This window comes from Gymnodraco acuticeps, unplaced genomic scaffold (assembly GCF_902827175.1).
Source record: "Gymnodraco acuticeps unplaced genomic scaffold, fGymAcu1.1, whole genome shotgun sequence".
NCBI classification, from domain to species: domain Eukaryota; kingdom Metazoa; phylum Chordata; class Actinopteri; order Perciformes; family Bathydraconidae; genus Gymnodraco; species Gymnodraco acuticeps.
This window is the reverse complement of record NW_022990583.1, coordinates 4610912-4680544: the sequence shown is the minus strand read 5'-3', so window position 1 is coordinate 4680544 and position 69633 is coordinate 4610912. Positions and strand designations below refer to the sequence as shown.

The 69633-nt window shown below is 41.0% G+C and overlaps 6 protein-coding genes across 9 annotated transcripts; 1 reads left to right on the top strand and 5 right to left on the bottom strand.

Moving 5' to 3' along the window:
- Positions 1-19269: 19269 nt before the first annotated feature.
- On the bottom strand, positions 19270-26360 carry LOC117553923. The gene is made up of 6 exons (XM_034228033.1): positions 26215-26360; positions 25007-25161; positions 24733-24890; positions 21800-21834; positions 19949-20097; positions 19270-19818 (listed from the first exon to the last, which is right to left on the bottom strand). The coding sequence occupies exons 2-6, from the start codon at positions 25142-25144 to the stop codon at positions 19630-19632; spliced, it is 669 nt and encodes a 222-aa protein (XP_034083924.1). The 5' UTR covers positions 25145-25161; positions 26215-26360; the 3' UTR covers positions 19270-19629.
- Positions 26361-28773: 2413 nt separating this feature from the next.
- Positions 28774-30818, bottom strand: krtcap2 (keratinocyte associated protein 2). Its single transcript, XM_034227939.1, has 5 exons — positions 30649-30818; positions 29879-30033; positions 29602-29665; positions 29406-29472; positions 28774-29288 (listed from the first exon to the last, which is right to left on the bottom strand). Exons 1-5 carry the CDS (start codon positions 30650-30652, stop codon positions 29168-29170), a joined length of 411 nt encoding a protein of 136 aa, XP_034083830.1. The 5' UTR covers positions 30653-30818; the 3' UTR covers positions 28774-29167.
- A 140-nt stretch (positions 30819-30958) lies between these two features.
- On the bottom strand, positions 30959-33504 carry tmem107l (transmembrane protein 107 like). Of its 4 annotated transcripts, none has more exons than XM_034227936.1 (6): positions 33407-33504; positions 33054-33147; positions 32813-32880; positions 32625-32725; positions 31985-32081; positions 30959-31826 (listed from the first exon to the last, which is right to left on the bottom strand). In XM_034227936.1, the coding sequence occupies exons 1-6, from the start codon at positions 33472-33474 to the stop codon at positions 31757-31759; spliced, it is 498 nt and encodes a 165-aa protein (XP_034083827.1). In that variant the 5' UTR covers positions 33475-33504; the 3' UTR covers positions 30959-31756. The 4 variants fall into 4 exon arrangements, with proteins under 4 accessions (XP_034083827.1, XP_034083825.1, XP_034083828.1 ...); XM_034227934.1 differs by lacking the exon at positions 31985-32081 and adding an exon at positions 32150-32246 and having other exon boundaries at positions 33407-33494; XM_034227937.1 differs by lacking the exon at positions 31985-32081 and adding an exon at positions 32150-32246 and having other exon boundaries at positions 33054-33484.
- Positions 33505-33995: 491 nt separating this feature from the next.
- On the top strand, positions 33996-41712 carry trim46a (tripartite motif containing 46a). The gene is made up of 13 exons (XM_034227976.1): positions 33996-34052; positions 34126-34198; positions 35107-35365; positions 35870-36020; positions 36877-37075; positions 37162-37308; positions 37385-37480; positions 37998-38251; positions 38343-38464; positions 38562-38891; positions 39669-39898; positions 40013-40080; positions 40566-41712. The coding sequence occupies exons 2-13, from the start codon at positions 34139-34141 to the stop codon at positions 41011-41013; spliced, it is 2364 nt and encodes a 787-aa protein (XP_034083867.1). The 5' UTR covers positions 33996-34052; positions 34126-34138; the 3' UTR covers positions 41014-41712.
- A 6627-nt stretch (positions 41713-48339) lies between these two features.
- slc50a1 (solute carrier family 50 member 1) lies at positions 48340-52861 on the bottom strand. Its single transcript, XM_034227975.1, has 6 exons — positions 52605-52861; positions 52341-52418; positions 52116-52239; positions 51846-52007; positions 49506-49625; positions 48340-49378 (listed from the first exon to the last, which is right to left on the bottom strand). Exons 1-6 carry the CDS (start codon positions 52670-52672, stop codon positions 49277-49279), a joined length of 654 nt encoding a protein of 217 aa, XP_034083866.1. The 5' UTR covers positions 52673-52861; the 3' UTR covers positions 48340-49276.
- Positions 52862-55012: 2151 nt separating this feature from the next.
- efna1b (ephrin-A1b) lies at positions 55013-66089 on the bottom strand. The gene is made up of 4 exons (XM_034227974.1): positions 65628-66089; positions 56688-56983; positions 56414-56599; positions 55013-56277 (listed from the first exon to the last, which is right to left on the bottom strand). Exons 1-4 carry the CDS (start codon positions 65723-65725, stop codon positions 56156-56158), a joined length of 702 nt encoding a protein of 233 aa, XP_034083865.1. The 5' UTR covers positions 65726-66089; the 3' UTR covers positions 55013-56155.
- Between the last annotated feature and the right edge of the window lie 3544 nt (positions 66090-69633).

Here is a 69633-nt window from a genome sequence, read left to right as displayed (position 1 = left end):
GACTGAGAAAGAGAGAGAGAGAGAGACTGAGCCAGTGTTTCCACCAGGGGGCCGTCTTGCCGTCATTGGATGCCCTTTTTCAGCTCGGAGCGCCCTCAACTCGAGCCGAGGCGGCCCAAAAAAAAGATTTATCCGAGAGAAGATCGACAATTTTTATCGTTTAAATCAGGGGTTCCCAAAGTGTGAGGCGCGCCTCCCCTGGGGGGCTCCAGAGAGCTTCAAGGGAGGCGCAGCCGCCAGAAAAAAATAAAGAGAAACAGTGAAATCTAGCTAGTTAACTTCAGCTAACTTTATGCGAGCTGCAAAATATGGATAGATTTTTAGTGAAGTTACCTAAAGTGAGAGAGGAGACAGCGTCTGTCAGAAAACGAAGGAAGTATGACAATGATTATTTGAAGCTAGGATGTTCATGGACCGGTCCTGATGACACTCCACTGCCACAGTGTGTTATCTGCAACGAGGTGCGAGCTAATGACAGTATGAGACCATGTAAACTCCGGCGTCATATTGAGACGAAACACCCATGTTTGGTGACCAAGCCACAGGAGTTTTTTGACGAGAAGCTCAAGGAATTGCAGTCACAGAAAAATGTCATTGACACATTTAGCACTGTGAATACAAAGGCAACCGAAGCATCATACCGAGTGGCGTTACGGATAGCTAAGACAGGTAAACCTCACAACATTGGTGAAACGTTACTCCTCCCTGCTGCTAAAGACATCTCCGTCTCAACTATTTCTCTCCGAGTGCAACGTATGAGGAAGCTGCCATCCTTAACCTCAACATGTTTAAAACATAAAGATAAAGAGGTTTAAAAAAGCTATTGTTTAATGTTTTAAGGAGGTGACGCTCAGCCAATCAAAAAATAGGAAGGTAGCGAAAACAGAGCATTTTATGACATTTTCTCACCTTACATTTTCTCTTTGCAATGCAATTGAATACCCCTGCATTATAGCAACAATAATAATAGCAATAATAATTGGGAGGGGGGGCGCGGCTGTGATTATGTTCTCTGAGGGGAGGCTCACCTTCCCACACTTTGGGAACCCCTGGTTTAAATGACAAAAAGGAAAATGACATCCCTCTGTTGGAGGGGCAAAGGAGGCTGGTGGGATTTTTTTCGCCGCCAACAAAGCCGGTTCCTGTGACGGAAAAAAGTGTACTGCCAGCGAGCCTTGCCGTTGGCTCTCAGCCCGAGCCTGAGTTGCCGCCATCCTAGTCTCCGCCAGCATCCCCCGCCCGTGCAGGTGCCCCGGGGCCGGAGTTGTCGTCATCTAGCCTCCCACCCCATCCAGAGCCTACGCCATCTGACAATGTCACTTCTACACCCGTAAGCCACAAAGAGAAACCGGTCAGCCACAACAAAAGGAAGTTTGTCGGAACCTGGAAAAGGAAGTTCCCGTGGTTGTGCTATAATAAACAAAGTCATAAAATGTATTGCACACTATGTGTAAGGGACAAAAAGCACAACGTGTTCACCTCGGGGACGTCCAACTTCAGGGTGAAGACTATAGAGATGCACATAAAGGGGGTGGATCACAAAGTAGTGCTAGATGCACAGCATTTACGGAGAAACAACATTCAAGTTGCCGTTAATCGAATGGTCTGTGCCAGATCAAAGGCGGTAATTGCGGCCAAGAGGAACGTGGCAAAAGAACTGTTGCTGACACACAAAAACAAAAGCTTGAATGAACTGTGCATTCTGCAGGGATGTGAAACCTTGGCAGAACTGCGAGTTTCAGAGAACGCCCTCACAACGACATAGTGCAGGACATGCAGTGCGCCGTAATGTGCTGAAGGAGGATTTCATTGCAAAGTTAAATAACTCAACATTCAAGGGGCTCATGACTGACGAGTCCACGGACATTTCGGTGGAAAAGCTTCTTTGCACATATGTTAACCTAATAAATGACGGTGACTTAGAAACCCACGACGCTGATACCGTAACGCAAACCATTAAGGAGCAGTTGCAAAATTACAACATCGACCTGAACGACATAACTGGCGTCCGTACAGATGGGGCAGCGGTTATGACTGAAAGAGAAAATGGGTTCGGGGTGCGTTTTAAAAAGGGAAAACCCAGCCATCGGTGGCACACACTGCGCTGCACATAAGCTAAACTTCTGTGCCCAGCAGGCTGCTGTGGCGATTCCATCCCTCCAGCGCTACCAGAGGACGGTGGGCAGCATCTATGGATACTTCTCCAACAGCAGCTCTCGGCAAGCACGGCTTAAAGAAATGCATGTCATCCTGGACACTGATGACGTTCAGCCTGCTGTAACCTCAACGATCAATGCGCTGTGAGTCATGCAGATTGGAGATGAAGGCGGCCTAAAATTCCAAGAATTCTTGGCCAACATTGTGGAGAAAAACGGCGAGATGTATTTTAAGGGAGAAAAGATAAAGGCCACCAGGGCGATGCGGCAGGCCGTGGATGGTGTAAGGCAGCGCTTCCTCGACACCCTCATCCAGAATATTGAAGATCGTTTCCCCGACATCGGCCTCTTTTCCGCTTTTCGCATATTTGACCCATGGTGTCTGCCACGGGACAACACTGAACGTGCGCGATTTGGACGCGATGAGATGCAGACCATCCTGGATCACTTGTGCCCAGCGGGACGGGAACCTATCGTTGACACGGACACCTGCAGCGCAGAGTGGTCACCTTTTAAGGAGCTGGTCCATGCAAACTACAGCAACAATTCCTTCCAGGAGTTGGTGAAGATCATGGCTACACAACATGCTGGCTTCCTACCTGAAACCACAAAGCTCCTGGCTGCAATCTCGGTCATTCCAATGAGCACGGTGCGGTGCGGACGTGGATTCAGCATTCAAAATCGCATAAAGACCAAGGGCAGGGCAAGAATAAAAGCAGAACATCTCGACTGAATCTGCATTGAAGGACCACCCATTGAACAGTTTGACTTCTACAGAGCCCTGGAAAAGTTTAGAGTGGAAAAACACTACCGCATTTTCCAAGGACCATGCAAGGAGCGATGTCCCTGCCGGCAGCGGTGATTGTATACAGGTACATTATGTATCATGTAACAAACGTTACGTTACTATTGTCTATTGTGTGTGTAAAGAGACAGTATATAAAAGTAACGGTGCAATTCAAAATTGTGTGTGTGTGAATATATACGTAAAGCGAAAGTATTTATAAAGCAATAGTATATCTCTTCTCCATGTAAGGTCATTACCATAACAAAAGCTTTTCATTACTGACATGCTCTGTTCATTACCATAACACTTCCTTAATAAGTTAATATTTTGATAGGAATATGGAAAACCTTCAAATTTTCATTTTGTACAGGAAATGTTTGGTATGTCTGTTCATATTTTCAAATTGTCTTTTTTCAATCAATTGTACAATTTACACCACAGTAAAAGTCAATGTGTGGAACTTAAAATTGTGTTACGGTAATGAAGTTAATAACTAAAATGATTATATTATTATATATTTACCTGAATTATTACACTATGTGACTACTTGTGACTATTGACAGCAGCATACGTTAAAAAATAAAATGCCAAACATTTACTCAAATATTTAGTTATCATCAATTGAAAATGTGTTACGGTAATGAATTTATTTGGTCAATGACTCGTTAAAACTCTCTAAAAATGTGTTTTAAAACATATACAGAACTTTTCTTTTACTAGGGCTAGTTCATTTAGAACCTGGTTGATACTAATGAGAACAATTATTTTCAAAATCTGCATCGAACTGTTTTGGCTCATGTTTATGGGCTCAGAACAGTCTCATAATACACACATGCACACAGAAGGATTCAAACTTGTATTTCCGGATCCATACTTGTGTTTTTCAATGCACACACAAATGTATTCCGTTTCATATACATGTAAATAAAATCCAAATACAGAAAAAAGTTTTATATATGTATTTTTGATCCTCACTTATTAGTTTCCCGTTTAAATCCCCTGAACCTGCAAACACAAACAGCTTTCTGTGCACGGATCGCTTTGCATTCGTGTGTGGGTTTTTTGAGACTCCCCTGACGGTCAGCCGATTCGTACTTGTAAGTTTTTCTATCTATAGCCAATCAGATGTCTCCTTCATTCTAAGCCAATCACATGAGCGCACCCCCACGAGGGTAAGATTACTTCATATACGCATTTTGCGCAGTCCGGTCAGCTCGCTAAACAGAGGGCGGAGCATCAGGTGATCATGCAGAGCAGCGTGTCTCCATCAGACTCACTCAGCAGCTGATCTGATCTCTCTCTCGCGTCCGGTTATACTTCACTCGCGTTTATGTCCATATCGATCAGATCCAGCTCTCCTGATCGGCCTTTATAGAGAGCACCGATCAAACTATTAAGAGTGAATATCGGCCGATAATGACCGGCGGGGCTCCCCCCCGTTAACAGGTCACTGTCTAGCACTGGCTTCGTAGTGCACTGATCGATTAGGCTAAGCTAACCTGTAGCTGCTCCCTCCACACTCACAACAACTTCATACAGACATAAATAAAGCAGCTGTATTCGCCATACAGGAAACACTCATTTAAAACGGGTTTGCCTGCCGTTTTTGTGTACACAAGCATTCATCAATGGTTCGGAAAGTGGCGCTGTACCTTAATAATATAAAGGCTTGTATTTGCGTGCATTTCCTGTTCGGAAAGTGGCGCTGAGAGTGGAGGGTGTCCTGAGATTAGCGCCTGCAGGCAGGCTCCATGGAGCTGTCAGCTCCGGACTGCGCAAAATGCGTACATGCAGCGCTACGTCATGAACGCAAGAAATCTACCCTCGTGGGGGCGCGCTCATGTGATTGGCTTAGAATTGAGGAGACATCTGATTGGCTATAGATAGAAATAATTACAAGTACGAATCGGCTGACCGTCAGGGGAGTCTCAAAAAACCCACACACGAATGCACAGCGATCCGTGCACAAAAAGCTGTTTGTGTTTGCAGGTTCAGAGGTTTTAAACGGAAAACAAATATGTGAGGATCAAAAATACACATGTAAAACTTTTTTCTGTATTTGGATTTTATTTACATGTATATGAAACGGAATACATTTGTGTGTGCATTGAAAAACACAAGTGTGGATCCGGAAATACAAGTTTCAATCCTTTTGCAGATCATGAAATACAAGTGTGAATCCTTCTGTGCGCATGTGTGTATTATGAGACTGTTCTGAGCCCATACATGTTACACCAAGTTCGTGAGAATCACCCAGCTACGTTACTAACGAGTTAGCAAGCCAGCCAGGGACAAGGGAGGCTGGCAATCAATTATATTTTGAAGAGAAATTGACTCTCAAGCCGGCTCTCTCACAAACTCCTGCTCTGTGCGCAAGCAGACCGCTGCACACGCTTTCTGCCTCGCTCAATATCTCTCTCTCTCCCTTTCTCTCCATCGCTCAACCTTACTCCACCTCTCCACCCTGTGTGCTTGCCCAAGTTGGCACAGCGTTACAAATGTGCCACAAAAACAACCAATGGATGTAGCCTATAATAAGACTGTCAACAGCCTTGGCAACCTAAACCCCCCCCCCTTGACAAATCTCGAGATTTCCCGGGAAACGTACGTTTCGGGGTGGGCCCGCCCTGGTAAATCAAATGCCCGCCCAGAGACGTATGTCTGCCGCCGGGTCTGAGCACCGATGTAGCTACCACTAGCTTACATGCTAACCCAAGCTTTACCATTCATTACGTAGCTGATTAAAATCATTAACACATAAATAAAGCACTCGAATTTCACTTACCGCATTCATGCACCGTCTGTTTTAACCGCAGAGCGAGTCACAATAGTCCGATATATAAGCATGAAGAACAAACAACCACGGCCGGCTACAAGTTGTGTTTCCTGGATGAGCTGAGCAGGCAGAGTCCCTGTAGCTAGCTTCACGGAGCAGCTAGCAGAGAGACAAGAAGCAACAGCGGCAGGCACTTGACAGAGCCGTCACTCAATGTGACCACGCCCTAATTTATGCACAAACTTTAAGACCTAATATAAATAAAAGGGTCGCGTTAGAAAACAATTCACTCACAGATCCATAATCATGAAGGTGGAATCTAACTATATCGATAATAAAAATGTATGGAGCCAGGGGTAGAAACATGTTTTTTTCTACTGTAAAGTTGGGCATTTTAACATGGGGGTCTATGGAAATTGCTCCTTTCTGCAGCCATCGCCTATTGGCCAATATATGAACTGCAGTGTGTGGCACTTCCGTGTTGGCTTCCCGGCTCTACCCCACAGTTTGCCGCGTGGTCCCTCAGTCTTTCAGTCCCGCCTCAAAACACATACTAGACTTGTTTGAGACAAGCGAGACCTGCGCAGACCTGCGCAGTTGCGATCGCCGTCTTGCTCGTGCGTTGCATGATGGTTAGTCATTTTGTCCGACTTGCTCTGGAGGCTCGCCTACATGACATGAGACGTTGAAATCTCGCGGGACAAAGACGCCCGCAGCCTTGAGAGCGAGGTGCGGCGAGGCGGCGCAGTTCCTCTCCACGGGCTGCGGAAGCGAAATGCTTGATGGGAAACGACTCGCTGGTATCTCGAGCTGAGCGCTCATTGGTGGGTTTTACCCCGTGCTGCTGATGAAGCTCTCCAATTGGCTCGGCAAAAGTTTGTTGTTGTTTTGTGTCAGTTTTAACTCGCCACATCCATTCCCATTTGTCATCATTGTTCCACAATGTTTATCATCATGACATTAATATCCATATATTTTATACTATACTTGCACTGCTTACCGTTTTCATACTTTATATATCTTAGCATATTCATACACACTGTTCATACTGCTCAAAGGCTGCTGTGTATCTAGTGTATTCATACCCCTCACTGTTTATTCATCATTCAATTCATTCTATATTTTATTCTGTCTATTGTGTACATTACTTTTCACTTTACTGCTTGTTGCACCTGGTTAGAAGCTAAACTGCATTTTGTTGTCTCAGTACCTGTAATATGTGCAATAACAATAAAGTTGAATCTAATCTTGAGCAGGAACAAATGTATTTACTTAGTACATACCTGACATTAACGATTAAACACATGTGTGCATTCTTTATAAATGCAAACCGAGTCAAGCCGACTCCGGAGGTGGTGGTATGCACCTTAAAGTTGTTTGCAAACCGCCAAAAAACCGAGAGAAGAAGAAGAAGAAGGCGAAGAAGAAGGCGAAGAAGAAGAAGAAGAAGAAGAAGAAGCCGACTCGGAGCTGTCCGACTTCAGGCGAGCTTTTTGAGACCTCCCCCGGCTGTGATCGGCTATTCTCGTCTACTTTCGAGGCGAGCCGCAACGCGTCTCAAACAAGCCTATTTTCAACCCTGTCAACCCATAAGCCCCCCCCCCTCTCAATCAACTTCCTCTTGAGTCTTGACTGCCATTTTATTTATTTTTTATTTATTTGACTATACTTACTTGTTAGCCTGTCCTTGTTTGTCTACCCTCCCTCATACTGTAAAGCGTCTTTGAGTTGTGAAAAGCGCTATATAAATAAAAATGCATTATTATTATTATGATGATAAACTGAAGCAATTTCTAAATTAACCCAATTAAGTGAGTTTTAAATATCGTCCTACTTAGTTTATAAGGAAATTATGAAGAGGAACAAATTCAATGATTTGAAAATGATATCTATCTAGGTGCTGACGCTGTTGGCGGTTCTAGTGTTAAAGATCAAATGCAAAGGTTTTTTTATAATTGCCAGTAAAATCGAAATCATATAGCTACAACACTATCTAAGATATTGCAGTATTAAAATCGGAGATAATATGCGTCTGGCAATGCACAATATTTATTTTGTTCAACCCCCAACACCAAGTCCGACAATTTATTTTCTCAGCCGCTCCTCCGCAAGATGGCGTCGCGTGACGTCACAGTGGCCAAACAAACAAACCTTGGCTTATCGCTGACAGCTGCTTCCGCCGATAGTACAAATTAGTTTCGTTATCATGTCTGATTCTGAGTAGACTATAGACTAAAAGCTTTAGGAATCAAAACTATAACATATAATAAGTACCCTGTATCAAGATGATGCAAAACAAGTGACGTTTGACCTTTTTAGAGAGGTTTAGAAAAATAAAGTCCAGGCGGACTCACCACTGGGTAATTTGGGAACCATCACAACCAAACACAATGCTAACAGTGAGACTCTGAATTAGCCCAGAGCGAAAAATGCTAACCTATTACTGCACCGAAATCACTCCTAGCTCCCTTATTACTTATCCTAGCTCCACATCCAACACATTGTTTATGATCGTAAAGACACAGAATCTAACGGTGCCCACCTCTATAAGCACCCACTCGGCTGAAAGAAATGAAAGCATGGCGGAGGGCTTTTTTGATGCATAGGCCTAATGAAGTGGTTAGAAAAATGTTGGGTTTTCTAAATGCTCACAGTCACTTTTTTTTGCGCGGGGGGCATTTTTAATTGGGCCAGGAGGAATAATAGTGGATTTAATACCTATCATAATGCATATTGTTCACACTTTTGCGTTATGAGTGGAGGAGCGATGAATGAGCTGCAGATAAACTACAATGCTAACAGTGAATTAGCCCCGAGCGAAAAATGCTAACCTATTACTGCACCAAAATCACTCCTAGCGCCAGGGCCGCCCCTCCCTACAGGCCAATCACGCAGGCTGCATGGGGCCCCGCCTTGCGCAGGGGGCCCCGCCCAGAGGGCCTCAGCTGCTGTGAGCAGTTCTCCGCGCAACCGCTGACACGCGAGAGTGAGAGGTGACAAGGGGAGCACGTCTGTAACCCGACACCGTTACAATGAATCGACATCTGACCAATCACGGCTTTCATACGGCCACTAGTGCAGGTGAAGAGATGTCGGTGAAAAGACAGTTTCAGTCCGGCGCAAGCAAGAGGGAAAAAAAACTAAACATGAAGAAACTAGAGCATCACTCGAAGGTGGGTTATTGTATGAGTCAAATGTACAACTTGCGAATGTATAAGTCAAATTGCCAATTACCATATTAAAACATCAGCTGCAATTCACGACATGAAGAAGGCAGTCTCTGCAGAGCATACAGGCTAATGGAGATGCAGTTATTTCCAGAATTCTTTATTTACCATTCATTCAAGTTATGCCTTTTATCTGCTAATGTACAGGAGGAAGAGTGATAAACTGTCTGCAGGGCCGGCCCTCGGCATAGGCAGTATAGGCGAATGCTAAGGGCGCATCAACCCATAGGGGGCGCCGAAAATTGGGGAGAAAAAAAAAAAGTTCGAAATTTAAATCTATTTTTATTTTTTATTTCATAACAACACAGTTTCCCGATTTTGGATCAACAAAGTACATCTTATTATCTTATACTAACAGAACTACGCCTATATTGCGTACAGCGCCCATAAACTATGGCACACACCCCCCAACTTCAAATTGAACTGCCCCAGCCCCAGTAAAAACCAGAGGTTTGTGTGAAATTGTTCTTTTTTTGAAATAATGGTTTTAGTGTGCAATTATAGGTTTTAATTTTGTATTTGTGTTCATTTAAAATAAATCAAACTCCCAAAAAACGTACACAGCTTCTGTGTGCTTTTATTAACATTGGAATTTACATTGTAAGCGGCCGTGGGGGGGGAGAACTTTAGAGAGCTCTCTCCTGAAAGACTGAGAGGCTCTGATAACCTCAGCTCAGTGAGGTAAAGGCACACCTTTATATGATCATTATAGTTATAAAAAAATAAGAGAATAGGTGAAAAACAGGTATAAAATACTATATGACAGTACAAAAAAGTTGTTATTAATAAAAAATAATACAGTTTGAAAGGGGAGTGATTTGTAAAATATCCATAAAGAAAAAAAAAATCTGCTTACAGTTCTGTTTCATATCGTGTTGAGAGATGTATCCATAGATCTCCTAATGTTGCTCTCAAAGTGCACCAGATTGATGCTTTTAACTTCAATATTAAAAAACAAAAGTCCTCCCGGGGGTGCATTCCCCCGGACTCCCCTAGAGGAGGTGAGTTCCCCCCCCCCCCCACTTAAATCATGTTCAAATGGATAGGAAACTAAATACAGTTGCACACATCTTGTGTCCATATCTTTCTGTTTTGGTGGTCATTTCTGACTTTCGCGAGTCATAGTGAGTGTCTGCATTTGGCCCTGACTGTCTGTCTAGTTGGCTTGCATAACAGTTAAAGTTTACAGCCTAAAAAACATGGAGCATTTGTTCCCCTTTTATTCATTTTTATGTCAATTTGCACATTTGATGGTGATGCTCAGCCTCTCCCCTTAACTCCTAACAGTCATCATCATGTCAACCACAACACAGAGAAATACTGATAGAAATGTGTGTGTAGTTGTTGATACATTGCTGACAGAGGGAACTACATTTGAATACAGATTTAAGAAATATCAGTTTTTTGAGCATGTCATAGGCATGTTTTGTCTTGACTATATTACAATAATAAAATAATTTAGTATTTATAAAATTAAATGTTTCACTCCTGTCGGTTGGGGGCCTCATCTCACAATGTCGCTTGGGGCCCCAAGTTGGCCAGGGGCGGCCCTGCCTAGCGCCCTTATTACTTATCCTAGCTCCACATCCAACACATTGTTTATGATCGTAAAGACACAGAATCTAACGGTGCCCACCTCTATAAGCAATAAAACTGCAATTCCGTTATCTGCGTTATCTGCTGTGCTCCGTGCGCTTTGAAATCTAATCAAAAGTTGTTTACCTCAATTCTTTGGCGTTTCTGCATCGCCCGGCTCTTTCGTTCTTTCAGTGGTTTCTTGTGCTGAAATATGGAGGGGACGGCTCCGGGTTTCAGCCTCCGACGTGCTATTAATGCTTCTCCACCAACAGACTTCATGATAGCAGGATCAACGTCGTATGCATCACACGCGAAGTGGTCAGAACACAACTTGCTCCATTTTGTCGGTTGCCAGCCAACACGATTCACTAAAAAAAATCATTTTTTTGCGGATGATTTGGTCTTTGGGAAATGCATGTAAAACTCTCCCAGATCCCGCACCGTTCGTACAACAAAAAGCTCAACAATAACCCATGTTAATTCAGTTTTATTTTCGAAAAACATGTGACCGAGACTGCCGAGTCGGGATATTTGGTCCAGAGACTGTTTGGCCACTATTACGTCACGCGCGCGGAGGCTGCTGGAAATTACATGTCAGAAATTCAGACGGCTTTGGGTCGAGTTTTGGATCAATAAAAAGCTTTTTTTTGGGTGTATTATCTCGATTTAAAAATTTTTTTTAAATACAGGCAGTCTTAAAAACATCATTTCTATAAAAATGTAGCATATTTGGAAGCTTTGCATTTGATCTTTAACAGAAATTTAAATTAAATATGTGTAATGGCAAATGCCATATATGATTTTCTTACCTGGAATTCTGCCTTTTTGAACAGACTTTTTGATTGAATCCTAGCTATATTGTCTGCAGTTCTAGGGTTAATATGAATCTAATATGATTGTCATCGGTCTAAATTAGATTTCAAATGATTAACTGTGTATGTAATGAAGATCATAGTGTGGGTTGAATCCATTTTCATAACCACTGTCTTTGAACTGATTTAAATGCGGAAACTGGGCTTATTCATCAGAATTTCGTATGACTTGACTTGACTTGCTTGACTCTCATCACAGTGACTTGGGACTTGCTTGATACTTGTAGGTGAAGACTTGAGACTTGCTCACATGACTTGCACATGTAGGACTTACTCCCACCTCTTATTCCAACAAACCAGTTTCACCAGTGGGTTTGTGCAATATCTATAGATCATGGGTGTATACATGTTTGTGTTGCTAAGCTTTTGTTGACATTGTCTAACTGTGTGTGTAGTACATTGATGTTCGAAGTGTTTTGGTTACAGGTGGAGCACATTTAAGATTTGTAAAACCTATTGTAGAGAAACATCTATAAATGGAAAGCTATACAGTATCCCTGCCTGAAAATGTCCCCTCCCACTACGAAATAAGCAACGCAACCAATAGTTATGTAATTGTAAACTAAACTTCTTCACGACAGAGAAATATAATTATTCCTGACAATAATAGATACTGGTCTCAAGTAACTGATTTGAATCCATGGTAAGTTTTTGATCCTTTGTAAAACCTAAAAGTTATATTATTGGTCATACAGCTTCCCAATTCTCATAAATTTTGTCATTATCAGTTGTTGTTTCAATTTGTTTTTTATTCAGAACACGCAACATATATTGCCTGTCAGCCCGACCTTGGAGCTGTTGCTCTCCCTGAAGTTCTGTCATTTTTGGTGTATTTTGTGGAGGTTTTTTCATATGCGCTACAATAATCTAAGCACTGAGGGTGTGTGCTGTACAAATTGTAAAGAGACGAATGTGTCATTTGTATTCTTCCGCTTTGTAAATAAAATGTCCTTGATTTCAATAAAAATGTTCTGATTATAGCCCCACAGGGCAGATCAGTAATCACAATACTACACAATAATGCGTGAACCATGATACACTTTTTGTATTGAGTATTTCATTTGTATGGCACAAAAGGACAAGGGAAGCTGCTCTGTGGTGCGTAGGTCAGAGTTTTATTCCATGAATCACTGTTTTTTTCTTTGTACAATAGGTGTCGACAGATGTCAGACATTGTGTGTCTGCTTTTGAAAAAAAAGGAGTTCTCATTGAGTTAGGGTTGTGTGTAAAAAATGCTGAGTCATACAATGGAAATGGCAACTGGAACTGGACACACACAAGCAAGAGGTCTGACCATGAGACAATGCTAACATTTTGGCAACAACTATTTTCTGGTCATTATCTGCATTTGAAAAACATTAACATCACCCTGAAAATAAAGTCAGAAACTCAATACCATCATAATATGTCAAATTAAAATGTAGAAATTGCATTTATGATACTGTCTCACATCCGCACAAGCCGGTTTGAGTTTATTTGCATAAATTAGTTTGAAAGCACCGGGTGGCACCGTTGATTGTGGTGTTTCTTTAGGGAATTTCCAAATAACAAAAGGGGTCGTATACTACAGTATACCAAATGTTAAGAGACAGTTAGGCTATATAAATCAAACTTGATTAATTGACAAATGTTCTCAACAATAGGCCCCACATGGCAGCTACTCAATAGAAAGAAGGATTTTATATTCTAAGATGATCTAATCTGCCTGTAACCAAAACACTTCTTACATCAATGCATGAACTTGTATACAGGATTGTTACAATGTTATAGTCTATCCCTTAGTCTCTATGGCAGGGGTGCCCAACCTTTTTTGAACCGGGAGCTACTTTTAAAGTTGCCAGTCTGCCGAGATCTACCAGTCCAAATAGAGAGGCGTAGCCATTACTGACAGCCTACAACCAGGTAAATAGTAGCCTACACTTCTACTTGTATACAACTGACCTTTGTACGATGAATACTTCATAAAATACTGCAGATCCTTTATTTTACCTCTTTCTAATCTACACACATACAAGTATTTAACTGAAGTCACACAACAGTGTTGTTGATACGGAGTTGGAGTTTATTTACACGTCACATACGTCACACATAGTGGGTAATGTTTAAGAAACATTGAACAGTGCTGCCACATATGACACAGGAAAAAAAGAAAAGACTCTGAACCCTTTCTTTGCCATTATATAAAAATAGTGTTGCTACAAAAGTATAAATTAGGCTTACTAATAAGACAACTCAGATCTGAAGCTACACAGGAATCTGCTGCCAAAGTGCAATAAAAAAGACACAATTAATAGAATCAAACCCTTTTTTTGTTGCATTTTAGTAGAGTATACAAAGAAATGCCTTTAAAATAGGATGCAAGTAACACTAGTTTCTTAACCTGAATTGATAATAGACTATAATCAATTTAAGTTTGCATTATTATACAATTTTGTACAATAATTATAATGAATACGTTCAAACAAACTAAAACTTACAGCTGATTAATAACGGTATCTAACTTGAGTTTTTATTATATCAAAAACTTGTTGAAATGCTTCTGTTATTTTTACTGTCCCCAAAAAGCGCGTCGGCAGCCAGGAATACTTCTTTCACAACTTCGCCGTCTTTGAAAGACTTCATGTGTTTCGCAAGAACGTGACTGACACGATAAGATGCTATGGTAGCAGCCTTGCTCTTGTTGTTGGGCCTGGTGAAAATGGACTGCTGTGCATTTAGCTGTCCTTTCAGGCCCCTCCCCTTTTGGGAGCGTAGGGCAGAATTAGGAGGGAATTCCGTCTCGTAGCGTTTGTGCACTGTTTTGAAATGCCGCTCCTAAATGACCCTTCTTCGATAAAGCCACGCTCGCATTGCAGATGAGACAGATGGACTTTGAATTGGAATAGATACAAAAATAATCATCCTCCCACTCGGAGTGAAAATTATATATATATATATTTTTTTTTTTTTCTTCTGCCATAATTGTGTGTGTGCGGACTGTCACTCCTGTTGACATGGACAATGTCAGCGAAATAGTGCCCCGCCGGCCAATCACAAAGCTTTGGTGCGTTCAAGTGCATTATTCTGGCACGGGAAGATTATTTTATAGGACATTAACGATAAAACAGAATATTGTTGTTCTATTTTTAGACACATCTCGCGATCGACTGGGAATCTCCCCGCGATCGACCGGTCGATCGCGATCGACTGGTTGGGCACCCCTGCTCTATGGCATACAAGGACAGGCCAAGCCGGTTTGTGGGGAGTAGCTCAGAGTTTTATTATACATGAATCGGCTGATGTTTTTTAATTTAATTTGACAATATGTGTGTACAGATGTCAGACATTCTGTTAAAACAAGATGTGTAGGTAAAAAAAGGCTGATTCATGCAATGACCTTGCAAAATGTTGTATGTAACATGGCAACATAGTTATTAATCTAGAATTTGAGAGTAATTCCTTAAATGTAAGCTTTATTCTGTGCTACTGCAGACACTAAAGATACATCCTGTAACGTACTTATGTTAGATTAGATTGATTTATTTTTGTCATTGTACAGAGTATGGGTACTGAGACAACAAACTGGATATAAACACATGCACGTTGTTTTGTCTTCATTCTCTGTTCATTCACTTTGTTTTAAATTACATTAAGTTTTCTTTAAACTTTTTTAAATCAATCAACACTGTCGATATGTTTCAGGAATCTGCTATCGTTAAAACTGTTGCATAAAGAAATCCCTTAAAATTAAGTAAGAACCTCAAAACCATCATAATGTTTCGAACTAAAACAAACAATTGGCATTTATGAACCGGCCTTCACTGACAGGTGCTACTGCTACATCCACTCAAGCATGTTTCAGTTTAAAAGTTGTTTGCAAAAAAGAGTCCATCCAAAAATGGCCAAGACAAATTATAATATAAATGTTTATGTTTTATGATCTTTGTCTTTTAATGGCAATTGCTGCTTGTGTAAAAGTATTTGCTCTCACTCATTTGTCATTTCCCATCTATTTGCAGGGAACCCCCTGTTTTATCCTATATGCTTTTATTTGTTTGAAAGCACCACCTTAATGAACCGAAGGATTAGTTCATTGTTACAAAATGTATAACCATACACACAAGGAATATCTTTACTTCCTCAGCCAACAATATAGAAACCATGTGTTCTACTTCTAAAACGTCTTGGAAACGCACTACATTTGAATTTTGAAATAAATGTTTACATTTAAACTCACTGACAGTTCACGAGGACAGGACCCAAGAGATGGGTGTGGTCACAACTTGAAGTGATTCAAAGGTTATACTTCATAGAAATACAACAATACTGAATCACTGAATGTCCCCTATGTTTACATTACACTCTGCAGCTATCAAAGGCTTTGGAACACAAACTTTTGTAAATATTAAAATAACTTATATTGAGAAAGTATGATTTACCTTTGCCACAACATGCGTTAAATAATGAAAAACCTATTTGGATCAGTTGTTGTTGATTTTTTGTCAGCCATCATTTTATAAGCTAATCACATAAATGATCAGGTGGTTTTATGAAGTCACTATTTGAACAAATTCCCTTTTGAGATTTAATTTCTACATGTTATTGTTTGTCTATTTGTTTTGCTTTTGGATGTTGCTAGGCTCTGTTGGACACTAATAGTAAACCTGCATTGCCTGCTTTGATCGCTCAACTGTTTTATTCCGGCAGCCAAGTGAACCTGTTGAACCATTGTGCTAGACAACAGCCTGCATTAGGTTCTGTCAACCGCCTTTTTTTTAACCAATCACAAGAGCCTCATGGAAACAAACAAGAACCATTAGAAAGGTGTGTTTGCTGATAAACCAGATGGGAGTGAGTTAACACTTTGTGGAGACAAGACTATTTGATATAAAAAAAAAGGTAAGGACACATTCCCATTGCAGAGCAAATGTTCGAATATAACTTCTGAAGACATTATTGGGAAATAACAAAACTTCAAAACAATGCTCCGAAGATAATTGTATGGATACATACAAAAATACAATTAGTGCCCCTTGTCTTTTGCTTATAATACATAATAATCTCTATGTGCAGTGATGGGTTGGGAATACATTGACAAGATACATGTTGGGATTAGACCATGTTAATTGACATAAACACATCAAAAAAGAGAAAGACGGAAAGACAAAGAGAGATATTCTATCAATGATATTAATGAAACAATCAGAACAAATCTGATATGGGAGAATAATCAGTAGTATTGGAAATAATAGACATAACATTTCTATTTAGGAAGCACTGACAGTTATATGTGCCCCGGAAAACATAGCAGGTGATGTCTGTTGAATGTTTGATGATCCCATGAGTGTTTCCTTCCACAGAAGTGACATCTGATACCTATCAGCTACGTGTACAGTGATTGCCATAAACCGTAAAGGATCTTACAACAAACCAAACTTTTGGAAGTTGCTTTCCAGAAATGAAATGTTATTTGCAAACAGAGGCATGAAGGCAGTGAATTTCATATTTTGCATGCAACTTTTATACACAAATAACAAGCATGAGTTTCACAATGGCTCTGCACATAGCTTAATAGCAGAAGCATCTGTTTTCAGGGTCAGGTGTGTCTGAAATAACACAAACCTATTGTGGCCTGAAGGTAATTTTGCATTACATCTTAAAGGCTATTGTTATTTGTTTTTCTTTAGGGTGTTGTTGCCTTCTGTTAGACATTAAGGCAAGGCAAGGCAAGTTTATTTATATAGCACTTTTCAACACAAGGCAATTCAAAGTGCTTTACAAAAAATGAAAGACATTAAGAAAAGGGCATTTAAAATCAGTCATTAAAAAGAAAAGCTAATAAAAGAAACATTAAAAGAAAAAATACATGGATAAAAGTTACAGTGCAGTCTAAGATATGAATAGTTCAATTAAAAGCAGCGGCAAAAAGAAAAGTCTTCAGCCTGGATTTAAAAGTAGTCAGAGTTGTAGCGGACCTGCAGGTTTCTGGGAGTTTGTTCCAGATATTTGGAGCATAATAACTGAACGCTGCTTCTCCATGTTTAGTTCTGACTCTGGGGACAGAAAGCTGACCAGTCCCTGAAGACCTGAGAGATCTGGATGGTTCATAATTTAGCAGGAGGTCAGAAATGTATTTTGGGCCTAAACCATTCAGTGCTTTATAAACCAGCAGCAGTATTTTTAAATCTATTCTTTGACACACAGGAAGCCAGTGTATTAAGGGTTAACCTGCATTACCTGTCATTGCCCAACCTTTCTCTGGCAGCCAAGTAAAACAGTCTCATTTTTCTACAACTGCCTGCAGCAGGTATTTCTTTAAACAGCTTTGATCCAATCACAAGAGCCTTGTGAAAACAAACAAGAACCAAAAGAAAGTATATTTGTTGGTAAACCAGATGGAAGTGATTGAACACTTTATGGAGGGGGAACAAATCCATATAGAATTAAGCTAAATCAATTCATCTTGATATTTAAAGTGGTATGAAAACATTCACACTGAGCAAAGCGTGTTTTAATCAAACTTCTAAAGGCATCATTGGCAAACAACAAAACCCTAAAACAATGCTTCCTAAGAACTTAAGGTGCAGCTAAAGATAATATGCAAATACTGCCCCCTGTGTTTTGTTAATCATAAATAATAAGTCATTTTCTAAATGTTTATTTATGGGTTGGAATTTTGTAATTTGACAAGATAAATGTTGGGTTTGATTCATGTTCATTGACACAAATGCATCCAAACAGAGAAAGACAGAAAACAGAGAGATATACTCTTAACTCCTTTTATGGCGTAAAAGGATTCTGATCTACAAGAAGTCCTTAACCTGTGAGGTACTCCAGACAGTAGTGTCGGAAAATAATACAGCAGATACAGCATTTCCATTGAGGAAGCACTGACAGTGATATGTGCACCGTAAAACATAGCAGGTGATGTCTGTTGAATGTTTGATGATCCTATGCATGTTTCCACAGCAGTGACATTAGATATCTATCAACTACATATACAGTGATTGCCATAAACCGTAAAGGATTTTACAACAAACCAAACTACATTTTTGGAAGTTTATTTTCAAGAATAAAAGTTATCTGAAACTCAGTGGACAGAGGTAGGAAAGCAGTGAATCCCACATTGTGCATGCAACATAATGGACCAATAACAAGCTTGAGTTTTATTTAGCTTAATAGCAGCCACACATGTGTTAAGGGTCAGTTATGTCACTCATAACATTAACCTACTGTGGGCTGAATGTCATTTGCAAATAAATAATGGTGCTACAATCAATTCATGATTAAAACATGTTAAAGTTATTGATATTTGATTTGCTTTGGGGTGTTGTTGCCCTCTGTTGGACACTAAAGGTAAACCTGCATTACCTGTTGCTGCATAATTGCCCAACCTTCTCCCACAGCCAAGTTAAACACTATCTATGCTATTGAATAGCCTGCAGCAGGTATTATTTTGGAAACCGCTTTCAGCCAATCACAAGAGCCTTATGCGAAAAAACTAGAACAGATACAATGGGGTGGTTGCTGATAAACTGAATGGGAGTGAGTTAACACTTTGTGGAATGGAAGAAAATCCATATAAAATGAAGCAAAATCAAACAATCTTGATATTAAAAGTAGTATGAACACCTTTATATATACAGTCTATGATGAACACCCATCACTCCCATTGATTGCACCCAAGTCAGTAGTTTTGGAAATAATAGAGCTAACATTTATATTGATGAAGCACTGACAGTGATGAGTGCACTGCAACATACTGTAGCAGGTGATGTCTGTTGAATGTTTGATGATCCTATGCATGTTTCCACAACAGTGACATCAGATAGCTATCAGCTACTTGTACAGTGATTGCTAAACCAATACAAAAATAAAACACAACAAACCACACTTAACTTATGGAAGTTTATTTTCTGGAATGAAACGTTCTTTGAAAACAGATGACTAAGGCAGTGAATCTCACATTTTGCATGCAACTTTAATACACAAGCTTGAGTTTCATAATGTAAGTGCACAAAGCTAATACCAGCCACACCTGATTTCAGGTTCAGTTGTGTCACATAAGATATATGCATATTGTGACCTAAATATTATAATGGATGTGCAAATAATGGATGTGCAAATAGCTTAATAGCAGCAGCATCTGTTTTCAGGGTCAGTTGTGTCACACATAACATAAACATGGCCTAGATGCCATTTGTAAATATATGATGCATATTATACAAACATTTGTAGGTTTTGCAGGTAATATTCAGTCTTCTTGTTCAGCTTCTGGTTCTTTGCCCTTGACTTTCTTGCCACCCTTCCCTGTCTTCTTCTGGTAGTAGCATCTGGCCAGGACACACACACACCGACAAAACTCTCTGAAGTTGACCTCTCCATCGTGGTTTTTATCCAACATCTCCATTGCCTCCCCGATGTCATCTGCATTGATTTTATCCTGGAGGACACATCATAACAGTTAAATAACAACATGAAATGCACAGAAGCCCAACTGAATGGTTGTCTACAGTATCACTTTTATTTTATGAATAGCATGTCATGCAAAGTAGGTGTTTAAAGTCTCTTACCTTTAACTCTGGGCTTTGTATTTCTAGCTCCAACACCTTCTTCAACTCTTCAATGTTTAACTGGGGTTTTTTGCCATCATCATCAGCATACTCCAGAAATACGTCAACAATGTTTGTAATGACCTGTTCCAGACGAGCCATGGCTGTAGCTGGAGAGAAAGATCAGACAAATCAGAGGATGCTTAAAGTACTGGCTAAAGAGTAAATAAATAGGATGAAACCTGAATCAACATGATGAATGAATTTATAACAATAATGCCATTTATTGACTCTTCATCATCTAAATGAAATGCTACTGTCCTTCTCTAACAATTGGCTTTAATCAGTACTTACCTTAGAGTTCAAGTTCCCCGGATGAAGAGAGATCACGTCTGTGTTGCCGGCTGTCCCAAGTGAAAATGTTTCAGACTGAGGGGAAAGCCTCCTCTTAAAGAGAAGACACACACACACACAACACACACATACACACACATACACACACACACACACACACACACACACACACACACACACACACACACACACACACACACACACACACACACACACACACACACACACACACACACACACACACACACACACACACACACACACACACACACACACATACATACACACACACACACACACACACACACACACACACACACACACACACACACACACACACACACACACACACACACACACACACACACACACACACACACACAGGGGCTTGTACACCCACACCAGCAGTGATTCATGCACTGGAAATGTTCCCCCTTTCCAACCAAAATAGTGTTACCATGTCTTTCTCTGAGTATTTCCATAATAAATACAAGACAGTGTTTATGTTTGTGTTTTATAGAGCAAATGTTACCCATGTTGAAATGTGTGTGTGTGGGTGTCTGTGTGCAATGGTGAACAGTGGGAGTAGATCATCTAAAGCGAGGCTCTTCATTGAGGAGCTGCTCGGTGAAGCCTTCTGGAGAAAATATGTCGGTGAATGGAAAGTTACAGTCAGCACCCAGCCCAAAGTGGCGAGTGTGAAGTCATAGCTGTGCGTGTGTGTGTGTGTGTGTGTGTGTGCGTGCGTGTGTCTGTAATTTGTCTCCATTTCCTGTTTGCCCAGGAGTTGTTTTTTTCTAAATCTAAGAAGTTTTGCAAATATCAGCAGTGATAAAACTATCAAAGAAAATGCTTCATTTAAGGCTAATGTATTGTCAATATGTGTGGAACCACCAAATGATGTCATGGTTGTGTATAGTTTAGTCAATTATATAACTCACAAAGAACATGAAAAAACAGAACAGAACAAAAACAGTAGTTTATTCCTGTAGTTCTACTGCAGTTACAAAGTGATTTCTTTCATTTTCTTAAAACTCTTTCTCTTGAAAAGTTAAGAAGTGAAAAAGAGCTATGTGAGAGCCAGTTTTAAACCTGGCAGCAGCAGTCATAATTATACATCTGCTTGATTAGAGTCTTCAAGTGAATGTGAGTGTCTTGGCTGTCTGTTTTAACATGTTGGATTTCTGGAGCCACTCCCCGCTCATCCTGCTGAACTGTTGCAAAACTCAGCCTCCATTTTCCACTCGTCTCTACACAGGCGGCAGAAGAGAAACATTTCCCTCCTCTCTTACCCTGTTTTGCCCCATGCCAAGTCCCTTTTAGATTAAACCATTCAGCACCAGTCTGCTCTTCACTTTGGCCATATTACTTTCACTTATTGAATACGATCAGATTCTCCTTGCAGGGGAGGAAAAGAAAATAGAGACGTAGGATCATGTGGTGTTAATTACAAAAAAGTTCATCTCTCCACACTCTGCTGGCTGGAGTTACAGTCTCACTGTAGGAGCCTTTCTGTACCTCTGCAGTCTGCACCATGAACATGAGCACATGATCTTAAATGAAATACAAATAGCTTAGAACCTTCTAAATATTAGTTTTACCATTAAGTTACAGCTGTAAATGTTTTCAAGACTTAATCTAAATTATTTATTACAATCTATATGCTGCTATGGCTCTCTTCATTTTAAATAAAACCCACCAGTTAAGCAGAAAGGCAAGCCTCCACCTTTGCAAGTGAAAAAACGACAGCAAAAAGTCGTAAAATATACACTTAAACATAATAGCCATGAATCATACAGCAATGGATGGAATTTCTCAAAATTACCAGATGTGTATACAGGTTTCTCTACATTGTAGTGTATACAAACAAAAGGTCCAAAGGAGGTACTTTTGAAAACATTAACCAACCATTTCCACCCACAGAAACAGCATACCCAAAATGCCTTTTCCACATTTACAGACATACATTGCGACAGATAGCAAGATAAGTCTCTGACACTGTATAGGATGTATCGGAGCTGTTAGGAACACTGTGTTCCTAACAGCTCCTATACTGTACATCATCTGTACACACCACTCTCTGTAAAAAATATATATTTTATGTATGATGTCCATTCAACTGATGTTTTGTGTCTTAAGATAACACAACCTTGACTCAAGCTGCATTTTCTTATAAAACTCAAGAGGTGGAATTAGAAAAAACAGTGGAGCAATATCTGAGTTAAAAAGATTGTTTTTTAAAAGAGTATTCTGACATCTAGTGGCGTGATAAAGTCCATACTTCCTGCTTAAAGGACCAAATCCCAGTGATGTTAAAGGCTGATAGCCGAGTTGTGACTATCCCCTCGCCAGAAATATATTGAGTACATTTAGCTGTAACTGTCTTTTTGATATCTAACTTCTTATTATATATTGTGACATCCCACTTACTCGGACCTCTCACATAATTGATGAAACTATACCTATACATTTACAGGGATAGAAAGAGTGACATGATCAAGTAAAAGTACTGACACCTCGTGGCAATTATACTCAGGTACAGTTAATTTACTGGCATGTGTAAAAATATACCTATATAATGTCAAAAGCAGGCCATTTAAATGTGGGAAAAGGGAAGAAATGGAAGACATTTTTTTTATGAGATGAAGTATGAAACTACTATCAAATCAAGATAACCTAAATGACAACATCACAACACAGAGGTCACATTTTTTTAGCCAAAAATGTCATGTACAAACATTTAGTTAATCCTGCAATAATCATTAAAAACGTATTTGTCGTTGATTAATAAATAATTTGCTGATACATGAATCACTGTGATCTAGCGTTAACCTCTGCTCATGTTATGACCTGTAAATAAGTTCCTTGTTTGCATGTTAACAGAAGGGCTGGCGACTCATATATGATCATGGTCATTTTAGAAGTCGCTTATGCTGTTTTTATTGACAAAGAAGTGAGGGTAAATTCTGCTTTGTATACCTTTTAAAAATGCAACGTGACCCACCAGATCACAGTGAATACTTATTTATCATTTATACATATTTGTTTTTGATTATTTCATCAAGTATGTTCACTTTACACTTATTGGTATGTTAATGAGTTCATTATTTAGCCCTATTAAAGGCCTATAAAGGTCTTATGACCGATTCTATTTAAAAAGTTTCTGGAAAAGCACCGGTGTCACTTATAACAGTAACGGTCACATTATCATATTATAGACCCTGCAATCAAAATAGCTAAACAGCCTTCAGCCATCATTACTTTTACCTGTGCTTTTCCTCCAAGTGACAAATACTGCTTTTATTTATTTTCTTGCCAGACTCTCATGACAATGTTATTGAGATACTGTAAGTCACACCTGTGCTTTACTTTCATGACAAATCAAGCTATCAGGTGTTTAAAGGCCCTTTTCACACACTCCTGCAGCCTAGCAGCTAAAGTGTGTAGTTTTTTCTTACTTCAAATGTTGTTTTACTTTTAAAATAATTAAAGGCATGTTTCCTTCCCTCTGAAATGTATTTGAGAGTCTGGGTGTGTTCAACAGTGAGATCTCTCTGCTGGTGAATGCCAACGTTCAAAAGAAGCAGGCTGAAAAGACAGAGAGGGTTTTTGTAATCATTGCCCAAAGGCTTTGAAATATTATTTCCTTGAAAAACTTGGATCACGATTACCTGCTATTCAAATCTCCCTTATACTCCTCACACAAGGTCTATGGTCGATGTGCAATTCCATTTGACCTTCCTTTTAGCTACTTCATAATACTTATTCTAGAATTCTGTGTTGGTTGGTGCAATGTTGTTTTCAAGGATGTCCATTTAAGCCCCTGTGTGTGTGTGTGTGTGTGTGTGTGTGTGTGTGTGTGTGTGTGTGTGTGTGTGTGTGTGTGTGTGTGTGTGTGTGTGTGTGTGTGTGTGAGAAAAATATAACCAAAGAATGTGCAAGAAAGGAAATAGGATAATGGAATCTAAATTAAAGAAGCATGCTTATTTTACAAAACCCTAACTCATGCCATAACGGAATGTGGTGCTGCACCCATGTTCATCTTGCAACATCTGAGTACAGCACATTCCCATATTGATCCATTTAAATACTGTATAAAATCTGCTATCTCAAGGGAACATTGATATTTATGCTTAAAATTATGTATCTGAGATGTGAACTCCTCAATATTCTCTGGACTTTCTGAGGTATATGTATCTGGCATTGGGAGAACTCTTTTTGACTGTAATGTTTTCATGTGAACACGAAATAGATAGTAAAGAGTGTATAACCATAAGAAAGATTCCATGAATAAGGTTGGAAAAGTGCTTTGTTCACGACATGCTCAAAAACAGACAGGAGGTAAAATCTTGTAAAAGGTTTTTATTTGGGGATTCTGTCCCACATTAGTGATTCATGTTGTACTCTAAAAACATTCAACATCATAATTCTTCCTTATATTTTCTCATCACTTCTTGGTCTTCTTCTTTTCGTGGAGCATGTAACACTTCTCACAGGCCATTGAGAGGCCGACGACAAGGGGAAGAAACTCTTCAAAGTCCAACTTATCATCTTTGTTTTGGTCCAAATCTTTCAAAATGAAATCCACAGTTTTGGGGTTCTGCTGGGTCTGAAAAAACATTAGCAAAAGAGAAATGTTCAGGGTGCAAAGTTAAAGTGAGTACAGTTACATAGGAGTACACCAGGGATATAGATAATATTTGATATAAGGAAGAGGATTCTTACTTTCAGAAAGGTTGGCAACTCATTCTCCAACAGTTTTTTTAGTTCTTTCTTGCTCAAGGTCTTTGCATCACCGTCTTCAATAGAATAGCGGTGGAACACCTTGATCAGACTCTCCATGCAGTTCTCTAACTCAGTCATGGCTGCGGAAGTGTGGGCTGAAAGGAGGAAAGACGATACACATTTTGACATTGCACATGAACTTCAATGAAGGATAAGACTGCAGTGCAGTAAAGCAGTACACTTAATTACATTGTAGGCCTACTTTAACTAAGTATGACATGCTATGCTACGTCACACCCTTCACTACAATTTAAGATGTTATAATGGATACATATAAGACTGTATTGATCCCTTGTTCAACTTCTCTGCAGTATGTAAAAAGAAAACCACACCCCTTTTCCAGCTGCAACATAGCAATGTTCATATTAATGTATACATTATTATAATTCAGCAAAACAGCATTATTCTGAAATGGGCTATTCTGCATTAAGAGTTACATTACATTACATGTCATTTGTTAGATGCTTTTATCCAAAGCGACACATACATTCAGTACAAGAGTTATTGTCCTTACTGTTCTTCTAAATAGGATTTTGAATACAGGACTTTTAACAGAGGATTTCTACAGTGTGGTACTTTTGCTTAGACAAATATATGAAATCGTTGTCCACCACTGAGGTTACTTAAGCCAAAACTAACATATTGGTAAGTGGAAAGTGGGCGTTGGTCTTACTGGAACTCAGAGCAAATTATTTAACCATTAGACAATATTTTCTGGCACATAAACCAAAATCCTTATCTCAAGCCTCCCACTCTTCCTCTCCCCTTCCTTCAATTGAACCATTTCTGGCTGAGTTCCAAAACAAAAAACAAAACAAAACCCGAAGATCTTTAGAAATCGAATAGACGAAAAAGAGGGAAATAACTTAGCCTAGAATAACAGACCCAGGATGAGCCGCTACTTGCGTAATGCGCCAACAACGCCCAAGCTCACCAAGGAAATATGTTGAAATAACAGACTAAACTTAAAGAAAAATAGTTTTATTTAGCCACATTTAAACATAGCCTTAAAAGACATAGGCAACCGAGAAGAATAATCTTTAATCTTCATAATAGATTTTGAGATTTCGTCGAAACTAGCTATTTAAGAACACGAAACAACAGTGGAAGCAGATAAGTACGTTTTTGAGTAATTAAAACAAACTTACCAGGAAACCAAGAGGCAGAAAGTATAGTTTGAGATTCAGTGAAGAGTGCAGACGCTCACTGGATATGTATTCAAGATTTATAGTCCGCTGGGCAACGCCCAATATGATGGGAGGGACAGAGAGAAAGAGGGAGGGAGAAAGAGGGAGCTAACTTAAAAAGCCATGAGCATACTATCCAAGTTTTCCCACAACTCTCGCCACAAGAAATACAGAGATGCATCTACTAATGCTACTTACTGTTCATATATATTTCCTTTAGATTTTTCAAGATAATGTTATCTTTAGAAAAGTTCAGGTCCAATTCCCAAATCAGGAAAATCTGCATAAAACAATCAGTTATTCAAAGTTGTTGATTAAGGTGGGTAAAGCACAGCGCAATGACGCAGTTCTGCTGAATGACACACACATATCCTATATTTGCTGGGACATGCTGTGTACGAACAAGCCCGAGCCTCTCATGCCTGAGTCTTGATCTGTTATAGGCAACATAACGGTATTACGCATTTAAAAAAGACGTACTTGTTCTTCTCTGCTTTCGAACAGCCAACTCGCATGAATTGATTTGTGATGACATTGATTAAAATAAGGTAGAAAGTGATGTCTTCAACCATCTCTATCTAAAGCCTTCCGTTTATCTAAGGAAGATCCTTCATCAGGCACGCCCTGTTCAGACAGTCACACTTGGAAGCTGTCCAGAAGCACCATACGGTGTGATGGCAACTGAGCAGCTTTACTAGAATTGTTCTTTAGTATAACTTGAGATCCTCAGTGATTTCATCTTTTTTAATTTTATCTTGTCAATCTAATATTTTTTGTCTAACCTTTTGGCATTGATGGCATGTTGTACTTTTCACCACCCTAAAGAATATCACTTCAATGTTCAACGTCATCACTCACCTGTCTTTGAGCAAACAGTGAAGTCACTGACAAGTAACTACCTGTCCACATGCCAGGGTTTTACACTGTCCCCACCATGGCCATATCATTTCAAATCACAAGTTAGCATTCTCTGTGAAAACATGAACTTTTGATAGATAGACTAAACCATATGCTGTGTCAGCCTGTGTGCATTACAATTACACATTCCATATTTTGTCTAAATTACATTACATTATTACATTGCATTTAGCTGACGCTTTTATCCAAAGCGACTTACAATAAGTGCGTTCGACCAACAAAATACAAACTTGAAGAAAACAGAATCATATAAGTACATCAGGTTTCATAGAGAAACAACATTTCAAGTGCTACTCAACTGGCTTTAGGTAAGCCAGTCCTTTAAGTGCTTTGTTAATAATTATATCGCTCGAGGTGGAGTCGAAAGAGATGAGTTTTCAGTCTGCGCCGGAAGGTGTGTAAGCTATCTGCTGTCCTGATTTCAATGGGGAGCTCATTCCACCATTTTGGAGCCAGGATAGCAAACCCACATGTTTTTGCTGATGGGAACTTGGGTCCCCCTCGCAGTGCGGGTGCAGCGAGCCGTTTGGTTGATGCAGAGCGGAGTGCACGTGCTGGGGTGTACAGTTTAACCATGTCCTGGATGTAGGAAGGGCCAGATCCATTCACAGCATGGTACGCAAGTACCATTGTCTTGAAGTGGATTCTAGCAGTTACCGGAAGCCAGTGAAGGGAGCGGAGGAGCGGAGTGGTGTGGGAGAATTTAGGAAGGTTGAAGACCAGACGAGCCGCTGCATTCTGGATGAGCTGCAGAGGTCGGATGGCACATGCAGGTAGAACAGCCAGGAGGGAGTTGCAGTAGTCTAGGCGTGAGATGACGAGAGCCTGGGCCAGAACCTGCGTCGCTTTCTGTGTCAGCTGGGGACGCATCCTCCTGATGTTGTAAAGCGTGTATCTGCAGCAACGGGTTGTAGCAGCGATGTTTGCAGTGAAGGACAGGTTGTTATCTAGGGTCACACCCAGATTCCTTGCAGTCTGAGTCGGGGAAACAAATGAGGTGCCGATGTTGATTGTTAGGTCAAGAGTGGGACAATCTTTTCCCGGAAGGAAAAGCAGTTCAGTCTTGTCAAGGTTGAGCTTGAGGTGGTGAGCAGACATCCACTGAGAGATGTCAGCTAGACAAGCAGAGATGCGTGCGACGACCTGGGTCTCTGAGCGGGGAAAGGACAGGATTAATTGGGTGTCGTCAGCGTAGCAGTGGTATGAAAAACCATGCGGGCTAATGACTGATCCGAGCGAGTTTGTGTACAAGGAGAAGAGGAGGGGACCAAGAACAGAGACATAAATACAATTACTCTAAGACTTTTGTGAATCACGGCAGTCCTGACATTACACATTCACACACATGACAATCATAACCGGTTTACTTATCATCATCAAGCATCGATGGTATGGTTACTTTGTGGAACACTGTTGGCAGAAGACCAAGACAAACTGAATATGTGTCTCTCCCTCCCCTGCCTTTTTTTAAACAGCATGTCCGCTCACAGATGTTTTAGGATATCACCACACCCACCTGAATACATACACTACACTACATACAATACACAGCCATTTTCTAAGTACACAAATGTGGTTTGACAAAATTAAAACACCTTAAAAGTCTTTTTACAGAGTTTAATTACAAAATGAATTAAACAAAAGAAGCAACTTCATGTGCTGATGAATACACAGGTTGGGATGTTTCAATCTCTTTGCAATCAGTGTAAAACGAGTGGTGAGGAAAAGGTTATCAATGGAATGTTGACAGCTGTTTGTCTTTAGTTATGACCCTAAACACGAGATCATTGTAAAAAAAAAAGGACTATGACTGACTTGAAGTCATGGAACTGTTTGTTGCTTTCCAAATAATCTTTAAAAAGTCTAGTGAAATACACAAAGGGTTATGGATTGAAGACAATACTACAAAATGTGCAACTTCTTTGTTGCACTGGGCCATCAGCACCTGGGTACTATTAACTGATTCACTGGATGCAAGTGGGATCCAACAGATTCATCAGTTCTTCCTTTTGCCCTTGCTGGCAGCCTTGGCTGGTGTTACCGCGGGAACAGCGGCTTGGTAGAGCGCAGCAGATACTTTGTTGATGTAGTACACGCCAAAGAGGGAGAATATCAGGCTGGAAGAGAAATAAGAAGAAAAAGCAATATAATCAAATTAATTTAGAGACTACTTTTAACTGTGTTTTATAAAGCTGATTATGGTCTTTGTGATCTGCAGAGGTATTGTCACATACCATGTGGTGACACAGACGCGGTGTACCAGTCCAGAGGCAAACAGCGATAGGCACAGGCACACCAGAACTGGAAGAGATAAATAACCCGTTAGGATATATGAAAGGAGAAATATTTGGATATGTCAGCAAAATATAAATAGAAAAAGACACACTGGAGTGACGACAGGAGTCTGATTTAAGTGTTGTCATTACTTACTCTCTGGGAATATCTTGGCTTGGAATCCCTTCCCAAAAATCAGATTTTCCAGATTATTAAATGCCTGGATATAAAGTTAAGGGGAATCTCCTCAGTGGTATCTGTGTATGTACATGCATACAGAAAACAGGGAACACAGAGAAATGGTGTGTACCTTTTTGCTGCAATAGTATTGGGTGATGATTACAACAAGTTACATTTAAACAAAGAATGAAGTAATAAAGATTGTTGCAGTTTAGTAATTGACAACAGGGATTGAAACAGGTCAATAGGATACAGTGAGGGAGCAGATGAAGAGGACTGAGCCCAGGAAACCCCCCACGATGGTGAGCCACTCAGTGGATCCCAGCTGCTTACTGAACATCTGCATGCCAGCAAATACCAGCACTGACAGCAGACTGGACAGCACTAGAGAGGTGCCTGTGTTCACTGCTACAAGACAAAGAGGGATCATTCAAACACAAATGTTAAGACAAGAATCAAGGAAGACAATGGCTTATCTAAAAATAATTGGAAAAGTATGCTGGAGTTATACACCGGAAGAGGCAGGACACTTCAGCTGCAGCTAAACTGATTTAATTGTTCTCTGATAGGAGACAAAGTACATGTAATATCAATACAATCAAAAGTGAAAACAGTACGTAGAGTACAGAAGTATAGCTTTGACTGCTAAACTAGTTCGTTTCAGCTAGTAAAAACACTAATATAAATCGAACTCGTTATAACGTAACGCCACGTCAGTGTTCGTTCATAAATGTTTCCGTCAGATTGCTGCTAGCTATAAGCTAAACAACCGAGGGTAGCAGCAAATGTATACGGCTGATGCAACTCTCTACATACATAGTGCAATACAAAATGTGACTCGTGGCAGACGTACAATAATGCATTCGTTAAATAAATAGCTCCTAATAAAGTCATCTATTTCTAAACATTAACGTTAGCTAGCTAGCTAGAACACAGAACTAGGCACTAATAAACAATGTATCTACGAATACAAACGCACTTGTTGAGTTGACTTGAATGATAAAATAATCATGCAATACATACCCATATTTCAATGTTTAATTAGAGTCCGTGTAAGGAAACAGAGGTGAATTAAGCACTTGGTTGTGCCAGCTAACTTCCCCGGATCTAGGAACTAAAAACCCTCTCCACCCGGTCCAGATTACAGGTGGGACCAGTGGGCGGAGTCTTGAGAGAGGCAAGAGGAACCTGTTGTTGTGCTGGTTAGATTTGTATTGTTTTTATTTTATCTGCTGAATAAAACGCCCTGTTATAAGTCTCGTAACACCGGGTTCTTATTTTTCATATTCACTTTTTTTACATGTACACAATCGACAATTCAATAATGAAAGCCCTTTATTTTGTTTAATGACACATTTGAACCGTACATTAAACCATGAATTCCTGCTAAAATAGGAAAGCCTGTACTGCAAATTAGTGTATTACCATTAGCATCTTCAAAAAGGTTTCGTTCTGCTATTTAGTGGCTTTTTTTTTAATAGGATACCCATTTGCTGTAGGGAAACATCATATAGAAACTCTGCGTCATTGTTGTAACCCCGTTTTTATGAATATATTGTAAAATCATTAATGTGATGCTTTCCAACATTTACAAAAAGGCTCAGGCTGTTTACTAAACCAAAAGCTCAACATTTTCAAATGCTTAAAAGGGTATTACATTTGAGGGCCTGCTAATTTGGGTGAAGAAAGCAGTATTTCTACATGCTGTGAAACAGATGTCCCAGAGAGGCAAAAATAAACACAAATGCCAAATCGTTTCAGAGCAAAAATAATTGGCGACCATCAACAGCTTGAGAAAGAATTTATACAAAATGTATTTGGCATTATAATAGCATTCGAGACCTTCCATAGGAATTTGACAGATAGAATGCAAACATAAAACCACATCAATGTTTACGGTTAATGAAAACCTAAATGTATAAAAATATAAAACGACAGACAGAAAGTGGCCTGTATATCCCTTTGATGTATGTTGGTGCACTGTATTCACATAACTCAGTAAAACACAGTTTTTCAGTTCATTACTCTGCACATTATCATTGAATCACAGACCCTCTGTAACTACAGTGTCTGTTGATACAGCGAGGCAGTTGTCCACATCCACACTCATTTGTAGCTTCAGGAGTTTCTTTCATAATGGCTTCTTCTTCAGTCCAAAAACAGCTATAAACAGAAAAATCTCCACGAAGGCAGGTAGCACACTAGGTGGGAGAGAGAGAGAGAGACATAGAAATGTAGGGAGAAGAGCAACAGTGAGGACAGTGCCTGAAGACATTTATACTTACTGATACTCAATTGTATAGAGACACTATGAATTTGCTTTCTGAAAAGCTGATACATCATCTGAACACACACCAACCTGCAGATGGCAAAAATAACCCAATAGGTCCAGCATTCCCACTTCTCAATTACAAAGAAAGACAGGGATACGGAAGCGCTGCAGTGGACAGCGAGTGCTGGGTGTAGTTACTGTCAGGGAAAAATTACTCTTTTTGGAAAAACGTTTGGGTAGGTATACACTAACCTGCAAATGGCAAGGATCCACCAGTAGATGTCACACTCCCACTGCTCAAATAGAAAGAAAAGCAGAGCCACTGATGCACTGGCATGGGCTCCTGTTGCTAATGTAGACGAGGAGGCGAATATACAGAGGTTTGAAGTCATGGAATTGCAACTGACAACTAGAATGACTTTTAATATATCACTTGTTCTAGTTTTTATACTTACTTGACACAAATTCGCTGGCTGTCTTTATTTCTAAAATTGCAAAATCCCACCTCCCATCCTTTGTCCAGGAGACAGATGTCAATGCACTTGCTGCTGTAATCTCACAGCTGCTATTTTTTGTGTGCACATTATTATTATTATTATTATTGGATGATAACATTGAATATCTCTCTTTATTTGACTTTCATAATCTATCTTTATTTGAGTATTAGGTTGTCTTATCTTATGAATAATCACCTATGAGGGACCCACACTATCAGTGTAAAGGATACACAGGAGACCTTGGCTGCAGTTGAACATGGACACTCCTGAGAAGAACCCAGCCAACTCTACAGCAAAGAGACCGAGGGTGACGGCCAATCCCACCACCAACCTTAGGCAAAGAGAGACATATTAGAGGGTGTGTGTGCATGTGTGTGGCCAGTTATGTCTCTCTTTGTGTATGGGTTTGTCTTATTACTTCATGTCTTCATCGTCATACTGCTCTTGCGTGAAATCCAAAGGCAAGCAAGCCTTCACGTTGTGTTCCTGTGAAAAAACATTTCAAACCACTTAGCATCGAAAACACTTACAAACAAGCGGAGAAACAGTGGAGAATTGATCGTATATTTAATGACACACACGTATTTGTTATCATTAAAAACACCTAACACTATTATCTGAATGTCAACCAATGTGTTTACAAAAAACGCTTTACTTACCCTCGACCAAAAGATTGTGATAACGATGACAAGGTGAGCTGTGAGAGTCAGGAAGCGTGCAGGGACGAGACTGCTGACAGCCGACATGGTGCAACTATAAAACAACCAGTAACTTACACTAAAATACGATGGGCAAACGAATGCAACGTTATTTACCGGTATGTAAACGTGCCTAGCTAAACCAGTGTTAGGATTGGCTTAGTTGGCTCATTAGCATTTAGCTGAGGTGTGATACTTAAGGTAACTTTATCAAAGGCAAACCATCACTACAGCTCGCCACTGAACGTAGACTAATAGATTTTAACAAACATATCGCTACTTCAACTTATATTTATATAAATACATCAACACACCACAGATGCAAACCGACGCTATTGCGCTTTAAAGCGGTTGCTACAACAACCGATATAATCCGGTGCATTCGTAAATACAGTCCGGTTTAACCAACGACCAGCCTCCAAAGGTTCCTGACACGGACAACAATTGAGAGAGGACTGCTCGTGTTTTTTTACACAACACTGCCATCTAACGGTACTGCGAACACTAGGCCACAAACAATTTGGCATTTGGACATGTTAAGAGACACGTACCTCCGAAAACAGCAACCATAAGGTTTATTTTGACAAACTGAGCTGCGTATTAGGGCTGCTGTAGTTGGGAGAAAACAAGAAGGAAGCGAAAACGTTTCAAACATTATATATTTAAACGGTATTAAAGAGAAATGGCGTTTAATAAATAATACATCATATATAACCTGTTCAATTAAAACTAGTGATTGCTGTCAAATACAACTAATAAGATAGCATTTCAACATGTGTATTCCTTGTACATTACGGCTGTGATATAGCCTAGCCTAAAATCGGACCCCCCCCCCCCCCCCCCCCCCCCATCCTCATCGAGCGGCTCTGAGACAGACAGTGTGCGCAACAGCAGCAGTGAAACCAGCCACAGCAGATCTGTTGTCCGGTTCACTATCCGAGGCCCAGGGTCGGCTTTTCGGTCTGTACGACTGACATCAACCTGCACCTGCCTTTCACCAGAGATAACAATCATTTTACCTTTTGTTTCGCAGAGCTCTGGCAGCCATGGCAGAAACGGAGTTACAAAGCTTTACCTCTATCATGGACGCTTTGGTTCGCATTAGTGTGAGTATGACTCTAATTGCTATTACGTTATTTATCTAACCCACGTGTGCGTAGTGTAAATGTTTTGTGTAAATGTTTTAAATGTAAAAAGAGAACATCATTTAGCCATATATCCTTTTCGTATGGATGCACAGGTTGTGTCCGTAATGAAGGAATATGATGCATTTATTTCGTTACAGTATATTTTGGCAACAATCCAATCAAAGAGAGGTTTGATTTTCAGCAAATCTAGCACTGTGGGTGGAAACATAAAAGCAAGGCCACAACAAAATATGCACAAAGCCCAATCTTTGTACCATATAAAGCATGGATATTTTAATCATTATTAATCCACAAAATATGTTGCTAACAGCAGTAGCTGAAATGCGTGCCGCATACGATCAGAAACTAGAGATGATGGCGTTGTCATAGAAACGGGATGCTGCGTTTAGCAGCTTTAACACCGGAACAGGGCCTCCTCCACAACCAGCAACACTTAAAAAACGAGGCCAGAGCTGCAACAACCGAGAGATATATTCATTTTGAGTTGAACATTTCCCCTTGAACACGCCTCATAGTCAGCTCCCAAAGCATCCTATTCCAGAGTTGACATATTAAGGGTTCAAAGGGAAGGGGAGGTTAGCTGACAATATTGAATATCAAAGCAGATGGGCTAACACTTGAAATCAGGCAATGCTATTTTGTCCTTAACATTTGCCCCTTTTTGGCTCTGTACATCGGAAATCCACCTACATAACCATCTGCTTCTGCTCCCCTTCCCGCTCTTGACACCTACATATCTCATATACATTATTTTCAGGTCACAGCAGGAGGTGCAGAATGTAAATAGCCAGCTTCATTTTCTCTAGTGACTCAGCCTTTATCGATTTAACACCTCACAGTTCTCTTCTTGACTATTTCCTCTCCAGTCTAACATGAAGAGTATGGAAAAGGAGCTGCGTTGCCCGGTATGTGATGAGATGGTGAAGCAGCCCATCCTTCTGCCCTGCCTGCACAGTGTGTGTCTGCTGTGTGCGGCAGAGGTGTTGGTACAAAGAGGTTACCCTCCTCCAGACCTTCCTCCAGAGCCCAACTCACCGGCCTCAACACCCAACACTCGCTCCCCTCGACAGGCACGAAGACCAACACCCAGAACGCCCGACCGCCTGGAACGAGTCCTCAGAACAGGTGCAGAAAGGACGAGGAGTTTACTTGTATGGGTGTTTGGTACAGGAAACTGATGGGCATTTTAAATGGCCTTGCAGCTTAACATGCAATTAGCTTCGAAAATGAAACTGAATGATCTCAGTATTAAATCATATTAGAGTGACATCATCATTTAAAAACTGCAAACCGGGATATGATGCCACTGACCAGTTCGAATCTGACTTAATTAATGATCTTGCTGACAAATCAGTATCCTGCTGTGCATCCAGGGCTTTATGCATTCATCTCATAACTTATTTAAGTGCATGTAGAGCAATGGCCATCGTGGAAGAGAGTGAAGCAGGCAGTAAGGGTCTGTTGAATATAGGTTAAACAGTGTTTCCTCCAGAGTGAGCTAACCTATTTATTTATCACTGTGCTCTATTTGTATTTAATTTAGGGAAAATTGAGTTCTGCTCTTTTTTTCTCCTCTATTTATCTATCCATGACCATCTCCCTTCCTTTGCACCTGCGTCCTTCCCTCAGTGTGCGGCACATACCCAGGGCGGAGGCGGAAAGAGACGACCCTTCCCCCCATGTTGTTCCCGTGTCCTTCCTGTCAGCAGGACGTGGAGCTCGGAGAGAAAGGCCTGACAGACTGCCTCCGCAATCTCACACTGGAGCGGATTGTGGAGAGGTTCGCTTACACACAAACATCATAAATCTAGTAGCAGAGAGTGTAGTCGGGTGTTGTAGTCAGAGCTGATGGTGCTGGCACAAACATGACTTGTGGTGCGTTGTTATCTCATCCTATGATAATGTATCGGCATGAGCTCATTAACAGAAACTATATATAAAGAAAAACGTTTTCAACAATCATGCAGGTAATAACGAACGGCAGCGAAGGAAGGGTTTAGTCGATAGTGCTTAATAAACGAGACAGGAAATCACTTGCTGGAAGGAGTTTCAATAATGAATCTTTCCTTTCCTCCTGATTCAAGGCTTACCCTGAGAGCAGAATGCAGGGACAGCTCAAAAACTGCAGTGTACTGTACTACAAAACTGTGGAAAGACACGCAATTGAACCAAAGTTATGTTCTGGAAGTTTAGAAGCAGAGTTCTTCATATCCTTCTTTAATTTGAATCATCCTCTTCTCTTATCAGTTAAAATGTTGGAGATCATAGTGAGAGGAGCTGCTTGTAAAAAAGAAGTGTTCTGGGAAGGGGATAGGCACTTTACCAGTTTCTCACACAGCATTTTGATGAGTGCAGCTGCTTCCTCCCCAGACAGTGGTTGGGTTGGTCAGAAAAGTGTGACGGTGCATGTTTTACTGCACAGGATGTACTAACAAGGCAGCTGCTGGGGATGTATCCAGGTCAAGCAGTAAAAAGAGTTAGAATCCTAACTACTGAAAAGAGAGCAGGTCAAACTGTGATGTGCTCCATCTTCCCTTTGTTTAGTTTTAAAGGCTCCTTATTGGCTCTCTATTTTTTCTTCTGCTGCGTTGCTTTAGCCCAGTTCTTATCTCCTTGTTGCCCTGTCTGCCCTTTAGGTACAGGCACACAGTGAGTCTGGGCAGCATAGCCATCATGTGTGGTTTCTGTAAGCCTCCTCAGTCTCTGGAGGCTACAAAGGGCTGCGCTGACTGTAAGTCCAACTTCTGCAACGAATGTTTCAAGCTCTACCATCCCTGGGGAACCCCTCGAGCTCAGCACGAACACATTTTACCCACCAACAACTTTCGACCAAAGGTTTGTCTGTTTTAGTTTTTTGTGGATCAACTATAGTAGCTTCCCTTCTATTGTCATTGTGGTTTAAACCTTTTGTTGTGCTCTAGGTCTTGGTGTGCACAGAGCATGAGCAGGAGAGACTGCTGTGGTACTGCCGTGACTGCCAGAAGTTACTGTGCCCACTTTGTAAGCTCCGTCGTGTCCACCATGGGCACAAAGTGTTGCCCATAGCACAGGCTTACCAGGCCCTCAAGGTGAGTCTGCTTCGACTGTATTGAGATCTGGAGGTTAGCATGCCTTGAAATGTCAACTTCTCTTCTGGCCTTACAGGACAAAGTTAACAAGGAAGTCAACTTCATTCTGGCCAACCAGGAGACAATACAGAGTCAGATCACTCAACTGGAAGCTGCCAACAAACAGATGGAGGTGAACCCGTTTCCAATTATTGTGAAACCCTCTTCTTTGTGTTGGTGCAAGAGTATTCCAAAGAGACTCTGATGCAAGACGTTTCTGTTGAAATTACTATCCCATGCAACTAGCAGGACCTTTGTGATTCATCCTGTGCTGTTGTCTAAACAATCAACCAATAAGTTGTTTTTGTATAACGGGGTGAAAGCAGGATGTTGGCTTGAAATGTTAGCTATGTCTCCTTGCAAAATAGCATATTTGTTTAGAACCAATCAACAACATACTGTAGTGGAGAGGAAGCTACTTCTTTTGTACTTCAAAACAATGGTGATTCATTCATAGCCTATCCTGCCGGTTTACTGTAACTACAGCAGCAACTATTAAAGGTATAATAAGTTGGCCCTCTAGAGGCCTAGGACTTTAGTGCAATGACACACTTTTGTGCGGGCAATAGCTACAACATTGATTCTGTGTTTATCATTCCAAGTCATTGCTCTTTATCTCAACACGTTCTCCCCTCTCTGTCTCTCTCCAGGCGAACAGCTCAGTGGCCCTGCATCAGCTGACCCACTGTATCAGAGAGTTGGGGGCGGCCATCTCGGAGCGTCAGGGTGCTTTGGCCCTGGCCCTGGAGGGGTCCCACTGCAAGAAGGGGGAAGCCCTGTCTTCCCAGGTGTCAGAGAGGAGGGGCCTGCTGGAGCATGCAGGCCTGATGGCCTACACACAGGAGCTGCTCAAGGAGACCGATCAACCTTGCTTTGTACAGGCTGCCAGAGTCACTCACAGCAGGTAAAACACACAGTCAGCTGAATTCTACATTTAAGAGGAATGAATTGGTAAGATATGGTTATCTGACATCTGTGTGTCTCTCACTCTCCAGGTTAGGGAAGGCCATAGAAAACCTTCAATGTTTCACTCTCTCAGCTGATACCTCCTTCAGACACTTTCATCTGGACACGTCCAAAGAGGTTAAACTCATCCACAGCTTGGATTTCATACATGGTGGGCACCTTTGTTCCTCTGATATGAACTGTGTTAAAGTATACTGAAATGACTGTAAATGACTTAACCTGCCTCTGTTGTTTTGTCTTCTCCACAGCCCCACTGGCTCCAGTCATCGACACTCAGAAGACACTTGCGTACGATCAGCTGTTTTTGTGCTGGCGCCTCCCTCAGGACTCGGCCCCGGCTTGGCACTTCTCTGTCGAATACCAGCGGCGAGCGGGGGGAGCAGCAGCGACATGGGGCGGCACCAGATCCCCCAACGCTGCGACATCGTGGCTGCGTCTGGACGAAGTGAGAGGGACCAACGCTGTGGTTGATCAGCTGCAGATGGACAGTGTGTATGTGCTCAGGGTGAGAGGCTGCAACAAGGCCGGGTTTGGAGAGTACAGTGAAGAAGTTTACCTCCACACTCCACCAGCACCTGGTAAGATATGAAATCTATTATTTTACATGACCAATGTTTTCAATATTACATTTCATTCAATACAAAATACTCATCCTCTTTCCATTCTAATTTCTTTGTTTCCAATGCAATTTACCCTAATTTATTACAAAGAAGTATCGTGTGGGAGTATAAAAGTCTCAAACATTTTAATTTGAATGTATATTTATTATTTAGTGCATAAAACAAGTTGGTTTTGCATTGGTAACAAAGACAGAACTGTGGTAGAAACATTTTAAGTTGGATATTTTTCCAGTAATGCCATTCATTCAATTGATTGACTAATGTTGTTATTTCTTTTCTCTCCATCTCTTTATTTCCTCTTCTCCCACCTTGTTTTTTTATTTAATCTTCCGCACCAACCCTTCTTTTTCTTATTGTCCATTCCAGTTTCATCTCAGTCAGACTCTTTCCACTTCTGTCTTTCTTGCTACAGGTCTGTTATTTTGCACTTTCATACATTATGCATTGTTTCTTTTTATGGTCCATTTTTCCATTTTGCTGTTGTTCCACGTAAAAGTAGTTTATCTGATTCCTCTCGAGTGAACTTTTTCTCTTGATCTGCCTTCAAATCTTTTTGCGCTCTTATTCTGTTATGCGTTTAGGCCTGCTGTAGCCTGCCTGTCCCAGCTTCAGGATCTAACCGCTTCTCCCTCCTGACTCCTTTCCCACACCTCCCTTACTGTACATTTATCTCCTCTCTCCCCCCTCTTGCCCCCCCCTTTCCTTCCCTATATCCCTCTTCTTCCGCCCTCTCAGTGTTGAGTTTCTCCTTGCACTCTCGCTGGGGGTTGCACGCTGACAGGCTGGCTTTGGGTAAAGGCCAGACGTATGCCCGCAGTGTGCCAGGCCTCTCCCTCCTGCAGGCCGCAGACCGCACACTCACTTCATGCCACTTGACTTCCGACCTGCTAGTGGGCGACTTGTCTGTCAATCAAGGCAGACACTACTGGGCCTGCTCTGTGGAGCCTGGTTCCTACCTGGTTAAGGTGAGGGGGATGCAGTTAGTTTGGTATTATAATATGTTGTTGTAATCAGCTTTGTAACACATGCAAAATGGATGAGACCAATGATCTGTGTCTTTCTGATCGTCTGTCTTGCAGGTAGGAGTAGGCCAGGAGGCTAAGCTACAAGAATGGTTTCATCTCCCTCAGGACATGGCCAGCCCTCGGTAACTACATTTTACCCTCTTAAATATTACTACATCTTCGACCAAGATAATTTCTTATGCCCACAAATATAATGCACTATACCACTCAAACAGGATGGACCTCTGTCCCATCAATTGGAAGAACTATTGATAGTATAACACGCCTATCCATCTATATGTTTTGCAGCCATAATTCTGAACTTTCTAGATATATACATACATACAGTACATACTAGAAAAAACCTCCCTGTGTGTTCCCTTACTAATGAACAATACATACTCTTAGTAAAACTAATAGTGTATACTCAAAAATATATTACCTTTTAACTCACTAAGAATACAGTGGTTCCAACCGGTCTCTAGTAGGAGTAGGGTCATTCTTTTTGTTGGAAAAATTAAAAAAAAGGTGTTGAATTTTCAATGAGGTGTAACGCTAGAATTAAGGTGTACTTTACATTATTTTACATATCCAGCCTAATGTTTTCCTTCCCTCTGCCTCCCGAAAGCTGTGACCCAGACAGTGGCCATGACAGTGGGGCAGAGGACGGCCAGGACTCTCCTCCCTACTGCTTCCTCACAATGGGAATGGGCAAAATCCTGCTTCCTCAAGGACACGGTCACACTCATACCCAGGGGGACAGCCATAGCCTGGGGGGAGTGCACTCCCATAGTAGCAACCATAATAACCTGCCTCACCCTCACACTGCTCCCCTGCCACCCCGACTGGGAGTGTGTCTGGACTGTGACAAAGGACGTGTCACTTTCTACGATGCCCACTCGTTGCGGATCCTGTGGGAGGCGCACATGGACTGTTCCTCTCCTGTGTGTCCAGCCTTCTGCTTCATCGGCGGGGGAGCCCTGCAGCTGCAGGACCTCGTGGCAAACCGGAGCGTCGAAGAGCCGCCACCACGCAGGGTAACTATCCAAACACGTGCAACAAATCTCAGCAAATAAATAGTGGTGAGGGCAGTTTATGTGCACAGTTCACTCAGTTTTCCTGATGTCTGTAGAGCTAAAGGTGGTTTTTATTCACCACTTAATCTGAGTTCAGAACTAATTGCCTTGAGAACTTTATCTAAATATCAGATGTGCTTTTGCTTTTGCACTTGGCCTGAATATCAAGTCTGACTTTTGGTTATTTGGTTTTCCTGCTTTCTTTATTCTCAATCTTGCCATGCTCCTATGGACTTTGAAGTGATTGTAGACTATGCAGAGTTATGTTGGCAGGGTGAAGTAATCCCCTTTAAAAAAGGTTTATCTGTTTGCAGCATAAGAAGAAAGTCTGCCCTTTTTTACACGTCTTCATTTTTTCCAGAATGACTGGACGAAAATGTTGCATGCAAGTGTAACTAGGATTCCTTACTGGCATATATACAGATAAATGAAGCCTCGTAAAAGCACCTCAGATGTACTGTATGTCTAATTTTATAACTTGATTGTTTTATGTAGCCTCAACAAAGTGTTAACGGTGTGTATATAATTCAGAATAAGAGATTGTGAATTTACTGCGGTAGTTAAATGTAATGTTCTGGAGGCTCACGTCATTATGTCATGTCTCACAATCTGAAAAGTCCTAGGTGGAATTTTATGAAGTTGTTGTTTTGCATTTCAAAATGGATATGTGTGGCATTTCAATAAACACGCTCACAGTTGCCTCAATGTTCTCAGAAGAGATGCTACACTAACAAAAAGGTTCTGAAGAATAATGTTCTCAAAATGCTCACCGACTTCATAACGTGAATACTTTCCGTGTTTCAGATTTCGACAATGCACATGGCCTACTGTCCAGTATTAAAGTGTGCTGTTTGCTTGACGTGAGATGTGATTTTAATAGAAATGGATGGATAAAGTAGACTAATGAAAGAGGTCTATTTTATGGGCTCTGAATGACTTCAAAATGTTTTTCTATAGCTTTGTTTTTGCTACTGTAGTTGACATTAGCTTATTACTTATACTCTAGCTGATCAAGATGTATTTTTGGAAAATGTAAGAGCCCAGTTATGTATCATTTCAGTGCAGGAGATTGTCTTTATTGTAATATTTAAAAATCAACTGGCTTAGACTGTATTTTCATATACATTATGATTATCTGGTGTATATTTGAACTGTGTGTGTGTGTGTGTGTGTGTGTGTGTATGTGTGTGTGTGTGTGTGTGTGTGTGTGTGTGTGTGTGTGTGTGTGTGTGTGTGTGTGTGTGTGTGTGTGTGTGTGTGTGTGTGTGTGTGTGTGTGTGTGTGTGTGTGTGTGTGTGTGTGTGTGTGTGTGTGTGTGTGTGTGTGTGTGTGTGTGTGTGTGTGTGTGTGTGTGTGTGTGTGTGTGTGTGTGTGTGTGTCCTCTCTTGAACGCGGGGTCTAGACTTGTGTTATAGCACAGCACTTGAACGACTTTAGACTGTAGCATCCCATAAATCAGAATCTCTTCATTTAGATTAATGAATGGCCGAATGTTTCTATCATATCATAAGAAAAACAATAAATGACTGATATCTCTTATACAGAGTCGCTTTGTTTCATAAAGGACCTGTCTTTTATACAGTAGCAATCCTCTCTTTTCTAATTAATATCACTCAAAAGTCTTTTTCCATGATATAGTTCAGACAGAAACCTGTAATTTACCTAATGTTTTCCTGTTTTGTAATTGTTACAGGCTTTTAATTTGATTCACAAAGTACTTTCTTGGTTTTAACATTTTGTTTCACCTGTCACATTTCCTGCCCTGCAGCCGTAATGACAAACACGTTTTGGGTCGAATGCAACAGTTAGTTTAATTGCCACAAGCTATAAAGCTGTCAGATTTGTATTGACTGTAAACAGCGTATTAGAGAACAGATGAATGAAAACAGACTCTCCTTGTTTAAATGTCATGGAAAAACTGTATGAGTGTGTGGGCATGCCTGCGTGTAAGAGCAAGCGTGCCCCTAATCACTCAAGTGTGCCAGATCTGCATGAACAGGTTAAGTGGATCTTTTGTGCCACAGGGTTTACATTTAATCAGCCCATTTTGTACAAGGCCAACAAACGCCTCCGGACACCTGATACAGACTGCAACACGAAGGTAGGTGAGCCAGTTGGACTGGTAGTAGAAGAACATAACAGGCTATTTTCACCCAGACAGAGTGACACATAGCAACAGGGTGAAAGAGTTCAGTATAGGGATTGTGTAACAGCGCAATGGTTGTATTGTGCGATTTGTTATTGTCTTTTAACATCAACAAAGGAGCTGTTGCAATCACACTAGTGTTGGAGCTCTGGAAGAATACACTTTCTGCTAAAGGAGTATGCAATAATACACATGAACCATCAGGGGGCGACATTGTTTCTGCTTTGTCGGTTTCCTGTGTTTTGTGTGGAAAAAGGTTAGTCAGCAACAGGTGCATCACGCATGATGTGTCAACACCGACTTGTCTGGTCACACATTTGTGATGACAGGTCAGATATAAATTAAGACACTCAGCTTCTGTTTGGTTCCTCTGGGCTAATCCTTGCTATTCATTGTGTCACACCTGGATGAATATTTATCTCACTCCCCTCGTTCCTCTTTCCACTATTATATGTAGGCTACCTATTTATATGGGTATCTGACAATGTAGGCTATATCACTCAGCATATGTACACGTGCTTGGTGCTTCTGTTCATTTTCATCTGTCTATTGAGAAAATGAACTTGGGGAGGGTCATATAATCACGCTATATTGCATTTACAGCCACGTGAAAGCATTGACATACCAATCAATCAATCAAACCCCAAGATGTGCCAATGAAAATAAAACATTTGTTTTCCCTCTCTGTAGTCCTAAATCCAACTCCTCAGGGTTTTGGTGGTTGCATCATTACTTAGCTACAGCTCAGTTTTGTTTACATAGTTTACCTGACAAGACTCCTCCCTATAAAAGTTAAGCCAGTGTTTGCACGCAAGCGTGTTGACTCCAGTTTCACCCAAAATGAAGTATGTTGTGTAATGCCATGGTCCTTGTAAGATGATTCAATGGATGTGTTTATATATTTTCTAATGATGAACAAGATGGTCAGAAGATAAGATAAATAAGCAAATAAACTACAGTATGTATGGCTACCAATAACGGGGGAAACCTTGGTGCTTCAGAAGAATACAGATGATAGTGAAATAAAGTTATTTTTACCTATGCTGCTTCAACATAATTTCCATATATCTACCATGAACATTTATATGTAATTCTGTAATGGAAAAGCTATTGTCACTGGCTGAGATTGTCTGTTTTAAGTCATTACCTGGAATTAAACCACTATTTGAATAGCCAACAATGTTTTTTGTATGTGTTAGAGTTAAATGAAGCCAAAATGCTGCCATTCAGAATAAGTCCTACACACAATGAGATGTAGCAAACTTTTAAATGTGCATACAGTGCAGGAAGCTGCAAAAATGTTTGCTAATGCAAGAAGCACAGACTCCAAGTCCCCTGAACAGCTGTGTCTCCTGTCTTTCCTCAGCACCTCTGCACATCACAGTGGACATGTGTGTTCTGCACACACACCCAGACACACACTTCTCCACAACATTTCATCCCCCAAATAAATCTACAAGTTCAAACTATGGTCTACACTTTTTACTGTCAGTCGCCTACAACTGTCAAACAAAATGGATCTCCACTGCTCACTGAGGCTTGTGGACATCACCAAACACATGTCTGTGTGTCACTGCACCGAAGTCCACACTCACACAAATCAAATCCACCTTATAGTTGCACTCAAAAACATCTCAACAAAATCTGCAGCATGTGTGTGTTTTGGATGGATGCCAAAGTAAAAAGCATGCTCAGACAGGACCAAATCCCCTCAGGCTCTGTGAGTATTTATGGGTGAGTGTGTGTGTCATTTTTAGACTGGAAAGATATTAACTTTCCATAAAGTCCTTAACTATTCAGAACCACCTGTTAGCTTTGATGGTTAACTATATTTTTGGAAACTGTAACCTGCTTTGTGACTGTATTCATTATGCAAGTACGACATGATTTATAGCACATAACAAGAGTAAGAAGACGTTTGTGATTTGAATGCAAATATAACTTTTGAAGCCAGTTAAATGAAACTTGGAGCTTGTAACATTCAATGCTGTTGTTGCGTCCGGTAGTGCCAAGCACAGTTATTGGACCGCTGATAGGAGGATACCTGACAAATGATTTATATCAAAGTGAAATGTGTATGTTCATCCGTGCTGACAGTATTTTGGTCCATAGCCCGCTTCTGACAGCTTAATTACTAGCTGTCCATATATCACTCCACTCACTGTTCCCATTCTGAAGGGCGGCAGATGCAGAGGGAGGAGGAAGAAGAGGAAGGAGGAGGAATAGAAGACAGAGACAGGACATACTGAACCACACAATATACTTAGGACACACCGGAGGGCTGCCTTTACATCTATTTCCGTACAGAGCAAATGTCTAACAGCAACAACTGTTAATAGTAAAAGAGCTGAAAAGTCACATGTTTGAAATTGTTGTGTGTATTAAAAAAAAGGTGTGTGGTACCTTGCATGTCAGCTGTGCAACCACCAGGCTCTGAAGGGGGAAATGCTGTAAACTAAGGTGGGAGAGCTGGTAAAACTGGGAATAGAAAACAACTTGCTACACTGCACATGGTTCCCCATATATAGCTACAGCAGCAACTGCTTTTACAAACAAGGTGGTGCCTGCACAGACATGTACACCGGTAAAAAGGCCTTAGAGAAAGCTTCAGTGTGAATGTTTATTGCGGACTTTCAGCAAAATCTACCGAAAAAGCTTGAATTGAAATAATTCCTGTTTGAGAAAGCTTGTGCTGTAGCTCTACTTATTGAATCGACTTAAATCTCAGACTGGCTGACAGTTTCACAAGACAGACCTGATAATCACTGCAGATGATCTGAGTACAAACATGATGTGAGACTATTTCACAAGTGTAGGAGAAGAATGGAGGGGCCACCGAGTCATTTGAGAGGAATGCAAGTTAAAAGGGGAATCTGATAAAGAGAGGGTAAAAGAAGATATGAGAAGAGATATGATTTAGGAAATATAGATAAATAAAAGATATGACAGTGTTCGAGAAGAGGAGCTGACCAAGGGAATAATTAGATAAGATATTTAAGAGAGGAGGAGCAATGCAAAAGGCTGGGAAGGGTGAGGGTCTGACAGGAAAACTGAGGGAAGCACATTCCTTCTTTCCCTCTTGTTCTCTTCGTAAACAGCAGCTGGGACAGGGACAGGTGTGTTTTTACTGATGGTAGAAAGTGCACAGGCTGCTGACTGCCCCCAAGAGTGCTGTGTGTATCCTGTGTGTTTATATGCTGAGTATGCACACTGTCTGCAGACTGCATGTTAGCTGAGACTTTGTTGTCTGTAATTACGGAGGAAACAAAACCCATAGATCAGAATTTGCCCATAATGAGCACAAATAGACATCTGAATGCACACATGGTGTTTGTGGGGGAGAGATTGTGGGTGTGTCTGTAAGAGAGAACGTAGTGTACATACACAGCCTTTAAGGATGTGTGCAGACGTACAAGAGTCAGCTGTGTGTGTGCTGTTTGAGGAGACAGTCTCTACTTCAGGAAACAGAGGGATCCTGTTTGTGAGTTGAACTCATTGTTCGGCTGATTGACCACCCCCCTCACCCCCTACTCCTCCACACAGACTCATGTACAAAACACTGGCCCTATGTTACTATTTGGCTGATGAACAAAGACGTGTACACATCAGGGTAAGGACCCTGCACTTGATTTCCTGCTTAGCATTTAACACGTTGTCTCTTTACAAACCATAGTTGGGAATGATGGGTGTGTCCGGCCAGTCTATCTGACTCCATGCATTGTCCCTCCAACCCTATTCATGTCTGTCTCTTTCAGTAAAATAATGGACAACACCCAATACTCCCTTATCTTGTCCTGGACTCATGATTCAATCATTTTTCTTTTCTTACCGCTAAACTTCCCCCAATTTAGTTTTTCCTCATATAAGACTGTCTATTTACAAGGCCGCCACTATCAGACCTAATGAGTCACTCATGTGCACTGTGCTATTCCCGTTCTTTACTTTAACAAAAAATAAATACAACTTTGATCATATTTTTTACAAGAGAACAAGCCAAATCCATAACATTCCCTTATCCAGTGGTACTGGTTGGATTGGTAAACACACAGAGGATGTATTCTACTGACTTTGGGGATCCTCTGACTTTACTCGAGTTCCACCAAAAGGGAAATGTATTGACAAATGTTCATGAATTAAAAGAAAAATGTGGTCTGTCTCAGGATGACCTGTATTCTGTTCACCTGTTTATTTCTGACATTTAATCCAGATCCTTTATCAAGTCAACATTGAAATGTGTTCAATATTGTTGTTTATGATCGAACACTTGATAAGCTAATGACATTACCATCAGCTACACCTTTTGCTAAGTGCCAATTAGTATGTTAGCATGCTCAATTCCAGCAGTCAACATTGTAAACATTTAACCACAACAGCATGTTAGCAATGACCTGAGAATTATGTTGTTGCTAGTATTTAGCCCAGCTAACCACTAGCATGACTGTAGTATTTTGTTTAAATAAACTTCTGTCATGTTACACCAGAACAATACAAAAAGCCAAACCTATATTTCTCTTGGATATTATTTTCTTCTTGTCCCAGGTTTTACCGTTTCTACTGCTGTCTCATTTACACATTCTTCCCTTCTACTTCCTCATCGCCTGCTCAAAAGTGTCCCCCCTTTTGTTCTTGTTCTCTCTTTCAACTTATCCCCAACTTCCAGGACGTTTAGCCTAGTTTTTCTACATAACACTCAACTCCAGCACAATACAGTGTTGTGTCTGTGTTCTCTGTCAGGGGCAGGCTCTTTGGGCTCAGGAAGAGAGGCCAATGTAACACACACATATACACACACACACACGATGAGAACCTCTGGCACGGCCTTTCCCACCACTGCCCACTCTATATCAACATACTCACACAAACAAGCTCATTCACACTGCTGCACCATCAAACAGGCTTTTTTGTGTGGGTGTTTTGTGCGAGAGAGTGAGGAGCGAAAAGCGCGAAGAGGCGAGGAGCGAGTGCGAGGCAGGCGAGAGAGTAGTCGGAGGGAGATATAGAGAGGAGAGGGAAGCAGCGCGCGCGATAGATCTCTCTAGCGCTTCTATACTCTAGCGCTCTCTCGCTCTCTCTCTCTCTCTCTCTATCTCTCTCTCTCTCTCTCTCTCTCTCTCTCTCTCTCTCTCTCTCTCTCTCTCTCTCTCTCTCCTCTCTCAACAAGCAATAAGAAACACAAGTCATTGATCATTTAGGTAAAAATGTATTAACATGGCACCTTTTAAAGATCTTACAAACTTTTGAAGTGTGAATCAGCGCTGACAACCGGCTGTTTCATTTGCATAACATGTCCATATTACAGATTATAATGAGGAGACAAGCAAGACTCCATTACCCACGACAGTGAGTCACGAGAGAAATAAACATTATTCATTCTTTTAAACAAACACTATGGTGTTATTTTTTTTTTTTACTGTATTTGTAATCTCATATACAAATAGTTTATAAAAATAGCATTACCAATAAAAGTAGACAATATTTTGTCGTGGACATAATCCAACATACACATTATGTAACAGAAAGATTCTGACATGAAATATATAATAGAAATAACAAATATAACTTACTGCTACTGATAACTCAATATATGTGTCTGCACCAGGATACAAAAGCAAGAGTACCGAATCTAAAAGGATATTAAACCATCATTGCATCAGCAGGGAATAATATGAATATACTATATTATTCCATACATGAGTACCAGGGAACAGAGCACAATATGATATTAAAATATCAGCCAGCAAGTTTCAACTCCACATCTTTGGCTAGTAGGTGAGTCACATTCATGCAAGTCTCCTGGCATGTTGGAAGATCAGTAAATGCCATTCATCTTTAATGGCAAACAGGATCTCACATAAGGCACTTGAAGGACACAAAGAAAAAACTGTTGAACCAGACCATCACACCATTATTTGAGAACACCTCCCCAAAAAGGTAACAAACACACAAAACTGTCTCCACTTCAACAGTGCTCACCCATTAACAGTTTATATCTCTCTGCTGCCTCTCTGTATGATTAAAAGTACAAGACAGGTGATGGGCAGGGGTCTTCGCTGCAGCCCTTCATGGAGTCAACAGATCTTTTTCGTTCTTATTGCTTCCCCCCTCATTTTCTCATCTCTACATGGACCTATAAGCAGGTGAGCTTTGATTGACAGCCGCAAATCTCCAAAACAGATAAAATCTGATGAGGCTGGTGAAGATCCCAGGCGTGTTTGGAACCTGCAATGAACACAAACAGGAAGAACATTTAGGAAACCATAGCTTTCATTTGACCTACATTTCATTTCAGTTTTAAAAGGTGCGTTACCAGGTGTGATTTGTGTGCATATTCACTGTTGTGTCTTACCCAAATATATTGGTCGTGTAGCTGGAGGCCGTACAGGACCCAGGAGGTTGAAGTGAAGAAGGTGGCGACACTCAGAGGGAAGGACAAGCGCTGAACATCACGACTACGCACTATCTCTACCTGAAAGGGAGGTGGGAAAGAGATAACAATAACTTAACAAATAAAAACATTACAGCTGCTGTAATTAAAGTGTTTTATATGGATCAAATAACTCTGTAATGTGAAAGATATAATTCGCAGTGACACACAAAGATTATCATGGACTCCTCTGCAGATCCCCACAGACCAAAACAGAGCTAAAAAGACAATGAATATCAGAATTGCATACGTTAGATGTCATCTCCAAATGAATAATTATGTCGCTATGTTCTGCTGAATGTGTAAATAGGAAATAACATGCTTATTTGCCCCCCCTCCAAATAAAACAAAATGCTGCTTCAATACACACTGCATTAGGGCTCTAGCATAATTACATTCAAGTACTTGTCAAATAGCTTTGGCATTCCCCTCGCACAGTTACAACGTTGACACAGAAATTCTACATTACACACAAAGAAATTGGCTTCACGATTAGTGTGTGGGTATGACCAAGTATGCAAGGTAAGAACTCCTCTCTCAACTACATGTCACTATTTGTGCATAAACAATTCCAACACTATGAATGCCTTTCATAAAGAACAGTCTGAATAAGTGCAAACAAAAAGATGATGTAAGATGTAAGGAGACATCATAATGTAAACCCAAACAGATAGAGACAGAGAATAACAGGAAGACGCAGATGAGAAAAAAAAGGCAGGAAACTGACTGAGGGTCATTCAGTGCTCTGAAGCAGATGGAGGGAAGGAGACAAACAGGATAGTGGACGGAGCGACAAGATGACACAACGAGACAAAAGAAAGAGAGGGACCAGGGGACTTATCCCTTCACTGGTAAATATATCTGCACGTGCAAATAGGTCAGATACTTAGACACTGATATGGACAGATGCTGCCTGTTGTCTGTGCAGAGGTTCAGTATAGGTACATGGTCAAAAAATAAAACTACATGTGTTTTTTACAGTTGTGTTGTTGAAGTGAATATTGCTAATTTTGTATGCCCTGTGACACATACAAAAGACACTTAAGAATAACATCCTGCCTAAAAACTTAATTTGCAGGTTTCACACGATGCATTCTTTTTCAGTGACGGTTTCATCTCTTTGGAGGTAAAATATGTAAACTTTGTACGGTAGAATCATTATAAAGCCCTGGGCGCCACTTTTCTCTATTTCATCATTAGCGCTCCTTTACAGGAACGACATAAATCCACCTAAAGCTACACTTAGACATGAAACCAGCTGTCATTTGACAGGTTTTAAGACGCGGAAACACAGAATTTACTCGTAACATGAATGACTGCCTACACTTTGGGCTGTGCAATAATTCACTAAGATCATTTCTTAAACTCTTTCAACATAATTTTGATAAATTAGATTTTCATAGATTTATTATAATTAAAAAAAGAGTGCCATCCAAACAAGATATGACACTAATAAGGGAACGCATATGATCAAATCAAAAGACTATCTTGTTTGCTTTTTCACTACATGAAGATCAATCCTATGTATGTAGATCATAACTGGTTTGTTGATAAAGTATTAAGTGATTATTTATACTTTCTAGATTTGCACAACAGAACAAGCAATTAAGAGTGATAAAAAAAACTTAACAGCATTACATTTTCATCTTGGCATTTTATAGATTTTGTACAAAAGATGGAAGATTTGAAAATGTATTTATCGGGCAACTGTTTGTCCCTGTGATACTTTGCATATTGGTAGCAGAGGTGAAAGTAGGTCTACTCAAACATTTTACTAAAAGTAGCATTATCATCAAATAGTACCAAAAAAATAGTACTAACCCTTGATGATGCAGAATGGACCATTTCAGAGTGATACATCATCTTACTGGAATGCAATAATTGATCTATTAAAGTGTTCTCTACTTTAAGGTTGCAGCTGCCGAAGGTGAAGCTAATTTTAATTAGCATATATATATATATATATATATATATATATATATATATACTTCCCCCAGTGAACATTTAAGTCTACCCTTATTTTGTATGCCTTAATGGAGTAAAAAGTTATATATTTGCCTATGAAATGTAGAAAATGGAAATACTTAAGTAAAGGACAATTACCTCAACATTTTACCTAAATAAAGTATTTCTGTAAATGACCACCAGTGGGTATTGCATATTGCTAGAAATAGGATACTTTTTAATCTCCTCATATCTTCATTTGACTGTGAGCATGCACTGTGCGTGTTGTGTTTGTTTGTAATGCGTGTGAGCATGTACCAGGTCAGTGAGTGGGGACAGGTACATGCTGACAGTGATCACGCTGCAGGTGAGGCCGAGCTGGCTGAGCTGAGAGTCTCCTTCAGGAAGAAACGTGGTGAAGTAGAACCAACCGCACGCCAGCACCGTCCCTGCTGCTACAGTCTGGGACGTCACCAGCCTCTGACATGAACACACAAAAAACACAGAGTTGAGGTGAGACAGGATTGTGCCAATTTAATAATAGTTGGATCCGCACTGAGTGGCATCCGTCTACCCTTATTGGCTCACCTTTTGTGTTGTGTAGTGGAGGTACGCGATAATGTAGAGGATCTGGAGAAGAGCTCCGATAACGTTGACGAAGACAATCGTCTGATCTTTCTTCAGAAGCCCATAATACAACCAGCCCAGGTTACTGTGGAAACATGATGGGCATCAGATGTGATGACCAGGACAGCTGGACAACAATACTACACACACACTCACATATCCATACACGCACACACACACACTCACTTAAGACATGTGAAGAGGAAAGGTAGAAACTGGATGTTGTCTGCACTCTTGGTTTCTCTCATCTTCTTCAGGTCGGTCCTAAATACACGCACAGACGTAGGCGGAGACAGAGTAAAGTTTACTTTACAAGTTAACAGCACTGTGGATAACATGGGTTCAAACAATTATTCTTAATGCACTAATGTGTCCTTCAAACCAATAAAGTAGCATAAACATGTGAATGGAAAATGTGCTATACAAGATTACATTAGCCATTTAACTTACAGTCCAGTCGAGAACATCCCGACTGTAAACACGATGCAGGCCCATGACAGAAGCTGCATTACATCCATAGAAGGAGAGAAAAAGACTCTTAACAGTCTACCTGGTTGTGTGTTTTACGAGCAATGTGTGATTTTATTAACTGGTGCTTAAATTGGTTGCAATAAAAGATAGAATACAACTACGCGGACGATCTGCTTATCTCACTGTGTATTTCCGTGTTTGCAATCAGTGTGCTCAGTGTTTCTGCGCTCTGATTGGCTGTGGGATGAAGCATGTGGGAAGGGTTGCTCCAATAGGATGTTGAAACGATGCCATTTGCACACGCGTCATGACGTTGAAAAAAGTAGTCGGTTGAAGTAAATTAGAAAGACGGATTCAAACTTTACCGATCAAAGAACAAAACCTTCTTAAAACACAAACCACGTCTCTTTAAAACAGTAATAAGGCTAAGCTAATACGGGCTGTCCTTCGAGCTGTACAACTTGCATTGATCTCTACCTGAAGCAGGACTGGGGACGAGTGCTCAGGGACCGTCTACAAAGTGCAACACCGAAAATAAATACTGCAAAAATATTCAATAACTTCATTCAGTGAAGTGAAATAGCTTTACACAATAATTGTATTCTATATTTCTTTGAAGAAATATACGTTTGCATGACTTTGGTGATTTATTGTAGTGGATAATGGTTTTATTAGCGATGCAATTCACCAAAAACAAATTAAATTGGTCAAAAATAATAAAATAGAATTATAGTACACTGAGATGAATCATGTAATATTCACTGAATCCAAACCATTTTAAGGAATATGTGTATATGATCAGCAATAAATCATTACTTGACAGATATTAGAATTGTTAAGGTTCACTGATCCTGCTGATGGATTTTGACCTCAGCGTGTTGTACATGCAGGACTACCAGAATTACCTCTGTTCCCCCATAATCATTGGCCTTTCGATCAGACGACTCAGGCCGAGCATCATAGCTGCAGAAGTAGGTGAGTTTAAAAAAGGACCATTGTTAGCAATCTCTCAAACTTGACCTTTAATGTATAATGTTCCCTTCTTCACTTTTTTTTATTTTAGCTTTAACAGAAAGAGTTTGCATCTGACATTTTATTTTTCAGTTGATCTTATAATGATTATTGTCATTTCTACATAGATGCTCTTTTGTCTCTGGTTCCTGTTATTAAATTGTAAATAAAATATAGACTATAATTGCAATATCTAAAGCTCTTTCCTAAATGGACCATTTGTCTTGTCTATACTTTCAGACATGTGAAATATCTCAATATGTTTCCTAAGTACACGTGGTTTCTTGCTTTCTAGAAGAACTAACTGTATATTTGCCAATATTTTTCGTAAGTACAACTTGAAGTGCATTTCATTGTATTTTACTTTTGCTCCGCCTATGCAGAGGGAAATACTGAATTATTTCTTATTTTCTGCAACATCTGATTGCTGTGGTTAGACATTGTGCCAATTAAGATTTGACATACAACATTAACGTAAAAGTATGAAAATATTGCAGAGTACACATTTCTGATTTGAGGGATTTTTGCCACTTCTTTGTCTCCAGTTTGATGGTGTTTTTTATTTGTGAGGCTTGTACTGTTTACTTTTGTTAATCTTAGGGTTACAGTCTGCTTGCATTTCATAATCTCTGCACATTGCTGTATGACATCATGAAACATTATTGAGACAGTACTGTGAAAACCACCATGTTTGGTGTGTTTCATCGGGCAGTGAAATTCCTGCTTTAACCTGCACAGAACTATACAATTACATCAATGTTAGATTTCAGAGGCTGTGTGATCATCTGCGGTGCATTTAAACTATGACGTGAGTATAGAAATATCAACAACTCAGTTTAACTCCTGGATTTGAATGTGTATTTTGCGTGGTTTTACAGGGGACGGTGACTTTTGGCAGTTTTCAGTCAGCTCTGAGGTTTGCAGGTATGAAGGTCAGCGCACTGTGCTCCCCTTCATTCCAACATACCGCTGTGTAGATCCAAGAGTATAGAGCAGTACAAGAAAGGGAAAAAAAGGAGGGAAAAAAAGAGTGTAAACGAGGAGGCGAGAGTGACACCTTCACACCCTGTTGTCAGTTTGCTCGTGGGCCTCTCTGGCTGCACTATCCTGTATACCCACTCCTTCATCGTACCCCACTCGGTTTTGGTTTTCAGACTGTGAAATCTAAGCCAGGGCAAGTTGTGTACCCAGGGATGAAAGGTGGGAGAGGGCAGAGAAAAGGGGGGATGAGAATTGAGGTTGGGAAAGACCTGGAAATGTAGAGGAGAGATTTTATCGGTACCAAAATATTGTGTCATTCATAACAATGATGTCAGCGGGATTTTAAGACCCAAAATAAATACCACTGGTACTAATGAAAAACAAAGAAACTATAATTACATCACGTTTTTTTATTTCACTTAAGATATTTTCACATGTTAAAACAGTTTCTTATAGTTTTCTCTATGTACATATTCACATATACAGTTACAAAATGAAGCATTATTAACAAGAAAACAAACAACTGTAAATGTAATCTGGGAAGTCCCTTCAGTTTGAGGTTTGACTATGTGCAAATGGAAACACATCTGCACATCAGCCAGTGTACCATGTAGAAATGAGTGAATAACCATAAGTACTGAAGATGCTCAGCTCCCTGAATCCCATGTTTGTTTTCAAATGTATCTTCATATATTTGTCTGCTGATCAGTGGCTCTCTGCCTAATGAGAACATGTAATCGACTAGTAAAGACTTGGGACACAAAAAAAGAATACATATTTTTAGGATCCTAATTGATTCTGGTGCATTTCTTCTAATCAAATCAAACACTTCATTAAATGTATTATGTTACTTTAGTGTTTAATGACCCATGAGCCTGTGTTTTCTTATAGCTGAACTGAAAGAGTGTGTGAAATCAGATCCTTTCAGTGGAGTTCAGCTAAACCAGATTGACTGCTTTTGTATCCGTGTGGATCTCACAGTGGTGTTTTGACAGACTTGAAAGATAAAACAGACTTCAGATGGAACAATAGGGAGCTGAGTGCTACACAACAACATGACACAAATCCTACAGTCCTGGAAGTTGAGGACAACATTTGCAATACAGACTTAATAACTTCTCTACATGTAGAGGAAGAAAAATGACTAACATATGGAGATGAGGAGCACAATGCAAATTTGTACCAAAGTTGAAAACACGGGATAATGAATACAATGTATTCCTCTTGTCCTTTTGATAATCATCCACAAAGTATTTGATCAGTTTGCTTGAAGTTTTGTTCGTAATGACTTTTAAAAAAGAGTGCATCTTAAACGATCATAAAGGAGAATTTCCATCCTCGTTATAAACTAATAAAAAAGGTCCTCTTCTTTGGAACGATCCACGTTCCACATTCACACAAATAAACATGCAAACGCACACTCACAGCACTGTCCATGCTTGTATAAAAAATCTGTATTAAAAAAATCTGTGTTCATTCATGGTCCCAATGACCGGCATTGAGTTGACATTGTCTCTGTTTCAGCATCCTGCTCAGTCTTAGTGTAGCATCAGGGCTAACAGGGCTGGGAGCAGGGTGAAGACGAGTGAAAAGGAGACCAGCTTTGCTTGTGAACTGCCGACGCTCCTCTGTACTTTTGGCTCCATCGCAGCAGGGTCATCTGAGAAAAGAAAAGGGAGGGAGAGTCAGTATTGGATTTCATCAATCAGGCATGTAAAACACCCCCAGCTGAGCTCCTCTCAGACATGGGACTGCTGTGACTATCTGTCTGGTATTTTTGGTTGAACGATCCTCACCTGCTGGGAGCTGGTTAGAAAGGTTGTGAACTCCTCCAGAGGGTATCTTCCCTTTGCCTCCATCTGAGCTCTTTCCTGTATTTTCTGCCTTGGATTTTTCTACATTGGTCTTTGCAGAGCCGCTATTCCCGGCAACATCCACTTTCAGCTTTAGACAATCCTGGCCATGGTGATGCATTGGCTTGGCTGTGGAAAATAAGGAAGAGGGGACAGTTTTAGTACAAGATACCTTCTGAGGATCACAACAAGTTTTTTTTTAATTAATTATACTTACAGATATAATAATAGCTTTCTCCCTGTCTGAATTCCTTGCCCAGGGTAAAGGGGGTAAAACGCTGGAATTTCTCTGAGAATTTCTCGGGGGCGTGGGGAGCAAACGGCCGTGAGCACTCCCAACGCAGCTGGTCGAAGGAGTGAGGCTTGCACACCTCGTAGTCTTCCTTCTCCACCATGTACAGAACGTAGCGCTCAGCTGCATGCGATGACACCTCACCGTGGGTGTAGTGGGGGCAGATGATGTCCAGATAGTCGTTAATACGCACTTCCACTTTGTACTCATCCCACAGGAAGCTGAAGGGAGACAAAAAGAAAGGAGGAGGTTACTCACACATGTATTAATCGAGCAGGGAACGTTTTCAGTTACCAAAAAAACAGAGACAAATATTATCGGTGGGATTTTGTTAATTTTCGAAACACACCCTTACAGCATGGCTCATACAACACCACTTTAATAGTAACAATGAGGGCTAATCACACATTTGCACGTGCAGCAACAGCAAACAGGCTTACTCACGCAATAACACACTTTCACACACAGTCACAGCTACTAGGGTGCAGGTCAGGTACCATGTGAGGGTGTTTGTGCTAGGCCTACTTGTGCAAAGGCGGATCAGGTCGGACTTGTTCACTTTTTACGAACGAGAAAAAATGCTAGAATCTCACACTACCACCAACCCACTCACACACCTTCATGCTCTCTTACCCCTGTTTTGCCTTCAGCAGATATTCACTTCTCACTTGTAAGGACAAGATCTCCCATTCTCTTGCTATTCCACTTTTCTATCTTATACATATAATATATATATATATATATATATACAGTGTCGTTTTCCATCAAGTCTTTTTCAACTGCTTCTGTCTCACTAAATTGTCCACCGGGGTGTGTGTCCATTAATGTGTCAAAGCTCCTGTTGTGAAGCCTGACACTAATTAGCTGTCTCCATCTGAAGATCTGTCTCTTATTTCTCTGGGATTTCATTAAAGACAAAGACAGAGTGGGTGGAAGACCGTCAGACTGTCGCTTTCTTTCTCCCTTTTCATCTTCACCCTTCATTTAGTTTTATGGCTCTTTTCAAGACTCCCCGGCTCCTCTTTGCTCACTTCCTATGCTTGTTTGCGGTCCTAATGAAGTTTAGAGGAAAGATGAACAATTACTAGAAATGCAGCACTGCATATTTGCAGTGACAATGTTCAATCAAAACACGAATTGTTACATTTTCCCCTCACTAAAATTGAACTCTTTGATATTAATTAGCTATGAATCAGTGATGAACTGATTTGTTGGGGCCACATATTAACCTGTATGTTGAATGACTGCTTGTAGATGCTTGCGTTTAGCGCATTGTGGAGATTGAAAGTGACACGAAAACAGCTCCTGTATGTCTGCAATTGTTTATGTGTGCTGTAAGTGTGTGTTCCCCGGCATCAAAGCCAGGGACGTGGTGTCCCCAGCCCCCCTTGTCCTGTTGTTGTGGCTCCTGTTAGGACCCCCTGGTCAAGTCACAGACAAACTGGCTCCAATCGTGGGCCTCTAACCCCTCCTTCCTGCCACTGCACTAGTGTGTGTGTCGTTAGAGCTAACCTATACCTGTCCAAACATGCTTTGTTCCCTGAGCACAGCTCTACACTTGTTATCCAGGGCTAACAGGCTGATCAGCCTCCACTTGCAATCACTGCTCTCGCATAGAAAAGGTTCTTTGTATGCGTGTACACTCCTGTGTATGTGTGCGCGCCTTTGTTTGTGTGTATTTGCAAGTGCACATGTTAGTGAAAGAAAAAAACAGACATAGTCTGTAGCAGCCTAATTGGCAAAAAAGATCTCTCGTCTTGTTCCTCTCTGCTCTGTTTTCTTTTGAGAAGGAGCAGTAATAACAGAAGAAGAAAACAAGGTACTTGGAGATCTCTAGTTGTTTCCTCTGAAGTAAAGAGTAGTTTCAAATTGTATAGGATACACCTTTTTTCCCACACTGCGTCCTGGCCTACCTCCGCTTGGAAACACAGGCTTGTCAAAAGCCAACAAAAACAGACTCTGTTGCTAATTTCATTCACAACTCATGCTTTTAGGAAAACTCTCCTTCTATCCTTCTCTTCACCTCCTCATTTGCCCCCCTCCTCCTGCACTCCACCATTGGTCTGGCTAATTAAAAGCTGTTAGGGGTCTGGGGCCAACGTGTTCTCTTGAAAAGGAGGGGAGGGGGAATGAATGGGGTGTAATTATACCCTTTCCCTCCCCAAAGACAGATTGCCTGAAGGCTGCAGGGCCCTTTCAACCCCTACCTTACCCCATGTGGAGCTTTCACTACCCTGCCTGGTGTGGATGTATGTTATATGTGTGCTCATATGACTGCCAGTGTATTAAAGTTGTTTTAAAGTTTGTGATGTCCAGTTTTGTCAATACTCGAACAATCCTTTTCCCCCCTGGGATTCTGTTATCTTTATCTCGCAACAAATCAAGTAACTGGAAAAAACTCAGGGGCAGAATTGCATAGTAAACCTTTGTCTCACTCCATCCGCCTCGCTCCCTCTACTTTACGCTTCACTCATCAAAGCTCTCCACCCTCGGAGACTCTCGTATCCCTCTTTATTTTCTCTCGCCTCTGACTGACAGTTCTCGGAAGAGTGAGAGTCGCATTAACGTGATAGCTATGTCGTGTGTGAGAGTGAGAGCCAGGTGTGTGAGATGTTGCAAACCTCCTTTCCACACAGGGTCTACTTCCCGTGTGTTAGTTTGTTTGTGTGTATGTGAGTGTTTTCATGGGAGAGGGATTCTCTGAAGACCCTTATTCAGGGCGTCTCATGCTCCGGGCTCATGAGCACATCTGTTTATCAAGGCCTACTGAAGCCTCTTGTGTGTTGAAGTGTGTGTGTGAGTTTTCTTGCATGTGACTGAGGTGTGGGTACACAGCAAGGGTTGAAGGTGGCTGTAGCCGTTCTTCCTCTCTGCGGCAAAGAGGTCATTTCTCACTACGGAGCTACTCTTGCTTTTGCGTCGGCGGGCAAGTTGTGTGTGTGTGTGTGTGTGTGTGTGTGTGTGTGTGTGTGTGTGTGTGTGTGTGAGTTTAAGGTTATAAAATGGGTTATGACAGTAGGTGAGTTCTTCAACACTCGGCCTTCTCACTTAGGCTTTGAAGTCCTGCTATTGTCCTTGCACAGCTCTACCACCTCTTTCATTTTCTTTCTGCCATTCCTCTTTTCCTGTTGTCCCGCTGTTTGTCGCCTGACTCTCACTGGCTGCGGTCAAACAACTGACACAGGAACTCTGTCTTTCAACGTTCCCTCTAGGGAGTATTTCAAACTGTCAACTGGGTCGAGGGGTTAGAGTTCAGGGTCGCAACTTCTCACACACGCTAACATCTGAGTCAGCGCTGAAGATATTCGTTTCACACACTGAGCAAGTCAGCACCGTCAAACACTAAACAGATGCATCCCCCTCCATTTGCTTTGCAGGTAATCAAGTAGTAAGTGTGCACACACTGGAATGTTAGATCTGTGGGGGGGGGCTGCAGTTTGGAAGGTTTACTATGTCTCACAAGGCGCGCTCATCAAATTTCCAGTCACACTCTCATACACTTTTACTTTGACGTGTACACTTAATACCCTATTAATTTGCTGTGGTATAGCAGCTTCACACCTCCTTCCACACAGGCAGAGGAGCTGTCAGTGGTTCTAATGGGTTTATCTGCTCACTAGTGGGATACTCCATTACTGAGCCAATCTAATATACACTGTTAAATCTTTCTAGATTAGCTTCCAATGTAATAGAGCTTCATTCTTCCTCTGTCTCATTGTCTTGCAATAAGAAGACAACTCTTCCTCTAGGCACCAACACCATTGGCTGTCGCTACTCCGCTTCACTGTAGTAACTACATGCTAATCTGTGTTGTTATATGCATGCACTATAATTAAAATACTGAGAGTCCTTTTGGCCCTTGCAAGATAAGCATTTAAAGTGGTCAGTCCAGCCGTTTCTCCATTATTCAATTCAAGACGTCTCCCCTCCCTTCATACATCACTGTCCACTCTCTCCTCCCTCCGTCTGCCTCTCCTTTATTCTTCCAAAATCAGCCCATCCCCCTTCTGCCTATCCTCTATTTTTCTCTTGTTTGTTAATGCTGACATAATATACCAACGCTCTTCATCCAGGCTAATTTCTCAACACAAATCCCTTTCTCTAGTTCACCCTTCTTTCACCCTGCACCCCGGCCTCAACTCCTCCTCCTCTCTGCCCCCAAAATCCTTTCACCCTGTCTCCGTTATTGTAGCCTCCTATTCTGTCTGCGATGAATAGAGGAAGGCCAAATGCTATCATGCTTGGTTTCATGTTTTGGGGTCATTGAGAGTTAATCTGTGTTCCTCTGTCTGTCTTGATTAGCTGAGAGAGAGGGAAAAAGTTCAGTAACTTCTTCCAAAATGAAATATTTAACTTGTCATATTTGAAAAAAAGTGTTAATTAGCTGAGGCAGAACATCCTTGTGAGAAATATTTAGCCAGTTCTGCCCTTAGAGGATGACTGTGGGCTATGAGTGGACAACAGTGCCATGGTATGCCTGAAATGCTATGAATGAGCAGTGTACACATAGCACGCACACGCATGCTTGCCCACACATACTATGATAGTGCTAGGCAGGAGTAGGCTTCTCTAATGTTAGCAGAGCCAAAACTCAGAGGTGCTCTGTCTTCCTCTGGTGGAAAACTACTGGGGCCAAAACAGAGGAAGGCCTGTGAGAATGGGGGGGACTGGGAGGAAGTCTGGACCACAGATAAGGAAGCGAGAGGAAGAGCAGAGAGAAAAACAGAGGTGCAAGGATACTGTGACCGGGAATGAGAATGACCAAAGACCTGGGACACATATATGAACTATATAATGTAGTTTGCCTTATTTAGCCAGCTGGTGCTGGGTGGGATGATGCATGAAAGTATGTATGTTCTATAAGCATGTATGGAAAGAGGACAGTTATGTCAGTAGGGAAATCACACAAATCCTTCTGATATTAAATGGAAGTATGCACAGCAGGCTAAATGAAATGTCCAATAGTGCTTGTAATTGATTATTCTGATGAAGGAAGCATCCCATCAGGGAGATTATGGAGTGAATTATTCATTATGACATCTCCAGGTTTATTAAGGAATGTATCTATATATATTGTAATGATTACACAATAAACCACCGACCCACATACACAGACTATAGTGGATAAAGCTTAACGAAAATGACAAAAGTTACATCACAGGATCACATGGGCATATATATATTTATATATATATATATATATATATATAAATAGAATATAGCCAGCAGGATGATGGTTTTGTGTCTATGGGTCAGATGGTCAGATTACAAGTCATCTGCAATCTATGTAAGTGTGTCTATGTGTGTGTGTGTGTGTGTGTGTGTGTGTGTGTGTGTGTGTGTGTGTGTGTGTGTGTGTGTGTGTGTGTGTGTGTGTGTGTGTATATGCTCTCAGTCTGGTGAGATTAGAGGCCAAGAACCAGACGGGACGTGGGGTGGGGAGGGGAGGGGTAAATAATGATTGAAACGGGAGACGAATAGTGGGAACAAAATGTATAAAATGTACAAGTTAAAGGGAGTTAAAGGGGGGGGAGGGGCTCATCCTCCAGGCCAAATCTACGTGTTGAGGCAGGCCCAGACACAGAGCCAGACACAGAGGGAGATAAACAGAATATTACATTACACCAAACTCCTGATAAAGATATTTGCACGGATACCAGGGAGCATGAGAAATAAACCCGGGCCACTCTAGATGGATGAAAGCCGCCAAATAACACAGAGATAACGGTAATAAAGGAGGCTGTTCTTCCACATCTGTGCTGAAAACTGGAGATATTAAATGCACTTGAATCAGTAAGTAGAAAAAAAGAGATGGAGGGCTCAGGGCCAGCGGCCACTCTGGGAGGAGTCCCAGCTGTTTAAGTGAGTAAAAGGAGTGAAGATGGGGAGAGGAAGAGACAGGTACAGTGAGAGAACACACACACACTCACACACAGCTGAGATGAGTATAGTAACAGCGGGGTGGAATGCTGGCTGTAGCTAATATTAACACAAGTTCTCCCTCTCTTGCCCCCCAGAGTGTGTAAGTGTGAGTCACACATTTATCGTGTCTCGATTAGGCTGCTTACGGGTACGGCCACTCCTTATTTTACTCTGACGTTGGAGCAAGCACACACTCACTAGGAGACACACTAATAATCACGTACTCTCCAAAACAAAAACAAAACCACTTCCCGTTAAAGGCTGGTAAAGGGCATCACAAGTTCAACAAGGCACACACACACACACACACGACACACACACACACACACACACACACACACACACACACACACACACACACACACACACACACACACACACACACACACACACACACACACACACACACACACACACACACACACACACACCACACACACACACACCACACCACACACACACACACACACACACACACACACACACACACACACACACCCACACACACACACACACACACACACACACACACACACACACACACACACACACACACACACACACACACACACACACACACACACACGACCCAGGCAGAGACATGTCTAAAGACAAGATTGGACCAGACTGAGAAAAACATGCTTTCCACCTATCAGCTATAGAAAATCTGCAAACATGCACACGTATTAAATCCCTTTATGACTTGAAGTATAGGATTACATTAAACTGTACTGACAAGTTAGTGAAAATCAAACACACCCCTACACACACAAACACACTCCTCAGCTGCTGTCAGTGTACTTCACATCTCTATATTCAACTACATGAATGGGCAGAATGCTGCCATCTGGTCACTGTCCTCCTACTAAGACAAATCACAGCTTCTCAATCATTAGAATCAAGTAGCATCAATTATCCACGGCCCGGTGCCGTCTAAGCCCTGCTGATGGATCAACATGATCCTTTCGAACAGGTGACTGATTGATCACTAGGGGAACGATTTGGGGCAGGTGGGCTTTTAGCTAGCAAGCAGGAATCCAGAAGATAAAGGGAGATGATGGAAAAAGAGAGGACAAGAGACAGAAGTGAGAGGTAATGTTAAGGGGGAGGTTAAGGAGGGGAATGAGGGATTCGAGTTGTGGAGATTAGACTGTACAATGTCATAACATATATAATACAAGTGGCATGTAGGGGTCAGCCGATTATAGTTTCATGTTGGCTTATATGTCATTATCCTCTTGAGTGAGCATTGGGGAATGGGAAAGTGAAAGGTCTTAGTTCAACTGTAGTACAGCAGATATTTGTGGTGAGTCTCAATTGTTGAATATGAAGTTTATATCTGTCTGTGTCAGGGTCTATGTTTAGACAAAAGAGATTAGACTTATGATTTTTCGTTATACAACTCTCATAAATAGTTCAGGGATGGATTAGAGATGGCGGACCACCCGGGTCTCCATCTCTGCCCTCTTTTTGTCTTCATTATCCTTTCTTATTTGAACTAAAACTTGAAGCTCCAGTTTCCTCTCTCTCCAGACCAAAGAGCCTCTGGTTTCACATTTCTCTTCTACCTTTTCTTTCTGTCTCACCTGAACCAGAGTTCTTTGCCTCTGTGCGTGGTGACTCAGGTGTACAACTCAGGTGGGTCCAAACCCAGCCAGTGAGTCACACATGGACTAACCCATGACACAAGCACTGCTCTGACGACAGGACTTACCATTAGACTCCTCTTATCCAATTATCAGGACAATTGTTTTCCTTGTTGCAGGGGCTATGTTTTGTTTAGCCCCGCGTCTATAGTCATTCTTAAAGGGCAATTAGAGAGCCTGAGCCAGTAATGTAATCAAGACAAAGGCTAAAAGGCCATAATGGCTTTTGCCCTTGTTTAGTCTCGGTGGCGGGTTTTAATCGACCTATCTCGGGAGCAGAGGATCGGCCGGGGACCGTCCTTCTGTTTCAGCTCAGTTATAAAATAATACTGTATTTCAAGCGTGGGGGGGATCACTCGCTCCACGCTAAAAGCTCAATAAATTGCACCGCGATATTGCGCGTCTGTCAAGCTCCATCGATCCCACTGAGTGGTAGGATAGCATTACATTTCTGACCTCAAAACAAAGTAATCAGCAATATCTGCCTCTCACTCTGACACACACATACACACACACACACACACACACACACACACACACACACACACACACACACACACACACACACACACACACACACACACACACACACAACATATTCACTACCTTCCCATATCACTATCATACGGCAGAGTCTTGATGTGGTATATTTATAAAACTGATGATATTAACCTACTGATTACTTTTCAATTATAAACGTTCCATGACACACACACATACACACACACACACACACACACACACACACACACACACACACACACACACACACAGGTGCAGACCATACAGACAGCCTCAGTTGCCAAGTTCATACTCGTCAGGCTATTTTCTACGATTGGAGTACATGTCTGTGTATGTGTTGCGGTTAAATATAGTGGACAATCTGTCCATCTGTCTTGGCATCCTGCTCACAGTCTTCTGCTTTTAAACCCCGCTGCTACAGTCTGAGCATAATCCTGTTAGGCGAGTTAAAAATGTAGACCTCACACCTTAACCGTCTCATGCACCTTTAATTGTCACCTGAATGAAAAACAACAACAAGCTTTGCCAGTTGTAGCCTTTAGAGAGTGTAAACAGCCTCCGGGCCTTAATGACACAATGTCTACAATATAGAAGCTTCACATGACATGTCAAATAAGATAAATTAGATCACTTGAAACATCGGGAAATACACACACTCACACAGACAGAGCAGTGAATGACTGAGACTGAACTACATACAACTTGAGCCACATACTATCACTCGCACACACGACATATAGCCATATAGCGCACAAAATCACAGATCAGCACTTACTTTGGGTTCGAGCCGTTCCAGTAGACGCTGTGCCTCTCTGCACAAGCGAACCAAGCACCGATGCTCAGCGCCAAACACATCAGATACACCAACTCCATATCTCCTGTTCTCCAAAGGACGCTTGAGTAAAACTAAATAAGCGATAATTGAAAAAAACCGCTTCTGTTATTTAAGTTTTTAATGCGTAAATACGCGCACCGAAAAACAACAACAACAACGGATTGAAAGCCCTCTAGTAGCAATGAAGGCAGATCAAGTGATGCAGTTCATCAAATACAGTGGCAACTCTTTAGTGGTTCACAGAAGCGCAACTTGTCTGTTTTGTGGAGCATACACTCCACCCCCCGATATAGTGCCAGCCAATAGCATTAAGACAAAATCTGAATACCCAGCCTACAGCAGCCACTAGAGACGCTCCTCCAGCTGCTCCCACTCTAAAGCAGGAACATAAAAAACACAAAAACAACTCTACTAGGATTATAATATTAACATCTTAGAAGAATAACAAATAGATGTAAGCCACTGTGTCATATTGGGCTGATAGGATAAGACATTATGAACAAAAAAAGTGAAAATGTTAATAGATTAAAAAACAACTGATAGGCTTATCTCTAATGTATGGAATATATTTTTGAGAGACTTAATAAGCACCAATGATCAACACATTTTATTTATTAAAGGCTACCATACAATAAAGACATTTAAAAAAAATACAATTTGCAGAGGTGAGTGATCACAGAATATATTTCAAATGCATTATTTAGATCAAGCAAAACACACTTTCTTCATTATAAATAATGTCTTTTACTAGTCAATGTCCAGCAATCTAAAACATACAGTGTTCAAACTAACATTTGAAATGTAACTTAGTAGTAACTTGCTTTTGTCTAGTGGAGTACAAAGTACAGTATTCACATCTGAAATGTAGTGAGGAAGGATTCATTTAAAAACATGGAAATACGTTTTACATTTAAAAATAATTACTTAAGTGGTTTTCGACAGCCACTGTGTTATGGTGGTATATTTTCTTGTTGTTATTGTTTTGTTCATATTGTAACAATGCAATGTTTTGCTAATTAGCTGTGTTGCATTATGTTGTGACTCACTGTATGTCGCAAATGTTTTGTATTGAGCTGTTAGCTTGTTATTGTGTGTTGTAATACAAGTTTGTCAACTACTTTTTTCATTGCAATAAAATGCATTGTTAAAAACTGTTTGTTGACATGGACTTTTCAACCGAGCTGTAAATATGTGGCTGCACTTTCTTTTGTATGACATAACTTGAACATATGATATACTAACAAGAAATGTGTCCCAGTGTTCATTTGAGAATCTTCTGCAAAGAGACTTTGCGTTCTTGCAGGCTGTTGTTGTGTAGGCCCGCTGGAGTGCTAATTACATTTTGCAAGATAATAAATAATTATTACCCTCTTATCAGCCAATCTTATCTTCTGGTCTCTGCTTAGCCGCGTCCCCAGACAGGTACGTTTAGAAAACAACCTCACAGATGGTGTGGATAAAGTCCAGACCACATGGGTGTCAGCGGGATTGAGGCCCCAGCAGGAGAGGGCTTCCCTCGGGCAGGGATGGACCCCAGCCTCGGTTAGCTGGTTCATAGCTGCATAGTAACAGCATTGTGTGTGAGTGTGTGTGTGAGTATGTGCAGACAAGCTGAGTGTCTAACTGTCCCTATAGGCTTCGCTGGGCAAGCAGACACACGTCCTGGCACTCTGAGAGGATCACACACACTCAGACACACACACTCACACAGACCCCGTAGACAGTGGGGGTAAATCACGGCTGAGGGTGCTTTTCCATTCAATAATGTCTCGCCAAAAATGACGGGAAATGAGGAGGAAGAGGGTTGAGGAAGTGATGCGTGATCAAGAATAATGTGAACAAGCCTAGCTACAAATAAGCTCCTTATCTAAAACCTATTGATGATTTCATATATACAAGTAGCTATTCCTGTAAGCCCACCTCTTCACTACTGACACCAGAAACTGCTTTAAACATAAGTATTGATTTCCTCTAAGGAATGACTGAAATGCAAATACTGTTACAGCAGCTCCAAAACTAGCGAGTGATTCACGGCCTTCAGACTACCAGCAACAGGAACCCCGGTTCCCACTCAGAGGCCGACACAACATACTAGGAGTCACTGTCAGTTGCTCTCGTTGCCAGCAGACTTCCGCGGGTCTAACATGGGCTCCTCTCATGATACATAACCAGCCCTGTTACAAGACAGAAACACAAATTTAGAAATTCACAACCCACAAATACACCTCCTCTCTGCTGCTGCAGCCAAGCGTCAGGTGGCAGGGATCCCTCATGTATGCATATATACATCTACACACACGCAAACAAACATTTAGGTCTTCTCTGCTGGCACTTATGATGGTGTTGTAGCTATATAAACTATGATCGACTCTCAGTTTGAGACTTAATCCTCCCACAGCCCATAGATACAGACAGGGAAGACCGGGGCTTCTGCGGATGACAGTAAAGCAGAGAAAACTTGATGGCTCAAAAAAGAAACTCACAGAAGAAAAGTGTTGGAGACGAAAGGAAAGCTCGACAGCTCTAAAAGTGGATTAAAGGAAGTCTGGGGAAGACCGGACAGCTATACACTTCTCAGCAAAGAGGAATTGCCTTGTTTATTTCCTAGGTATTACGTATCCAGGCGTCACAGTTTCTGGCATGAGTTGTTCAACATGCAATGGAAATCCCACAATTATATAACTTGCGTAATTAAGTAGAAAAAACAGAGTGTGTAGCGCTACCTGTACCTGGCAATACCTGCTTTTTTTCTTTCCTACTCTCTCAACCTTGGCAAATACTTTTCTTTCAAATATAGATGAGTTGTGGGGAGTGAAAAGATACATGAAAACAAAAACAGATGGTGTCAGAGGCAAAAAAAGTATCAGCACGGTAAGAAAAAAGGGTTAAGGATATGTGGGAGACAGCTATTTAGAAAAAAGGAGTCCCCTCAGTCTATTAAATTCTCAGTCTTGCTTCTTTCCTTCACTTCTTCCTCTCCACTCATTCTGTTGGCCTCAGGCATGGATCAGAGTTGGTCGGGTCTCGAAATTTGAAGTTTTTCTGAAACACACAGAGATATATAGCAGGAGTGTTTAATAGAGACGAGAGAGTAAATCAAACCACGAGTTGGAGTGAAACTTTAAAAGTAGGGTGTTATAGATGAGAGGCTCATGGAAACACATGGGCGTCAGCCACACTGAAACATAACAAGAACCAAACAGGGATGGTAGAGAAACTGCTTAGTGCTTAAGGCAGTTGTATGAACATACACATGTATGTGCTTGCACAGGCTTTTATTAAAGTTGTAGGTTGTGTAGGAGTGCTCTGATCCCCGCTGCTGTCTTTATTGTTGCTTTTGTAGCCTTTATTTAACCAGGTATCCCATTGACATCAATAATCTCTTTTTCAAGGGAGACCTGCAGCACATTGGTTACACATAAAAACAACAGAACACAAAAAGGAAAGTGGAAAGCAAGAGATGTTATCCTGTTGAATACATGTCTGCCTCTTTTTTTTGTCCTGAGTTATCACGTCATCACTCGTCGTGCCCTGGAGCCTCTGCCTTTGCCTCAGCTGCTGATGTGCAATTGGTGCCCATCCTTCTGAGCCTCTCCCTCAGAGAATAGCCTTAGCTGTTATTGAAAAAAAAGGTCATCGGGAAGATCAACTATTGAAAAGGGTATAAAGAGCCTTAAAGGGGCTAAATCACCGTAATATGCTCCTCATTGACTCCAGTTGATCACATATCAAATTTCAAATAGTTGCCTTTTGTTCACCCAGCCTCTGTCATTACCGCTAGCTTAGGCTTGTTAACACTTGGCATTGTTTCATCTACACATGGACAGCTTGTCACCCTGCTGCCCTCTGTCCCTTTATCCCCGGCCTCCCGCGGGCCCTCGCCCCTCTGGCTCATAGCGGCACACTCCGCCAAGCTGCTCCATCTCTGGCACCACAAAGGCATGTC

Bases quoted from the DNA above. Each gene is read 5' to 3' on its own strand.
- slc50a1 (XM_034227975.1), bottom strand. From the start codon at position 52,672: ATGGATGTAATGCAGCTTCTGTCATGGGCCTGCATCGTGTTTACAGTC. The intron at 52,240-52,340 runs GTGAGTGTGTGT...ATGTTTCCACAG, and splicing joins TTCCTCTTCACATGTCTTAA to TAACCTGGGCTGGTTGTATT. The intron at 49,379-49,505 runs GTAAGACACAAC...TGTTCATTGCAG, and splicing joins TACACGACCAATATATTTGG to GTTCCAAACACGCCTGGGAT.
- trim46a (XM_034227976.1), top strand. From the start codon at position 34,139: ATGGCAGAAACGGAGTTACAAAGCTTTACCTCTATCATGGACGCTTTG. The intron at 38,892-39,668 runs GTAAGATATGAA...CCGCCCTCTCAG, and splicing joins CCACACTCCACCAGCACCTG to TGTTGAGTTTCTCCTTGCAC. The intron at 39,899-40,012 runs GTGAGGGGGATG...TCTGTCTTGCAG, and splicing joins CTGGTTCCTACCTGGTTAAG to GTAGGAGTAGGCCAGGAGGC.
- efna1b (XM_034227974.1), bottom strand. From the start codon at position 65,725: ATGGAGTTGGTGTATCTGATGTGTTTGGCGCTGAGCATCGGTGCTTGG. The intron at 56,600-56,687 runs GTAAGTATAATT...TATTTTCCACAG, and splicing joins AGAAAGCTATTATTATATCT to CCAAGCCAATGCATCACCAT. The intron at 56,278-56,413 runs GTGAGGATCGTT...TTCTTTTCTCAG, and splicing joins TTCTAACCAGCTCCCAGCAG to ATGACCCTGCTGCGATGGAG.
- LOC117553923 (XM_034228033.1), bottom strand. From the start codon at position 25,144: ATGACTGAGTTAGAGAACTGCATGGAGAGTCTGATCAAGGTGTTCCAC. The intron at 21,835-24,732 runs GTGATGAGAAAA...ATTTCATTTAAG, and splicing joins GAAAAGAAGAAGACCAAGAA to ATCATGTGCTCATGTTCATG. The intron at 20,098-21,799 runs GTACAGAAAGGC...CTTTCTCTCCAG, and splicing joins TCATGGTGCAGACTGCAGAG to CTACAGCCATGGCTCGTCTG.
- krtcap2 (XM_034227939.1), bottom strand. The intron at 29,666-29,878 runs GTATCCTATTGA...CTTTATATCCAG, and splicing joins TCTTCATCTGCTCCCTCACT to GCATTTAATAATCTGGAAAA. The intron at 29,473-29,601 runs GTAAGTAATGAC...TATCTCTTCCAG, and splicing joins AGCCAAGATATTCCCAGAGA to TTCTGGTGTGCCTGTGCCTA.
- tmem107l (XM_034227936.1), bottom strand. From the start codon at position 33,474: ATGCACCGGATTATATCGGTTGTTGTAGCAACCGCTTTAAAGCGCAAT. The intron at 32,082-32,624 runs GTATCCTTTACA...AACTACACCCAG, and splicing joins CTGCAGCCAAGGTCTCCTGT to CACTCGCTGTCCACTGCAGC. The intron at 31,827-31,984 runs GTTGGTGTGTGT...TCTCCCACCTAG, and splicing joins GTTATTTTTGCCATCTGCAG to TGTGCTACCTGCCTTCGTGG.